At 46.1% G+C, this 72089-nt stretch overlaps 1 protein-coding gene and 1 pseudogene across 3 annotated transcripts; one reads left to right on the forward strand and one right to left on the reverse strand.

Annotated features, from left to right (window-relative positions):
- Positions 1 to 8613: 8613 nt before the first annotated feature.
- Positions 8614 to 47119, forward strand: LOC142764802 (uncharacterized). Of its 3 annotated transcripts, none has more exons than XM_075865334.1 (5): positions 8614 to 8766; positions 10112 to 10263; positions 27185 to 27261; positions 39900 to 39977; positions 46922 to 47119. In XM_075865334.1, the coding sequence occupies exons 1-5, from the start codon at positions 8650 to 8652 to the stop codon at positions 47092 to 47094; spliced, it is 597 nt and encodes a 198-aa protein (XP_075721449.1). In that variant the 5' UTR covers positions 8614 to 8649; the 3' UTR covers positions 47095 to 47119. The 3 variants fall into 3 exon arrangements, with proteins under 3 accessions (XP_075721449.1, XP_075721451.1, XP_075721450.1); XM_075865336.1 differs by having other exon boundaries at positions 10150 to 10263; XM_075865335.1 differs by lacking the exon at positions 39900 to 39977.
- Positions 20226 to 23699, reverse strand: LOC142764801 (uncharacterized; annotated as a pseudogene).
- Positions 47120 to 72089: the final 24970 nt, after the last annotated feature.

Here is a 72089-nt window from a genome sequence, read left to right on the forward strand (position 1 = left end):
CTTAAGTGGAATTTCGGCTTGTGGTCTGATGTACGGATAGGCCGTGAAAGTACTTTTCAGAGTACTGCTCCAGTACATCAAGAGCCTGTACCCGGGGTAGTTTATGTCATCGAAGAGCTTCTTTGTTGGTTTTGCAGCCAGCACTCTCGTGAATGTTGGTATTTCTGGGCGACTCAAGCGTCCATAGTTTGTGGGAAGCTGTGAAATTTTCCTTTGTACTTTTGCTGGTTTTACTCACCAGAGGAAGGCTCCCGCAATGGAGGTGAGGCACCCTGTTACACGGCGAGGTAGAAGGGCAATGTGTGCTAAGTAAAACGCAAAAGCGCATGCCTGTGTCTTGATGACTGTTGCTTTTGCTGTTAGCGATAAGTTAAAATGAGTGGCAGCTGCTATAACAACGGTGGATCGCCTAAGCCCCGTCATTTCAGGTCTTTTTTACGACATCTCCTCCCTCAAAGTAAACGCCTAACACCTTAACTGCTTGAACATATTCTCTCCTGGCAATAGTTCTCTGAAGCCTCCAAGCGCAACGCCTTACAATTGGTGGTGTTTTAAAGAGCACCAGACAGATAAGAATACTCCGCAAAAATGTCAAGCAATGTACAATAGCTAGACAAGTTATGAAAGAATACCGAAATATCATCGGCGTATGCGACAATTTTGAAGGTTTCCTTGCCTGGCATTGGGAAAACTACTATGTGCTCGCAGTTTGCAAGCTTTCTAATCAAAGGCTCTAGAGACAAAATGAATAATACTGGAGACAACGAACAGCATTGCCTCACCCCTTTTTGAATCGCAAAGCTTCCGGACACTTCATTCTTGAAATAAAGACGGCTTGATAGATCCTGATAAAATATTTCTACCAGTCCCACATACTGCTCTGGGAGGCCGAAGATGCGCCAAAGATGCGCAAAATAGTGAAAAGATACCCATGTTCAACTTTATCAAATGTTTTGGCCTGATCAAGAGAAATATATACTCCCGAGATCTGTTTTTCTTTGGCATATGCGAAGAGGTCCCTAATGATTGTTAGAGGTACGAAGACAGAACGTCCTGGTACTTCACATGACTGCAAGGGGGACATGATCTCTTCCAATAAAGGCCGTAATCGCCGTGATAGCAGCGTGGCTACTAACTTATGGTCTGTGTTTTTAACGATAATGGGCCTCCACGATTTAGGATCTGACGGCTCCATACCCTCTTTCAGCAACAGAATCACCCTTCTTTAGGAGAAGGACTGCGGTTTTTTGCCATCATGCAACAAAATATTCACGAGATAGGTGATCGCATCTCCGTAGTTATCAAAGAAACACAGATAAAATCCCATGAGTATTCCCTCTGGGCCTGGTGACGTGGACGTAATCTTTCATTTTAGGGCGTACCATACTTCTTATAAGTTTCTGCATATAATACTAAACCGTCTTCCTAGCCTAGCGATGGTAAACCTTCGCAAAACGTTGAGAGTTCGGCAGTAAACTCGTCGTCCTGTGCGTCATGGTTTGCAGTAAACAGTTTGGCAAAGTAGTCTCGGAAAACTTCTTGAACATCGTCCAGGTCAATAACAACGGTACCATCCTCTTTCAGCGCCTCATCGATGTAGTGGGGCTGGCATCGACGATCGCGGTTTCTTTGCGCATATCTCAAGTTTTCAATTTCACTTGTCGATAAGGGCATTTCCCTTGCGAGCCTTGTAGCCTGAGACCTTTGCTTCGGTAGATTTTGGTATTTATTTTTTGTGCTTCAAGGTAGTTGAGCATAGTGAACGTAGTTGACCCACCTCTTTCAACAACTTGAGTGCATCAGAGAATCTCATTCATGTTGGCCATGAGGCGAGCGTGGCGCGCTTACCCTGCCTGTCGAGCTAAGAGGTGCCAGCGAGATATTAAGTGGTCCCATGTAGGCGGATTTATGCAACCCACTTTTGCCAGTGAGTCCACCAGCTCAATTTGAAGTACAGAATTGCTTTCGTCATCATGAAGAATAGTTGCGTCCATCCTCCATGGTTTGTGAATTTTCGTTGTTGTGCTCACGTTAAACGTGAAGAGTAACGGCGTGTGATCGCTGAGTCTCTGCTGGCTTGGCGCAAGCTGAACCACCTCACATTCTTGTAGGTTCGCCAAAAATTGTTTGGGCACAAACTCCATCAATTCGACTTTGGTTAATGCCACAAGCGTGAGTTGCGACGAACCTGGCTCCATGTGGAGTTAACCACTCATCTGTCAACTTGAGATTCTGAAATATTTGCTCTAGTTCTCTGGCGTAAATATTGTTGGCGCCGTGGCCGGGACCCCGACGTCTCGTGTAGTATCGAGCACGCAGTTGAAAACTCCGATGAGCACATATGATATCAGCTCGATATAAAAATGTCTGACATCTTTATAGAACCCGTTCGTTTGTGACCTCGCTACGGGCGCATATACGTTGACAAATCTGACTCGTTTGCAGTTAAGTACCACATCTACTGTTATGATCGATGTGGCCTTTGGTGCCAACAAGACAGTGAGCGCCCCTCCTCAGCGTTGCGTTCATGAAAACAACTCCTGTGGCAAGTGCACGCGCATATGTGAGTGAGAAGAAGGCCTCTACATAAAACCTTTCCTGAAACTCTGCAACCTCAAGCTTAGTACGAAATTTTGTACCTGCAAAAGAGCATGTCTACACGATGCGCCCGTGCGAGGTCAAGTGCTGCCTGCTGCTTCACCAGATTTCGGAAACCGCGAACATTGAACGACACAAAAGGAAGTGATGCAATTGTTGATGTAAAGGCGAGGAAGTTGCTTAAAGGAAAGAAAAGGTAAGAGAGGGGGGAGCCAAATGCTGAAAGTTCATATCGTCGTCGCTCACAGTTGGTGACGTTGGCCGTGGTGGTGATCCCATGCGAGGTTTCTTAAATGCTCCCTCTTTAGCGTAGTCGGTGCCGTTGTTCCCACTTTCTGGCTTCGAATGGCGTTGTGAACTCGAAGTACTCAATGCTTCTGCAGATTGTGCGGGTTTGGTAGAAACCTCATTGTCCGCCAGTCTGCTCCACGTTGATGGTCGGCTTCTTGGCTGCTTCATCGATGTCGAAGGCGTAGCGTTCATGTTCTTCAAGGTCGTCGACACTCCATGGTTAGCGTTTGGTGTGCTGTCACTGGCGTCTGTCACTGTCGTGGCAGAAGAAATCAAAGCAGTGCTTTCTGCGATGCCTTTTGTAATGGGTACCTGGTCGTCTGGCGTTTGGCGCTTCTCGGACGCATTTTATGCGCGGCAGTTATGTCGAATTTTTTTGCTGCCTACTAGTGAACGAAGATCACTCGACGTTTCGTGAAACTCTCATTTGGGTGTCTTGTGGCGTCTAAGCGGGCCGTTCATCTGTAATTGCCCCGTCTGGCATACTGGCAGGCTTGACGCGAGTAGCGTCTTCCGCCTGTGCGTCTACGAAATCATCTGTCAGGCTCTCTTTGTCCTAGTGGTCTGGTGTCTTGACTCATGTCGTTTTCTTTTGAGAACGCAGTACTTCATAGGTTCTAGATTGCGTGGCCACACTTGATAAGCTTTCAAGCTCATCAAGTTGAAGAATCCTCTTCAGAGGATTCTTCAATTGTTGGGAAGTCTCGGACACTCAATGACGGTGTCTTCTGAGCTGCGTCTGCGTATGATCTGTGCTTGAAACATTCTTTGGTCGGGTGATCACCTCCACACCTTCCACAGGCTTCAGTGTACTCTTCCACAGCGTGTCTGTACGCGCTACACCTATGACTAAAAGGTGTTGCACAGTCCACGGCCATATGGCCTTCATTGTAGCAACGCGCACAGACGCGACGCATGCTACGGTACACCAACATGACGCGGTGTCCATAGATTGAAATGAAGTTCGGTGCGGGCTTTGCCATTTCCATCTTCACCACTCGTGTACTGGTAAATGTAGACTTACGTCGTTGCAGAGTAACATGTTATACTACGTACTTTTCCGAAAGGCTGCAAAGCAGGGACGACCGCGTCATTGGGTACGTATGGCGGCAACTTGTACAAACTCACGAACATACTTGGTAAGCCGACAACTTTCTTTGAACTTTTTTCTTCTGAAGAACGAAACTTTCATTAACCATAAGCTTGGTGGCTTGTCCCGGTGTCCTCGTTGCTACCAAGAACTTCAAAGCGCCGAGGTGTTGCAGGAACAACACCCCTTCGCTACCGGTCGTCTCTTCGAGACACTCGATGATTTCATCGACGGAGACCGTGCCTTCAGGAACGGTAAACGTGAAACAATGTTTTTTTGGCGGGGTGCCTACTGGCCTCGACAACATCCTCGCAGGGGCCCCAGGGGTCGGTGACTTCTCGGCCGAAGTCCCGGGGAACATGAATGCAGGTGAGACGCCGCCGAAACACTGGACATACGCGTCGTCGAGATCTTTACCATCACTAACCTTGCGAGAAGGTCGAACTTCACACATTGCGAGTGAACTACTGCTGCCGTTAGTTTAAAAATTGAGCGCTGCCTTAGCTTGAGATTAGTATACACCTAGAAGTTTTATTGTGAAACGGAAAACTTTTAATTGACACGAAAGTATATTGTTCACCCTTTCAAGCTATGTACGATGCTCGTTACTTGACTTTCTACGTGCCCTAAAACTGTAAGTTATGCTTGGTATTTATATGAATATTTTGAAAATTAATATTCAAATTGAGATATTTCGTACAATTATGATAATTTCTATTAGGCTTATTCGTCATTGCATAATTATCAGTGATGTGAAGACTCCAAGGTGGCTAATGTTTGGACTGAATGAAACGTCATTATTGGAAATTGTGGTGTTCGAATTGTTACGCTCAGAACATCCATAGTCAAAACAAGGACGGCGGTTTGCTGAGAGCACAGCAAGCAACAATTTACGCACGTGATAGCTTATAGAGAAGGGTAAGCAAGGTCGCTATGCCGGGCAACCATATACAGGATCCGGGCAGCAGTGACTAATCAGTGTGAGTGGTCGGGTATAATCTTCACAGCAGCACATGAACCTATACCATGCACCACGCAGGCTGCCCAATCCAAACAGTGCAAATGCGCCACAAGCTCCACTCAGCTCGGCACACAGTGCTACCTACGGAGGCAAAACATCCTGTCATACCTCCTCAGTCTCATGACCTCGCTAGTAGACTTGCCCGTAAAAAGGAGGTATCACTCCGTAGGGTTCACGTTAGTGTACCTGTGAATCATTCAGCCCGCGTGTGGTGAGGCTACACCAACCAAGCAACAGAACCTCTCCATGCCGGTGTGAGTACCTGGCCTCAACGCCCTTTTATGGACAAACCCTGGGCTTCAAGTGGCTCACCGATGTCGTCTGTGGCACGTGGGACTCCAGCACATAGACCGCCTGGCTTCCAGAGTTAAATTTACGGACGAACCAGAAATCCCTCTTAAACTTCACAAAGCAAACGCAGCTGCACAAATTATATATTATTTATTGACGTCGTAAGGCCATTTGCACAGTAAGAAATAGGGCTGGCCGCTAATTCTTTGCAGTCTGATTTCACGCAAATCCACATCTGTTGTAAGAGAATACAGTCAGTCTAAGAACACTTTTTCCACAGTATACTTTTATGTTGACGACACAGCACGTAAAGGCGCTGATTGCTCGCGAGAGAGTGAGCAAGCGCGCACGTCTGCGATGCCACCACGCCGTAAGTTCACAGTTGCTGCTCGTGGTAAGCTCGTGCAAACTCCGCGCGCCCCCTCATGCCTTTTGATGCTCGTAAAAAAGGTGGAGGGGAGGAAGTTTTTTTTTTGGCTTGAGCCTGCGCTCTCATGATGATAAAGAAGGGCCGGCATGATTATCTCTGCTGCAGCTGCATTTGTGGCCGGCGTTTTCACGATATTAACCGCAGGTAGAATGTACAATACAATGAGAAATCTTATGTACGGACTTTATATGGGACAAGGCAGCGGCGGTCCAGACCTTTCGAGGCTGCCTATATCTTTGTGATCGCAATAAAATAGTAATAAAAGAGAAGCTATAGAGACCATACGTATTGTTTGATATACACTTATACACGACATAAGGAATAAGTACGTTCATTACCAACAAGTTATATCCAAAGAAACATTCAGATCAATTATAGACAGTTCTGTAAATCTGTATAGATTGGAAAAACTAGCAAGACTGTTCTGACTTGTTTGTTGGAATAGGGGCATGATCAAACTAGTTGGCGAATATAGGCTAGTTTTTTACGAAGTCTGTTGCTCAATGGTCCGCAAGGTTCGCTAGTAGGCTTCCGCGAGTCTTTCGCAATAGCTTTCTTATAATATACTTATTTGCCTGTGATTGATTTTAATCTAAAGAGGAAATGTGGCAAATGTAGCCATACCAAATTATTCGGAATATCTGCCCTAAACATACTAATTGCTTCACTTCGCGAACAAAACTGGTGGTAAAGAGTTCGTAGTACCTGTATTTCTGCATTTCCTAAGCACGATCAATGTAGTCATACTAGTATGTCGAGTAGTTTTCTCTACAGAGATATCACGATTTTATTGTTGCTGACCATTTGCTTGAACGATCTCTGTCCTCGCGAGTGAAGCTATACACAGTTGATTCGCCTTCTCCAGCACCCTGACCGAATATCTCGCAGCTCTTACATTCAATCACGCTAGACGTGAGGCCCTCTACATGAGAGATCATAGGGTAGAACTTCTGACGTACGTGTACACTCGAATTTCACAACTGCAGACTGGATTGTATCTTCTCATTGTTGTCAAGGTGATTACAGAAATGGAAATAAGGCCTGCAGCAGAAAGGTTGTTATTCTTGAGTTTACTTCGAGTAGGCACCTTGTATAAGGCCTTTAGTGCACGCGTGGTGATGTGAAGTGAAAGCACTGATGGCGTCTTAAGCAATTAGGGTACACTTAGGCAACGTTCACCTACACACTTCATCTCATAGTCCCTGGTAGCGTACATGAAAAGTAGTATGAATGCAGTTCCGTGCGGGGCAACGTTTTTTTTTGGACTACCTGTGGGTTGGAGAGCCTGACGAAACCCTCAATAATGGGCACTACTAGCACACCGAGAATGTTACTGACAACATAGCGCAAAATAGACACTAGCGGCAATTCGTTACACAACACACAGTTATGAGGTGATTCATTACCAAGAGGTACTGACAACACAATCTCTCGTTGTATCAATAATAAATTAGTCAATTCATTAAGCAACAGAAAGTTATGAAGCGATTCATTAAGAAGGAGTACCTATAACATCATACCCCGTCCATATCAACAATATTTGGCTTCTCTGACGATTACTCTGATGTGCACGCTTTTTTCCCCAAAGTCACGTTCAGCCTTCGCATCTGGGTTCCCGAATGATGGCGTTAGCTTTTGGCTCAAGCTGGCTCGAATGCAGACGACAACGGGACCTCCAAGCACACTGGAAAACAACACTGCGATGGTGCACTTGTTGGGGTTGCTGGCTGTTGTGACATGGCACTATTTTGCTGGTTCAATTGAGAGCCTTCTCCCGGACAACGTTAACTTGATGTGTACCAATTTCGACAAGCAATGACTATAGTGTATGAAGAACGCGATTCGCAGGTCGTAACATGAATAAGATCAATTCACTGGGCGTTAGTAACAAAATTCTTCCTTGAAGTGCAACGTGACGTATGTCAGGGTACAGCTAGCTGCATGTGATTCTCGAGTATGTGCCATAGGCTATGTTAGCGCATATGGTGAAAATCTTATCGCGTAAGCATTAGCACCATTCAGGCATTGTACATGGCAGAGACATACTCACAATAGAAATACTACAGTGCTTTATGGAGCTTTGTAATGATACCTTGACAAGCATACAATTCAGAAAGTAATGGTTGCAGACTTGACTGTCTTATTTAGTAATATTGTAAAAAACAGAAGACATGCACGCCTATGATTACAAAGCCTGTTTTCAATCGTTAAGAATACTTATAGGTATTGATTGATATGTAAAGTTAAGCGTCACAAAACCACCATATGATTATGACAAACGCCGTAGTGGAGGGCTCCAGAAATTTCGACCACCTGGGGTGCTTTACGTGCATATTATCACGTCGTAGCGTGCAATGCGTGGCAATAGAATCGACGCGTCTGTTCTAACCTGAGTGCTGAAGTAATGTTGAATCATGAGCTACCCTTCACACGCCAGTGTACTCGGCGGGCTCGGTATTTCCACGATGAGCACTCAACTTAAGTAACACAAGATCGTCGATACACAAACTAAAGATTTGCGCAAAGCCAAAATATGGAATCGACTCATGAACGCGCACGGCATCACGTAAGATTGGTCTGAATATTTAGTTTGCACATTTTAACCAATGCGGCACGCTGCCACAGCCTGCGCACTGAAAAAAATCTTTTTTTTTCTAATTTTCAAATTTTATTTCACTGTGCTTTTATTTCAAAAATGCCCCTTGCTATGGCCACCATTCTAAGCGGTGCGCATTACAGCCTATTTGTATGGCTGATGCGCATTCGTGACGTTAGCATATAACTGCGAAGCTATTGTACGCAGTATTTATTTTTATCTACGTTATTGTCTGCTTGAAAAAGGTGACACATATATAATTGAACACAATGTTTTCTTTTTCTGTAATACTAAAGGTATCGAGGGTATCCAGAATATACATTCCTTAGAAAATGCGCATGGTACATGTTCCGCAAAAGCTTTTCAGCGAAATGTTGACTCCGATCATCGTGTTCATGATGGCTTTGTTTCAAGCCACCGAGAGCGTTACTCTTGAAGACCTTGAGAACGTAAGCTTTTTACTTTGTGATAAGCCGTTCCATAGAAAACCACCAGCCTAATGCTTACATATAGATATTTTGTAAAAATATGACACCTAACTTTTTGGTCGGTATAAACAATAGAATGGCTCCTTACTGTTAACACATTTTGAAGGGATCACCCCTACATAATTTACACCTAGGTTGTTTTTTCGCTATTTAAGCGTGGCTCATCCGAGACGGCTGATGTTATAACTGCTTCCTCTACGAAGACTCAGAAAATTGCGATATAATACGCACATACAGGTTGGAATTTTGGCGCAATATTGCTCACTTCTAAGCATATTTTAGGGTGTAGATTAATTTATTGTGGCACATAACAACTCATTTGATCAAAGCCAAATGAACATTAAAAGGAAAAAATATAACAGTTATCATTATGTAAAATAAGGGTTATGTAGAATGTGACATGCAGCTTAAACTAGAGAAATTGTTACATTGAAATATGCCGTATAATTTTCTACAAGTGCTGAACTGGTGGTACTAATGAAGGACTGTATACTGTAAAACCATCCCGTTTTCTACCTTATCCATTCTATTTTAATCATATTACTTACACCTCTATATTAAAACTAAGAATATAAAATTCCTGGAAATCAAATTGCACTTTTTAACTCAATTGTAGTCATGATAAAGTTCTTCTATTTAATGAATGTACGAGCAACTGTTCAAGTATTGAGGCACTGGAAAAAGTCTTTTCAATAAAAAAATTCTATGGATGCTTACATCCAGCAGCAGCTACTTAATGTTGTGCCATTGAAATCCTCCTCACGACGCCCGAATAGAACGCCGGCATCCGAAATAAATAAAAAGCCAACGTGTGATAATGTAAAATACTGAAAGCTTTTTTGCCAGTTATGCAACTGCCACTCGAACAACTGCTCTGACAACTGCTCTGAACTCTTCTGAAACTTCGCACGATTGTGTATTTGTCCGTTTGACTTAGCTGCATGTGGCATCACTTCCTATGACAAGGGCGAGGGCAGGCAAGGTGCCAATTTGGCTCGCTGTGTCTTTATGCACCTCTGCTACGAAACTACAATACGCACTTCTTTTGAACTGAATTCACTTAACGTGTTTTTCAAGGTTTCTGAATATATTATTGTGCTTAGAAAGAAGCAACTTTTGTAACGGCACTCACTGAGAGTCTGATACTCTGTTGCTTTTTTTTTTCTTTTACGTGCCTGACGTGTAATGCTTGTGGCCTCTTTCTAAGTGATTGCGTTCGACAGTTTGTTTTTTGTAAACTTGAATTACGCAGATGTTTATCACAGTTCACTCTTTTGTTAAACAAGTCCTGAAATTTTTTAACTAGTTTCTGAATACAAAAGAAAAAATATGGACTCGCTACAGAAGCATGGACTTGGGTTCGAAGGAACACAAGTTGAGGTGCATATACGCAGATGTCAGGCGGCAAGGTGGTCGCCACTACTTGTACGCACAGCACTACGAAGTTCAAGGTCAGTGGTACGTATCCGTAAATTTTAGAGTTTACACATCTTGCTGACCTATATTTTTCACTTCATTTCCTTGGTGTGGTACAAGTGTTTCTAGGTCGGTCCAGGTAGGTATAACAAGAGAAAGAAAGAAGACCACATCCTTATAGCTATATAGCGTATTCGGGTGGAATGTTACATAAAGGGAGGGGTATATTTTCACCTTTAGGCCCATTCTTCAATGCACACTGGGTATCTAATAAGTGACGAGAAGTTTGTTGTGACTGAAGCACTAAAGTACTGACTCGTTGAGATGAAATTCTTAGATACGTCATCAAAACAAAAGCTTGGTGGGTGTCTGGTGGTGTGAAAATGAGCGATGCAAAAATAAATTATCATGCGTTACGTCACAATATGAACTCGTGATGACGCCCCAGATATAAACTTGACTTTGATGTCTCATCACATGGCCTCACCTGCTGACGTCATCTCAAATCATTGTCGTTTGGTAAACGGTGAGTGGTTCACGGAAGCAGTGCTGAGCGAGTTGACGAGCAGACACCTTGCAGTTCCTCGTATCCAAAATAGAATTAGAAACCTTGCTAGGCTCAGAAATAACCCAGACCGGGAGTGCTAGGGTTAGTACGTTGACAGAAAAAAATAAAGACAGATTTTTCTTACGAGTTATCAGTTCTTGAGCGACGCCATCAGTTGTTTTACTGCATTTTCGTGTTTTCGCAATAACAGCTGTCATGCACGTCTCCTCACATATACCACTTTTACGCAGCTATAAAATATTAAGTGATCTAAAGGCTCTTGCTAAATTCTGCATGAGTTCACTGTGGTGACGCCGTTGACTTAGTTGCTCCTTGTTATCGCAGCATCATTGGCTTACCTGTGCAATCGCCACGAGCTCTCCCTATGCACATTGATTAGTAAGCTTTATACATTTTGCGGTTTCTGAAAAAAAATCTCGAACATCTGCAGTTGACAGATGAAAATGAGAAAAAGTCAAGTAGACGAGAATATAACTTGCCTCACGCAGGAATTCAACCGGTTATATGCGTATTTGAAGGTCTCAGGTTAGGTGTCTCTCGGTGGCAAGTTGTCTTTTCGTGTACTTTAATTTCTTCACAATTAAATCGCAATTATAATGTACTAAACCTTTACAATAAATATCCTCTTTCTATTGAAATTTCTCCACCATAGTAATGGTGAAATCTACCATTCCTGTGGTGGAATGGTGGATTATGCTAAAACTGCTGCTTGGGTGAGTCGGTTTGCGATCATTTAGACAGATATATCAGCGCAAAAAAAAAAAGACGGAACATTTCGAGAGGAAACACACACACACACACACCCACACACACACACACACCACACGCGCACGCACACACACACACACACACACATACATACATACATACACACACACAAACACACACACACACACAAAAGCAGCGCTGTGTGTGGGTGTTTTTTCTCTAAAAGTTCTGTCTTTTTTTTTGCGCTGATATATGTCTGGATTATGCTGCTGTAATGTTGGTGGCACATGGTGTATGCTGGCGTACGGTGGATGCTAGAAATGATGGAATGCTGGAACGCAAAACCGCTCTATAGCATCATAACCATGAGGACGAGCAGCTACGAGAAATAATTCTATAGAATACCACGCAAAAAGCAGCCGTTAAAGACCACCCGCATCTTTTTACGAGGGAAAATCGAGTTAATGCGTCAAAGATTGGGGGGGGGGGGGGGGTGTCGCATGAATATTCCGTAAATGGGCATGCTTTGGGAATGCCTAATTGCTATTTCATGTTTATTATTCATATTCACTGAATGAAGCAGAATTGTTGCCTCTAACGAGTGGTGGGCCGCCGATGTAGTGCCCCACTACTGGTTGAAGGTACTAGTGTGTCTATCGCATCTACTGGAGTCAAGCAAAGCCTCACGTCAATTGGCTCGCAGCGAAAAAAAGCGCAGTTCGCTCCCGCCGCAGTGGTTCGCGGCGAGCTTCCAGGAAATTTTCGCTCTGATCGCAGCGGCAGGAACGATTTTTGGCCGAGACCCCTCGAAATAGGGCTGGTCCGGCCAAGCTGTCGAAATAGAGTCGACGTGTTTGTTTTGGTAATGACCGATGCTGTGCATTTTGAAATGAATTAAGACTGGAAAGTGTTTTTAAATGACGAAACAAGGGGACCCTTTGTGACTATTCATAGTAACTTCGTGATATCATTATGCACATATTATTACATTACATTCGTGTCTGTCTCAATGAGTGCTGGCAAGAAGTTGCCGCTCCAGTCGTAGAGCTAAAATCGCGGACCGTTCGCGGTCCATGTGAAACGAAACCACTATTAGCGGCGTTTGTGAACATAGCGATTGGAACGAACAGAACGATTTTTTTTTTCGCTGCAATCGCGGCATGTGAAACAGCCTTAAAGAAGCCCGCGACTGAATTTTCAACACGCGATCCAGTGTCTAGTGAATGGTTGTGCAGCGGGAGTAGTCGGTTCCTGCTAGCAGACTCTTCTTGCGTCGGCCATGCGAGGCGAGGGGGGAAGGTGAGTGACGGATGGCACGAGACGCGAACATGCGCAGTGGGGAGAGGGGGGGGGGTGGACGGCGTTCCAACGCCACATTTGCGACTAGCTGTAGCTATAATGTGCTCTGCATTTCTAAAGAAACATGCGACAACCAGGATTCGAACGAGCATCCTTCGGGTCTCTAATCAAACACTCTTACCACTGCGCCATGCTGACAAGTGTATTATCGTCCCGTAGAGTGACTAGTCAACTTACAAATGGACCGTTCAACCTAAGTCTTGCAAGTCGCATACTTCAACAGGCAGATTCTGCACCTGCCACTGAAATTTGCTCCTTTATTAAACACAAAGAACTGATGCTGGTAATGATTGCCACTGCACTAATTGAAACAGCGCCTTTTTTCACATTCACAACTACAAAGAACATTCACAGCATATCAAGGGAGAAAATTATTAAAAGATCGGTGAAGCGTCCTCCCGTCCATTCATTCATTCATTCATTCATTCATTCATCTATCGGTCTGCCTGCCTGCCTGCCTGCCTGCCTGTCTGTCTGTCTGTCTGTCTGTCTGTCTGTCTGTCTGTCTGTCTTCGTCTGCTCGTCCGTCCTTCTGTTTGTCCGTCCACTATCTGTATCTCTTTCCGTCCGTCCACTCAAATCAGAGTAGAGCATGCATCGTTCGGACGGATGAATGTTTTGCCAAACTCTTCATTCACTCTGCGTATATGCCGTGAATTTCCAATTATAAAAGTGCCATGGACCTCCTAGAAGCGTCACCTATACGAAAACCACTAACGCCACCTAGCGATATTATTTTTAAAGATGGATGGATGGATGGATGGATGTGGCTATACCCTTTAGATTGGGTGGCAGCTAACGTCACTTAGCAGTAATACTTAGTGGACTAACCATTAAATTTATCTTTTTTTTCTTTAAATAGTGAGGTTGAGGATTCGTACTTTGCAGTGAAGGGTTTGATTTTCACTCCTGCCTTGACTTTAGCCACCAATCAGATAACCTCCTTTTAGTAAGGTATATTTTTCCCTCCGTGTCCCTAAACCCCCAGTGCTTTGAAAAACTCTGCGCCCTCATCCTTAACGATAGGGTGAAGCCCTTTACAGAACATTATCAAGTGCTCGGCAGTTTCCTCCTCCTTTCCACATACCCTGCATACCGTGTCTACCCCTTCGTATTTGGCCCGGTATGTCTTGGTTCGCAATACTCTCGCCCTGGCCTCAAACAACAGAGAACTACCGCGAGTATTATCATAGATCCTTTCCTTGGCAATTTCCTGCTTGAATGTTCGATAGATCTCCAGTGCAGAGTTCTTAATCATGCCAATTCTCCACATGTCAGTCTCCGTTTCCTTCACTTTCTTCGTAATCGACAGTTCTTTTTGGTTTGGCCACCTGCTGTTTTCTAATTATTTACCTGTCAATTTCTTGGTTCGCTTCCTCCATTTTGTATTGACATTATTCATATACAAGTAGCTGAAATCCTTCCTAGCCCAACGATCCTCGCCCATTTCTCTCAATCGCTTATCAAATTCTATCTTGCTGCTAGCTTCCCTGCCCTCAAATGATGTCCATCCCATATCACTTTGTACTCCCTGATTTGGTGTATTCCCGTGAGCTCCTAAAGCAAGCCTATTTATTCCACGTTGCTTAATTTCTATTCTTGCTTGAACTTTTGATCTCCTGCACAATACAGCATTGCCGAACGTCAGCCCAGGAACCATGACCCCTTTCCATATTCCTCTCACAACAGCATACATATTGTAATTCCACAGTGCCCTAATCTTCATCACAGCTGCATTCCTGTTACCTTTAGTCATCACGTATATTTCGTGTTCCCCTAGGTACTCGGTCCCATTGCTTATCCATACACCCAGATATTTGTATTTATCTGTTATCTCTAGCGTGACCTCCTGTATTCTAAGCTCACTATCTTCGTTATCATTAAAAATCATGACTGCTGATTTTTTCTTACTGAATCTAAAATCTAACCTATCTCCCTCATTACCGCAGATGCCCATCAATCTCTGCAAATCTTCTTTGTTGTCGGTCGTTAGCACTATATCATATGCGTACATTAATGATGGTAGCGCGTGATCAATGAGTTTTGCTTGTTTGACTAAAGAGAGGTTAAAGCCAAGTCCTGTTCTCTCTAATTTGGCCTAAAATCTTTGTTGGTACATGATAAATAACAAGGGTGACAGTAGACACCCCTGCCTAAGTCCCCGTTTCACCTCTGTGGGGTTGTATATGTGTTTTTCCCACTTTAAACTACCTTGTTACTTTTATAGATTTCCTTTAAAAAATTAGTGACTCCATCTTCCACACCCAGTGTGTCTAGTATTCCCCACAAGTCCTCTTAAACCGTGATCATACGTTCCCTTGATATCCAAAAATGCTAGCCACAGGGGTCTGAGTTGCCTTTCTGCTATTTCGATGCCCTGCGTTAGTGAGAACAGATTGTCTTTCAACCTCCTGTGTTTCCGAAACCCATTCTGCAGTTCCCCCAGCACTCCCTCATTCTCTATCCATGCTTGCAGTCTTTCCTTTATAATCTGCATCGCCAGCCTGTAGACTACTGATGTCACTGTTATAGGACGGTAGTTGTTTATGTCGTCTTTGTCCTCCTTTCCTTTATAGATCATGCTCATCCTGCTAAGTTTCCATCCGTCATTGACTTCACCATCGATTATTGTTCTGCTCACTGCCACTCTCAAAGTCTGTTTAGACTTCTGACCCAATGTCTTTATCAGCATGATTGTAATACCATCTGGGCCTGTTTATGTACTACTTGGACTCAGGTGACTGCAGTTGAAGTAGTACATCAACACGTGGCGCTGCAGCTGGATGGATGGATGGATAGATGGATATGATTGTACCTTTTAGATTGGGCGGTGGCTAGCGCCACCAAGCCGTAATACTTAATGAACTAAAAAATTCCGCCATATCCACGAAGTGAATGATGATGAATGGGCGAAGCTCCGGAGGTAAACCTGGTAAACCATGAATCCTCTGTAAATTTTGCCCACTCGATTTTATTGCATCGCTCCCCCTAGCGTACGTCGCCCCACTAAATCGAACGATTGCCTTCAACCAATGACACGCGCCGTATGTGACATCATTCCTATTTTATAAGATCTCGCGTCTTTCATCAACTACAAGTACCGCTTTCTGGTTTATAACATCTTGCATCTTTTCATCATCAGCTACAAGTACCACCATCTAGTAAACACTACAAGAACTAAACGAGAGGTGGCTACATACAGGAGACGGTACCGCCATCTAGTGAACACTGCAAGAACTAAACTAGAGGTGGCTACATACAGGGGACGGTACCGCCATCTAGTGAACACTGCAAGAACTAAACTAGAGGTGGCCACATACAGGCTACAGGGGACGCACAGCCCACGCCCTAAGGAGCTTCGCCCCTAAAACTATATTTTGAAACGGGTTGTTGAACAAGCAGGAGTTGACTCGGCGAAGGAGAGCTTTGTTAAGCGCAAGGGCTAACTGAACGCAAGCCTGCGATCACAGCAAGTCTTCTTCCTTTTCTATACTCGAGCTCCATGCCCACTGCCCTCGTTACAATTACCCCCGGCCGATGAGGGAGCCATCCTGGCGACCTAAGGACAGGTTTACACAGAAGGGTCATGGTATGGCTTGAGCCGAGAGATGTGTACGATTTCTTTTTCCCGATGGCGCTTGTCCGGAGATGCATCCAGCGGTTCGACAAAGTAGTACAGGGGATGTTTGGCGTACAACTCGATAAGGGCCATGGTACTTGGACGAAAGCTTGTGAGAGAGTCCTGGAGGAGTAGAAGGAATCCATAACCACACAAGTGAGTTCGGAGCAAAGCTCATATGCGTGGTTGACGCGTTGTGGCGATGTTTTTGGCGCGTCTGGTCATGTGACGTGAACAAACGAGCAAGCTTCCGACATTCTTGAGCGTGTGCTGCTGCTCGAAAAACGGTAGTCATCTCTGAAGGGTCCGGTCGATAAGGTAGAATGGTATCAATTGTTGATGATGGCTCGCGTCCATAAAGAAGGAAGAAAGGCGAAAATCCAGTGGTGCTTTGCGTTGCAGTGTTGTAAGCATATGTCAGAAAAAGGAGTATGCTATCCCAATTTGACTGGTCGGATGAAGCGTACTTGGCCAGCATATCCCCAAGTGTACGAGTAAGACGCTTTGTCATCCCATTAGTTTGCGAGTGATAGGCTGTGGTAGTGCGGTGTATGATGCGACACTCACTCAACAACGCTTTGATGGCATCGGAGAGAACAACGCGGCCACGGTCGCTTAGTAACTCCCGAGGTGCTCCATGCCGTAAAACCAGGTTTTTCTGTACAAAACATGCAACGTCTTTTGCGGTAGCAGAAGGTAACGCAGCTGTTTCAGCGTACCGCGTTAGGTGGTCGATAGCGATAATGAACCAGCGGTTGCTACTCGAAGTCTAGGGAAGCGGGCCGTAAAGGTCAATTCCGACACAATTGAAAGCTCGTGTTGGACATGGCAACGGCTGCAAAGGACCTGTGGCATGTTGAGCGGGCATTCTGCCTCGCTGGCACGTAAGGCAAGACCTTACGTAACGGCGAACGAAACGGTACATACCGCGCCAGTAGTACCGCAGCTGCAAGCGGGTGTATGTTTTTAACACCCCAGCGTGGCCACATTGCGGATCATCGTGAAACGTGGCACAGATGTCAGAGCGCAGATGTCGGGGGATGACGAGCAACCACTTATGGCCGATCGAGCTGCAGTTTCGTCGGTAAAGCAGGTTATCCCGAATAGCGAAGTGTCCTGCTCGACGGCGAAGCGTCCTGGAAACTGGAGTGGGCGTCCGGTCTGAGAGAAAGTCCAAAAGAGAAGAAATCCAAGCATCTTTGCGTTGCTCAGAAGGCATGTCCGAAATGCTGATGGCCAAGGCAGCACTAGTGGAGATAGGCGAGCCGACAGGCTCTGAAGCCAATGGCGAACGTGACAGAGCATTGGCGTCGGAATGCTTCCGGCCAGAACGGTAGATAACACGGATATCGAACTCCTGTAACCGCAATGCCCAACGAGCGAGCCGACCATTAGGATCTTTTAGTGAAGATAACCAGCAAAGCGCATGGTGGTCTGTTACAATATCAAACGGACGTCCATATAAATAAGGTCAAAATTTTCCGATTGCCCAAATAATGGCGATGCATTCCTTTTCAGTTACACTGTAATTCTTCTCGGCTTTACTGAGGGTGCCTGGCATAGGCAACGACGTACTCGTCAAAGCCCTCCTTGCGTTGGGCCAGTATGGCCCCTAGCCCGACCCCGCTAGCGTCCGTATGAAGCTCCGTTGGAGCAGACGGATCGAGATGTCGGAGTATGGGAGGCGTGGTGAGGAGCCGTCGAAGTTCCTGAAATGCATCATCACACGCCTGCGACCACGCTGACAAATCAGAACTTCCGGCAAGAAGATTGGTCAAGGGGGCGATAAAGGAGGCGAAATTGCGGACGTAGCGCCGGAAGTAAGAACATAGGCCGATAAAGCTTCGAAGCTCTTTGATGGTGGTTGGCTTTGGGAACGCCGCGACTGCATTACGTTTCGTAGGGTCCGGGAGAATGCCGTCCTTAGAAACCACATGGCCGAGAATTACAAGCTTGCGAGCGCCGAAGTGGCATTTCTTCAAGTGAAGTTGAAGTCTCGCCGTGGAAAGGCACGTGAGAACTTACTCGAGGCGGCTGAGGTGGGTCGCAAAGTCGCTTGAAAATACCACAATGCCATCCAAATTACATAGGCGCGTTTTCCATTTCAGACCTCGCAAGACGGTATCCATCATCCTTTCGAAAGTGGCGGGCGCATTGCAGAGGCCAAAGGGCATAACGGTGAATCCATATAGTCCATCCGGTGTTACAAAGACTGTCTTCGGGCGGTCACCCTCTGCCATGGGCACCTGCCAGTAGCCGGAGTGTAAATCTAACGAAGAAAAGAACTCTGCTCCTTGTAGGCAGTCCAAAGCATCATCGATGCGCGGCAGAGGGTATACGTCATTGCGCGTAATCTTGTTGAGTCGGCGGTAGTCAACGCAGAACCGGATGGATCTGTCTTTTTTCTTGACGAGAACAACCGGTGAAGCCCAGGGACTGTTGGAGGGCTCGATGATGCCACGTTTCAACATGTCGTCCACTTGTTCGTCGATGACAGGGCGTTAGGCAGATGACACACGGTACGTATATTAGAGCAAATGTCTTCACTGTAACGTAGTGATGTTAGTCGTGAAATATAGATGTGCCGAAGTGTATGTGCCCTGTTACTGGAATGGTATGAAGCCTTTGTGTTCTGTACATGCTGTAAATAAACTTTTTCTAAACACGGACGCTGCCTTAGCGGGGCTTGTTGACCGGTGTCAATACGGTGAACGACCGCAGAGGTTCGGCTTAAGCCTGACTGGTCATGATCGAATGAAGAACAAAAGCGGAGAAGAAGATTTATAATCTCTTCGCGCTGAGTTGGTGCGAGCTCAGAGTCGATGGCATCTGAGAATACGTCCAGAGCATCATTAGGCGCGTTGGTAGGAGTGACAGAACAAATTGGGAGCGAAACCGTAGAATCGGGTATAGTAGCCGTAAAAATGCACTCGTAAGGTTCGTAGCTTCCCAGGCATTCTCCACGTAGTAGGGATCAACGTTACTAGATTCTGCCAGTTCTCAAACTCCCACGGCGGCTGCCGTTGATGCGTGGCCCCGTTTCGTTTCCGCTCACCAGGCGGCGCGGCGGCCACGGTTAGCCCGTTGCTGTGCAGCAGGAAGCCAGCGGCGCGCGTTGTAAATGGCCGTTCTTTGCCTTGAAATACTCGTTCAATGCGTCTCAAATTTAAACTATCATTAGGGCCTTCTTCGAACAATCGGGTGATGCTTTATATATTACATTACATACATTACATTTCTAAATACGCATTATTTCAGCTGTTACTATTAAAGTTAACATTAATTTTGTGTTTTCGAAATAAGTATCCTGCCGTTTTTTTTCTATGAATGAGCTAAATTTCCATTTATTTAATGCCTTGCTCTGTGTATCTACTTTAAGGTTGTCAACAAGTGCATTTTTTGTGTGAATTCTTGTCATGTTGCAGCTGCTATTGTATGGGGAGGTGGGACTAGTCAAGCTGCCTTTAAGCAGCTTTAATTGCGCCATCCTTGCTACTTATGCATGTTTTGTGTTTATGTAGCAATAAACTTCACATAAATATATATTTAAATATATATATATATATATATATATATATATATATATATATATATATATATATATATATATATATATATATATGAGCGGAATGAAAAGCAAATCTATAGCGGCGAAGCTGCCCGCAAACGTGCGGCCAATGTTTGCGGATATTCGTTACTGCGAACAAAAACTGAGCAAGAAAGAGGAACTTTTATTCTTAGTGCCGCTAAATGCGTTTATTGCCGAGGCCCAAGGCACACGCACACAATGCAAATGTTCAACGGCTTCACAATAGGCGAGCTTTCTTGGTGGCGATGGCAACTTTCTCGCGGGTTTGAAGGCGTCGGTTGACATCCCTGGCGTAAAAATGCATTCGTGTCACGATGAAAAAATACAGGACCTGACACGTGAACGTGGGCTTGTGCTGGTCGCAACCCAGCCTCGTCAGATCGCCCTCATTCAACTCGTCCAAGACCTTCCAAAACAGGTCCGCACAGAGACCTTTCTCATCAAGAGAAAATCAAATAGATTCATTTACAACTCTGATGAAGTGTAGCATCTTTATGCTGGGGTGCCTAAGGCTGCCTTCCTCGAAGCTCCGGTATGTAGTTAAGTATGCATCAGAGGCAATGACAGGAGCATCTGAACTAACGTCCTGTAGACACAACTGGCACTCTTTACGCTTGATCATTTTGTGTACAACATATCCAGCTAAGTAGTACACAACACTGTCATCTGGCTAACCTCTGAAGTAGCTGTGCTCCTCACTCATTTGGTCAGGAGTAATACATGAAAATGATGTCATTTCCAGTAGCCTAGCTTCAATCTCAGTGCGCAAGTTAGCTCTTTTTGACCTGTGAGCTTCTCCAGCGGTCTTCAATGTGTCCTCCACAGAAACGAGCACAGCATTTGGTTCGCCTTGAACACTTCCACGTAGCGCTGTCTTGATGGGTGTGTACAGGCTCAACAGGCGGAAAATCTGTGTAAAATTCACGACTGTAGGGTGCGGCTCATCACCTCCAAATGAACGTGCGAGACCGAAATGCTGCTGAAAGAGAAATAACAATCATTAGAGGGAAAGTCCATTACTTCAATACATTCTAAATTAAAAGCAAAATAATTCGTGCTACCTCCAAGGGGTCCTGGTTTAGCTTGGCAGTCAACACGTACGCTGCGTCCTTGTTGAAGAGATAACTGATGATGTCTAGCGTAGACAACAACGTTACACGTAGGGGCTCCGTTGTCAGTTGAGAGACAAAAAGCTTTGTGCCTTTCTCCAATGCATTTTTTTCAGGCACATTTAAGACGTCCAGGAATTGCTTTATGATCTGAAAAAAATAATTGATTGAACAATGATGCCAATTGACGGCATACGTACTGGTGATACTAGGCTCCAGAAAGATTGGTTAAGCTGCTTGCCTGTATCTCCTTGGAATCGCGCCTGATTCCCCGGGACGGAAGCTTTATGTTGAGCGCATCGAATACGTCGTTCACCATTCTTGTAAAGGTCTCAGTGCCTTCTGAATCTTCTAAGCCAGCGACCTTGGCTTCCCTGTAGACGCGTATTCCAACAGCTGTCCCACGGCTGAAGAGCTGTACAGAAAGCATTACATTTTTCCACATGTAAGTACACAAAACAAAAAATGGCATGCTTTTACAAAAACAAACTTTACCTGAGTAGCCAGTCTGACACTCATTTTTCTTAAGTTGTCAGGGGCAACATGTGCCTCGGTGAGTTTTGGCACGACTCGGACATGTTTATTTTTCTCTGTTTCATAGAGTGTCACATAATGCCCAAAATTGATGCGAAGGTTGCCTGCCTAGAAATACCAAAATCAAACTGTTAAACTGCACTGAACATTTGCGCATGAATTTTTCTTTACCATTCCGTATGTGTGCTTCCTCAGGTGATTCCTAATACACTTGACGATGTGTGGCACATCACATATGAAGTAGATATTTTGCGATGGCTCCCAGGGATGTTCAATAAAATGGCGCGGTGCATCAAGTTTGCCTGAAACTCCAAACTGGCTCCACATATATCTGTTGTTGCCAGCCCCGCCACTGATTACAGCCAGCACTGATGCATTGTTCTTATGAAGTTCCAGAACAGCACTCATGACAAGTTCTGTAAGAACTTTCGCAGGAGCTGCTCCCTTTGTTGCAAAGCTGGCGACTGGCTGCACCCAATCTTCGAATAGTGGCACGAACATCAGTACCAATGCGTGGTCGGCAAGTTTATCTGAGTTTGGTGCTGTAACCTCGCCATAGTCCACAAAGCCGTCCATTTTGCATGGGGCCTTATTGAAGGAGACGCCCTGTTCCAACTTGACCTCGTCAAGGAGCAATACTCCTAGCCGTCTTAGATGTACTTTATCAGCGAAATGGCCTTTGATGCTGTGAAGCGCAACTTGATTAAAACCATATTTGCATGGAATGCCCTTTATTATTTGGCGAAGACGAGCCTTTGATGGCAGCGGTAGCAGTTACATGTCAGCAATCAAAGAGTAGGCTTTCGGGTTTGAGATGTGCAGTAGCAGACATGTCATGAGCCACTCGGCATCATATTGCCGACCATTTCTCGACTTCACTTTCGCTGCCATGACAGCTGTCTTAAAGGCCAACTGCTGCCTGGCTGGAAGAACGGTAAGAGTGCTGTCAATTGCTTCCTCCGTAACGGCACTCAGCTGCTTCTTCATCAAAACAAGTTCTTTCATTTTTTCTCGCCTTGAGGTCGCGCGAATTGCTCTACGTTGAAGCGACTTCAAGCAAACCCTCTGCTTTTTCCTGCAGACTTCGCGCTGCTTTGTACGCTGAACAAAAAGCTTGTTCAAGGTCCTACATTGAGCACATGTAGCGTTAAAGCTCAATACAGTGCAGGTGTTGCGTCTCCACTTTTCACCTTCTTTTTTGGCCACCAGTGATGATGCGATCTTCGGGTACTTTTCAGCAGGGCATCCCTGGCACAGCTTAAGCTTTTCAATGTACCGGATCAAACACTTCAAGTCATCAAACGAGTTCATTTCAATGCTCGGCTCCCCGGCGTAGACGCTGCGAGGCACGATTCGACCATTTGCGCAGACAGTTACTTCGAGGTTCTCCGACAGCGCCACTGACGTTTCCACACGGGGAATGTTACTTCTTATGCTAAGCTTGTACAGTAGTGCCATTTGTTCAGCAACGCCAAGAAACCAACCTTCAATCTTCTGTCCCCCTTCGGCCAAGCGAGTTAGCATGTCAAAGGTTCACTACTATCCGTCGTCCCGATGTTTTCTGCTTCGTTGTTGCTATCACCAACTGCTGAAATCAACTGCTCACCTTGTCCTTTTCGACGCTTGCTTTTTGCCGGGGAGAGTCTGCGAGCAGGAGCCTTGCGTTTCCGTGTCGGTTTCGAAAGGTAACTCGGGCAATTCGGAAACAGCCGAGGCACGGCGTCGTCTTTCAGTGCCCATTTGTCGCGCGGCATCGTTACCAGCTCACCACAAATGTTGTGCTCGAAGACTTTCGAAATGTCTTCATCGCTGAAGTGAAGGTCACAAACAGAACACGTGCTTGAAAGCTTTTTGTCCTGCCTGGGTACTGCTCGCTGCCATAGTGCAAGGCGTTCGGCGTCTCGGGGCGGCCTGAAAAACTGTCTCTTCTCACCCGAAGGTGAGAACGGAACCATACCCGCTTTTACACCCGGGCACGAAACAGCATGGCATGGTTCATACACTTGCCAGCACAGTCCACAAACATCTGCGGGTACTCGCGCAAACGTTACCAAGCACACTGCAGCGGGATGTTTACAACGGTCGTCTGGCCGTCCGTGTCTGTCGCGACTTGCCGCAACTTGTCGGGCAAACTCCGTCGCGCGCGCCCCCACGCGGAGCGCAACGGAACGGCGTCAGGCGGAGCTCCGCAGTTTGAGAACTGGCAGGATCTAGTAACGTTGGTAGGGATGACGGGATGTCCGAGGGATTGCACACATAAATGGCAGCGTGACCATTGCGAAAAATGACGACGGCAAACGAAAGCATGATATTTCGACGGCACGCAGATGGGACCGATGGCATAGACAACACAGGCGATTTCGGGGGGGAGGCACATGACACCTAGACAACAACAGCTGAGAAAGGCGCAATGTCAACGTCAGAAGCAGCAAACACTCTACACGAAGCACCATCGTCGGGGTCATAGCACGGCACAGATAACGCGAGTTCAGAACGAGCACAGTCGACCAAAGCAGAATTTGACGAAAGAAAGTCCCACCCAAGAATAACGTCATGCGAAGAACGGAATAAAACTACAAATGTGACGACGTACATCGCACCTTGAATGACCACTCGTGCAGTGCACAAAGCTGAAGGCTGAATATGATGGGACGTAGCTGTCTGCAAAAATAGGTCGGTAAGTTGTGTGGTCACTTTCTTCAAGTTTCGGCACAGTTTCTCGCTAATTACAGATACGGCAGCTCCAGTGTCAACAAGTCCGTGCACCTTAATGCCATCAATATAGAGTTTGATTTCGTTCGGGAACAGCAGTTAGGTCTTGAAATTTTCGCTGCCAACGCAGTTCTTGCCTCCGGAGCTGCGCCCGTCAGTTTTCCCCTCGCGGTGGGCTGTTGCGACGTAACATCGGAGAAATAGATCGACGACGAGGAGAAGGTGAACGGCTCGCGCCGGATGGTCGGCGAGCGGGACGTACGTCTAGAGGTGTATCGGCAGGAACAGTATATCGCGGCTGTGTGGGCAAGGTGGGCATGTAATGGTAGGCCCCTGCAATGTCGTGAGAAGGGAAGCTGCGACGACGGCAGTGACGAGCTACGTGGCCTGAGATGCCACATGAAAAACATATCGGCCGATTATCCGGAGTGCGCCATTGGCTGACGATAGGGGCACTGTTCGCTGAATAAAGTACCGTGAATGGTCGTGCAGGCGGCGTCATATAAACGTTCTGACCTGTTTCATATACAGCCGGAGACGGAACGGACAGAGAGCGGGAAGGTGGCGTCGACGAATAAACGTGGCGAGTAGCTTCGTAGATCCGGAGACGCTGGCGCACGTGGCCGAGCAACTGCGGCTGCATACGTTAGTGGTGCGGTAAGAGTTGGTGGAGCCTGAGCTGGCGGCAATGCTTCGGGAACTTGCGATTGAATGACCTGGCGAAGCGAAGGCGACAAGGGTGCCATCGGCTCGGTAGTTCTTGTGATTATAGATAGCTGCCGGGCGACCTCCTCGCGTATGAATTGCTTTATGACTGGCATCAACGCAGAGTGGTGGCGGTGTCATGGCGATAGTCGAGGGATGAGGCGTACGCGGTGTCTTGAGCAGCGCAACGTGTAGAAGCGCGCCGCCTACGCAGCTCATCATAGCTTTGGCAGAGCTGAATCTCCTCAGCGACCGTCTGGGAACTCTTCGCAGCCAGCATTTGGAATGCACCGTCGTCGATTCCTTTCATGATGTTCTTGGTCTTGCCTGCCTCGTCCAGAGTCGAATCGACGAGCTTGCAGAGAAATAGCACATCTTCGATGTAGCTCGTGAAAGTTTCATCTGCTCTCTGTACTCTGCCCCGCAAGCGCGGTTCAGCACGAAGGCGGCGGACTGCAGGACGGCCAAAGACTTCCGTGAGGGTTTTCGCCTATTTCGACCAGGTACTGAAATCACTTTGATGATTTCTGTACCATAGTTTTGCCACGTCGGTCAGGTAAAAACTCACATTTGTGAGCTTATCGGCTGCTTTCCACTTATTGATGGCGCTCACCAGTTCATACTCGGCAATCCAGTTGTCCACATCTTGGTCCTCTGTGCCACCAAATATGGGGGGGTCGCGCTGCCTGAGAGCGCCAACGCAGAAGACAGGCACAGGTGCGAGATCTGGAGTAGCAGCATGAGATGGCCCTGGATCAGTCATTGTAGGAGGTCGTTGGAGTGTGCGGCTGCGAAGTTCCAGTGTGAGGACCAGATGTACCCAGCACTTCCACCACTTGAAACGGGTTGTTGAACAAGCAGGAGTTGACTCGGTGAAGGAGAGCTTTATTTAGCGCAAGAAGACTTGCTGTGAACGCAAGCCTGCGATCACAGCAAGTCTTCTTTCTTTTCTATACTCGAGCTCCATGCCCAATGCCCTCGTTACAATTTTTTTTGTCCTACATAGTGGGGTTGAGGATTCGTACTTTGCAGTCAAGGGTTTAATTTTCACTCGCGCCTTGACTTTAGCCACCAATCAGATAACCTCCTTCTATTTATTTCTACCCGTTTAAAGTCTATTTTACCCTCCATGTTCCTAAACCCCAGTGCTTTGAAAAACTCTGTGCCATCATCCTGAACTATATGGTGAAGCCCTTTACAGAACATTATTAAGTGTTCGGCAGTTTCCTCCTCCTTTCCACATGCCCTGAATACCGTGTCTACCCCTTCGCATTTGGCCCGGTATGTCTTGGTTCGCAATATTCTCGTCCTGGCCTCAAACAATAGAGAACTACCACGAGTATTATCATAGATCCTTTCCTTGGCAATTTCCTGCTTGAATGTTGGATAGATCTCCAGTGCAGAGTTCTTAATCCTGCCAATTCTCCACATATCAGTATCAGCTTCCTACACACACACACACACACACACACACACACACATATATATATATATATATATACACACCAACCACACGTGCCACCTCAGCGCAGCAGCGTATGCTGGCTGGCTTCATTGCTGCTAGCCACACCCCCTTTGTTTCCGCAATTGGTTGCACTGAAAGAATAGGCAGAAATCCTTTGACCTCCAAACGCATCATTTTGCCCGGTAACATGAATAACGGTCGGAACGGCACTTCAAAGCAATATTTGAGATTAAATAGTTTACGTTTAGTCACTGATATTGAAAATAGGCACCTAGCGCCACTCAGAGGAGTTTAAGCAAAGGAGCCAAAAACAGGCATTTGTTGGCACTCAAACAGTATGAAAGCCTTTTTTAACCTCTAACTAATGCTCATCTTTCAAAAAGGGGGTAGTGGTAATGTAAAAGTAAAATAGGCATTCCCCTAAAATATGGTTTTTATTATTGAATGTCAAACTAATGGTTATTAGTTTTAGGCTTTCTTTGTCAGTGGATTCGTGTAGTGATAAGTCGATCATGTTTGAGGAACTTAAATTCTACCTCAGTCAGTCGTTACTAGTGTTGTGGTATGCTCATTCTAATAAGAGAACAATTTGCAGGCATAGCCAAATGTTTCATGCAAGAGCCCGTCAAAGCCCACGTATGCATCCTGTGTTGCGGATAAAAAGCAGAGATGGTAAGTTGAATATTCATTGTTGTTCGACTTCAGGTCGTGTAACCTAGGCACCATAATTTCGTAATGCTTGCAAGAATATCAAAATACAGGTGGTTGAAGATGCTCTTAAGGTATAAATATTGCACAAAACATATTACACTCATCGCGAAAAAAAATGTTCTCTCGTAGTTGGGAGAACGTACAAGAGTGAAATGAATAGCTGTGATGCAGATGCTTGGAAATCATCCTAGCCCCATACGTACCAGTAAAATGGATGCAGTGCGTTTGTAGGATCGAAGCTCCTTAGGGACGTGGGTTACTCCCGCGTCCGTCATAGTAGCCACCCCTGCTTATCCCAATGGCGACGCAGAGCGGCGAGCGCGTACAAGACGCTTGCGCTCAGCTTCCTTGGCTCGCGTCTCGTCGGTGGCGTTGGGGTGCTCGCTGCGTCCGACGTAGCCACTTGCAGTACCCCAGGTGGTCAAAATTTTCAAAGCTCTCCACTATGGCGTCTCTCATATTTATGTGGTGGTTTGTGGACGTTAAACCCCACATATCTTATCAATCGTAGTCGTGCTAGTCGTAGTAGCCCTTGGCAATGCACTGCATGTCAATAAGAACCGTGTCACAGTATACCCATGGAGAGAATGATGCTGAGAGGGACGAAGCTCCCATCCCTGCGTCCATACCTCCATGCGTCCATTCGTGCATCAGTCCGTCCGTGCGCGCGTCCATCCATCCGTCGTGCGTCCATCCGTGCATGTGTCCGTCCATGCGTGCGTCCGTGTGTTCGTGTGCTTTTTACGTGCTTCCATCTGTCCGTCTTATGCGTCCGTTTGTGCGTCCGTCTGTCCATGCCTCCGTTCGTGCGTCCGCCCCTCTTTCCTTCTGTCCATCCATCTGCTTCGTTCCACTGGTCATGATTGACCTCGTGGATATTTGGGAATTTTTTTAAAACAAGCTACACGACGCCATAGGGCGTGATTGCTGTTAAAGTGCGGCTAAAAGCCTGGCAGTATGACAGTAAGTTGGGCCAGTAGGTTTGAATTCCTGATGAACTTGTTTACAGTGATTGATTGATTTGATTGATTTGTGGGGTTTAACGTCCCAAAACCAGTATATGATTATGAGAGACGCCGTAGTGGAGGGCTCCGGAAATTTTGACCACCTGGGGTTCTTTAACGTGCGCCCAAATCTGAGCACACGGGCCTACAACATTTCCGCCTCCATCGGAAATGCAGCCGCCGCAGCCGGGAATCGAACCCGCGACCTGCGGGTCAGCAGCCGAGTACCTTAGCCACTAGACCACCGCGGCGGGGGAACTTGTTTACAGTGCAACACTGGAAACACAGACTTAGAGAAGGAGCAAAAGAGAAAGAAAAGATGGCACCGACTTTCAAGGAATTTTTATTGAAAATTTTTTTGGCACATATATACAGTAAGAGTACGAAACCGTGACGTGCGCAGGAATTTGATTACTTGTACCGAGATTTATTATATGGATATGTGACGACGCTGCGGGAATATTTTCTGCATCTTGCAAGACGCAGGAAATATTCTGGCAGCGTGGTCGTACACTTAAATTATCAAGATCAGCGCAAGTAATCAAACTTCTTCACACGTCATGGTTTTGTATTCTTACTGTTTATATGTGCCTCAATTCAGTTTTTAATAAAAACCAATTTAAAAATGGTTAACAAAACCACCATTAGTTTTAAACACTCCAATAAATTGACAAGACGAATTGCTGAGGCATATAACATATCCATTAGAGGTAAGGGCTGTAATGTGAGGCATCCATTTTTTTTTGACGAGAAGGAATTCGATTACTTGTGCCAATCTTGGTTATATATATGTATGACGACGCTGCCGGAATATTTCCTGTGCCTTGCGCACGTCAAGGTTGTGTACACATAGTGTATATATGTGCCACAATTCATTTTTCGATAAAAATCAGATGAAAGTCAGTGTTGTCTGTATTTCTTGTTTGCTCCTTGCCTGTGTTTGCGTTTCCAGTGTTGCGCTGTAAACAAGTTCAATGTAAAAGCCTGGTCTTGCCTAGTGTGTACGGCCACGACGCGGCTAAAAATTTACAGTTGCCGTGAATTTGCTTCGAAGTGAAGCTCCTTGCAAGTCTCTTCTTGTTCGAACCACATTCCAGCCGTGCCACCCACTACAGTGTGGTGACTCAGCTTTGTATTATCTCTCAAAAGTGGTGACGCAAAGCCCGCAAAGCAAAAATATGGAGAGTCGCTGATGAATTATCACACGTAACTTTGTAACAGCTAAAAAAAACAATGATGGCTAATAAGTGCATGGTACCAATCACGTGCGAGGTGTGTTGTTTCTGCCTTGGAAAGTTTGCAAATAAAATGAAAACTAAACCTCAAGTGTCCAAGAATCCTCAACTTTAGAAATATTGTCGACAGTGCAGCGAAAAAGTTGGAACCTTAATAATCACTTGGACGCAGTATTTTTTTCTTGTTTGGGCAGTAAGCACATGTATAATAGCACTGTAAAAATGGTTGATATCGATACGTAGAGACCATCTTTACCTAAGATTTGACTATTGACCTGAACGTCTTTGTTTTAGCGCCCCAAGGACTGCGTGGTATTTCCCTAACGTAAGTTTAAACTCACCTAAATTGGTGCTGACCGATTTCCACAATGAAAGTTTACCATAAATTGAATGCTTTTTTAATATAGATCAGTATATACCGATTATAAAATCTTTATTCGTATGGCATTGTTCTTTCAACATTCAAGAATTTTCAAGAATAGTTGAATAATAACCAAGATGATTTTTTTGAGGCGGGGAGGAAGTAGATATCGATGTGCCCTCTGCACGAAGCGTGAAGAGAGACAGAGAAAAAATTGGCCCCGGATCTGCATGTTACACCGCAAATGTCGTCGAAAGACGATAGTCTTGCGACCGGAGAGAGTGAACAAAACATTTATTTGATGCTGTTCGCAAGAGAATCGGTGAATGGTATTCTGGAGGCACTGCGTTGGAGTGCCTCGAGCATGCAGCGGAGGCTAACGAGTGCATCGAGGCACGTTATACACGAGCGCCGTCTGGCATTTATTTTCGAAAACAAAAGAAGGCACACGCACATGCGGAGAAAGATGCGTGCCATTCTCGGAGGCGATAAGGTGTAGAACGCAAAGCGATGGACAGGCGCCACCACCGTGTCATTTTAGCAAAGTGTTCGTAACACTTGCTTTTTTGAGCATCGCAATGCAAATCAAGCGTGGCGTGTTTAACGCTACGGTCCTTAGAATTACTTGTGTGTGCCTTCTCCAGTATAAAGGCTCACATACAAAACATCGACGTGTTGTTATGGTACCTCAGGTATGCGCAATCATTGCTTTTCATTTGACAATCGCACAAGTGTGAACGCTAAACCTTGAGCAATATTGTTGGGCGCTGCGGATGGGGTCAGTATTTGAGGTATCGTTAAGAGCGGACAAACTGAGAAATGTGCAGACAGACAGGCAGAAAGACAGACCAAACTTTTTCCGTCTAAGGGCCCCAAGAAAGACTATCGTCTTTAAAAAAAACGTTCAAGATCAAGAATAACAGACTGGACTGCATGGTAAGGTGTCTGGAAGTTATGAATTCAGATGAGCTAGAGAAGTCTGCCGGGAAAACGTAGCCGCAGCAAACACGCGACCGAGTAAGGGCCGCTCCACGCGCTTCCCACACAGCACCAATGCTCGTGGCAGCACACCTGCCGCACCCAAACAGAGAGTTAATAGCATCGCCATTAGGCCCATTGTACTACGCTTGCGTGTGGTAGGGGACCCAGCACGTGCGTAGCTGCTGGGAGGGTAGCGCATGGAACGGCCCTAAATTGGCAAAACATGAGAGACGCCTTTCTCGAGCAAGATGTGAAGTCAGGACGATAGTGCATGCAGGTAATATTTATAAGTAATGATCACACTCAAATACAAACAAACCCTAGCATCATGTATCTACTCACCCTCAGCAATACTATAGTACTATAGGCTTTACCTGTATTAAAGCTTATGCTCACATCTACTAACACAGATGCCAGAGCAGTGCTCTTCATTTCCCATTGAAGTACTTCGTGATTCGATGCATGAATCACGTAAGGGGCTAATTGAACTCCTTCTTGGCAACTCTTAAAGGAAGTTGCTAATATACTGGCTGTTAAAAGTTAGGCTTTATGATTTTTTTAATTCGGCACTGGAAGGCACGTCAAAGCTAGTTTTGCAAATAAGTGAAGCGGCCTGGGGAAGAGAAGGTTGGATCATAATAATCCCTGTCAGTTGCCCAAGTAACTAAAATTTAATAGCTACCTTTTACTGGCTGTGGTAAGTTGGCAAGTTTATATTGAAGTAATGTAGGCAGTGGTGTTTTCGCAGTTTCAGTAGGAAGATTTTTTCTAGCACGCCTGCCCTCCTAGATATCCAACTCTAAAGCTTAATTGTGTTTCCCATGATTACGCATGCAAGAACCTTATTGAAAAAAAATGGCAGCATATCCACGGAGTGAATGATGGAGAGCAGAGCGAAGCATTCGTCCATCCATGCGTCCGTCTGTGTGACTGTCTATGCGTCTGTTCATGCGTCCGTCCCTGCGTTCGTCCATGCAGCCGCCCCTGCGTCCGTTCATGCGTCCTTCCATGCATCTGTCTATGTGTCCGTTCGTCCATCTATTCAACACTCCAAGTACCACCATCTCGCATCTTTTCATGATATATTCCCCATATAGAAGCACCGCCATCCAGCGGACATTCCAAGGACTAAACAAGAGGTGGCACACGCACACTTTCTTTCGGCTTGCGCTTCAGGTCCACTTCCCACCTTTAACCACCTCGAGTTCATGGTATATACTAGTTCACTGTATTCATGGCACTGCGGCCGAACGCTCGCTAAACCTTTCGAAAACCAAGAAGGTTACACCCAGCGAGTATGACATAGCCAACTTTTTCAGTCAGATAGTGCTCATTGCACATGCCAATGGCTGCTAATGGGAAATGAGAGGCGAAGAATTCGGCTTTTACTTTCTTACGGCGTGCGCTTCGTATCTGATTCCCATTTTTAACCACCGGGAGTTCATTCATGGTATATACAAGTTCATTGTATTCATGGCACTGCGGCTCAACGCTCGCTAACCCTTTCTGAAGCTAAGGAGGTTACACCCAGCGAGTATAACGTAGCAACCCTTTCTTGTCAGATAGTGCTCAATGTACATGCCAATGGCTGCTAATGGTGATCGCAGCCTGCGCGTTAACTAAAAGCCGAATGCTCCTGTCTCTCATTCCCCATTAGCAGCCATTGACATGTACATTGAGCACTAATTTTTATTGTTCAACAACGTACAGAAGAAGTCTCTCACCGGCACCACCTTGGAGGTCAAAATTTTATACTTGTTGCAGACTACGAGGGACGAACGGGTGCCGCTATAAGAAGCTTCGCCCCTAAAATTTCATTGTTTATTCACACACATGACCAATCTCACCAGGCGCTACCTTGGAGGTTAACAATGGCTGGCACTTCGAATGAGAGGCAGCAGCAGTCGGCTTTTAACACTTCTACTTCTACTAACGTTTCCTACTGAAACATGCCAATGGCTCCTAATGGAGAATTAGAATGAGAAGCATTCAGCTTTTAGTTAACGTGCACGGCGCGAACTTCTCATTGTTCACCAAAGCACAGGAGAAATCTCTCACCGGCACCGCATTGCAGGTCCAAATGTAACACTTGTTACATACTACGACTACGAGGGAGAACGGGTGCCGCTTTAATGAGCTTTGCCCCTAAATCGTCCACCACAGAAATGGTAGATTCCTACATGCACCATTTTGCTGGATTATGGTGATGGAAATGTTGGTGGTGTATGGTGGCATGCAGTGAAGGCGTATGGGTGGAGCGGATCGTTGATGGTGCGCTCCAGCCGGCAATGCTGGAGCGCGAAGCTGAGTCAGAACCACCTTGACGAGCTGCCCCTAAAGAAGTAATAAAAATAATTTTATAAAAACGATGTAGATAGCACCCGTAAAAAAATAAAGTGCGACAGCGCAGAATCGCACCGGCCACTTTCGGGGTCCCAACTGAGCACACTGATCACTGCGACACGCCGACAAGTAGCAACTTAGGGTGTTAAAGAAGTAGTCAACTCGCAAACTCAATGCTTAACTTCCGTTTACATTGTTGCTTACTCAAGATGAATGGAATGTGCACCTGCTAATAAAGTTTGCACATTTAAAAAACACGAACAACTGCTGCCTGTATTGAGTGCCACTGGGATAAGGGCAACAGCGCTATGTTTTTGTTACAATTTAGAACCGCAAGAATACAAAAAACGACTGAGTGGACTGAGAAGACGGTACAGTTTATCGGCATTTACTGCCAGGTTTAATGACCGTTTCGCGCTACCTACAAAGGGCAATATCTACTCAGGCTTTGGCTTTATGAAGCTTCGATGCTCATTCGATAGATACGCCCATACAATTGATTGTGATGTTTTTCGCGCAACGCACAGCGCAGGCGTGCCAGCCTACCGCTGTTGCTCTGTCGTTAGGAACAACTACATAACAGCTTGGCCAAAACGAACGCAGTGAGCCAGAAACATTATGGTATCATATTGGTTCAGTAAGCACACTGATTGACGAGTCTGTGTTATCGCATAAGAGCCAGTAAGGTGCCGGCAAGTGCGACCGGCGGCTGTCGGTGAGGGGAAGCGTACATATGGTGGAAGTGCTGCAAGCGCGTCACATCGATGTTTGCACTTCTTGTGCGGACACCGTACACAATAAAAAAGGCTTTATTTAGGTTAAATGATGCCACAGCTGTGCTGTGTATTCGTTTTTATACGTCGAAATTGTGTATTCTGAAACTAAGAAGTGCTGATAACTCTTGTACGGGCTCGGTCGCTAGGACTAATCTTTGGTGGAAATCATGGTCGTAGAACAGAAGGGTGAAAGTCAAATTTGCTGGGGCTCGTCTCGACGCATGTCGAAAGTGAAAGTTTATGCATACTCGCACGCACTTTGTTAACCCCAAGGTACGGCTCAAGCAATAGAGCGTGGAAGAATCGCCAGAGTTGCGTTTTTAACGTGGCGACACCAATTAAATGACCAGTGTGTTGTGCTCTAACATTGAAAGGTGTTAATGTGAACCGTAGCCCATTATTTCTCGACAACTATACGCCGATGTAAAACATTTATTGTCACTGTTCACAGTGACACCTCTAATCTTCGAAAGATGCCCCGCCGCGGTGGTCTAGTGGGTAAGGTACTCGGCTACTGACCCGCAGGTCGCGGGTTCAAATACCGGCTGCGGCGGCTGCATTTCCGATGGAGGCGGAAATGTTGTAGGCCCGTGTGCTCAGATTTGGGTGCACGTTAAAGAACCCCAGGTGGCAGAAATTTCCGGAGCCCTCCACTACGGCGTCTCTCATAATTATATGGTGGTTTTGGGACGTTAAACCCCACAAATCAATCAATCAATCAATCAATCAATCTTCTAAAGATCGCAACAAAAAAAAAAACACATCGTGCATGTCAAACTGCTAGAAGCTGCCACTCTAGCGTCACCAGCGCGAAGTCGGCGACGGGAATGACAGCAGGTTAGAGTTCGTTCCATACGCAAGCAGAGACAGTGAAAAGATCAGAGACGTGAGAAAGCAAAACAAACTTTACCCTAGTGATATTGCAGCACACGGGATCTAGTACAACACTTCAATACAAATAATAAAATACATCAACACTTGATACAACAAAAAAATACATATAGAAAACTATAAATCAGCTTACGAGAAAGAACTTTTACAAACTACACAAAATAACAACCATAGAACCAAGAGGAGAAAGTTCGAAGACATAAACAGGTGAAGGCATACGTGTGATGACCGGCGGCGTTGCGTCCCCGACGATCGGATGCGAGAAGTCGAAGAGAGTTCTGGCACGACTGCGATGTCGGGGGTGTTGCAACGCTGGTGGCTCCGGGATGCTAGTGCTTGCAGGTGACTTCGGGCAGGTTGAGCTAACTCGACGCGAAGTCCCGATGTCTACGTTGCAGACGTTACAACTAGTCGCGTCACAACTAGACGAACGGCTAAGTTTAGGTGGCCAGCCAATACAGAGCCACACTAAAATTTCTAGAAGAGAGTCTTCTTGATCTGTTTCTAAACCATGTTGGTCAGCGAGTAGCCTGCCTAGCAGGGCAAAATCCTGCGTTTAAATCTCCCTCGTGTCCCCTCGCTCTCTTCCTTGGGTACAAGAGACCTCTACATGGGTCCAATCAGGCGCGTTTCATTGTTGGAAACTCCGCCCTAAAAATATATTGACTCACCCAATTTTGATTAGGAGAGGGCCCTCAACTAGCGAGAGTGAGAACCTGTTGGGGTGCTGTCATACGGCTTCGCCACCAGAAGTTTCTCCGTGGGAACGGTCAGACTGTTTGGCTCTCAGCCGGTGCGTCCTGTAGTCAAAACCTTGTTCGGGGTACATCGCGGCCTTCCACGACCCTGCAGACGCCGCCGTAGGTACAAAGGATCAAACGTCGGCGGCGACGTTCGAAGAAGAACACCCCATTCTGCACTTCCCGGCTCTCTTTCATGCGCCCGCCGTTCCCGCCGGTCAGCGGGTTAGTACGGCGCCCGCTAATTGCCGTGACGCCGGGTTGCAAAAATGACAGTTCTTGACAAATTGCCGTGATGCCGGACGCGAAAATGGCAGTCCGTGGCACAAACTGATGTAAATACGTGCGCGAAACGTTAACATATTCACGGCCGCATATTCTACGCTCCACAAAAATTGAAGCATTGTCGACATCATGGCATTACTGAAATAAATGTGCTAGAGAGCGTAATGAGCAGCGTTGGTTTCTTTTTACCGTAAACATATATATCTGCGCATTCAAGAATGCAACACTACAAATAAATTATTTTACCTACTGTCATGTGCCTTTACATTATGCAACAGTAATCCACCAAGCTTCCATCACGCCACCGTAATCCGCCATGCTCACCAAGCCTTTCACCAATCACGTTTTGCCTCGCCACCATCAGCCGGCATTTTCCACCGTCACCTCCATTGGCTCGCCACCACCACTACCATCTGCCACCAGCTTTTCCACTCTACCCGTCATCAGAAGGCATTTTGCACGATCACCACCATTATATCACCATCACTACCACAATCTGCCACCATTTTTTCCACTCTCGATGTCATCAGTCATTATGCTCACGAAAGTTTCCAGCATATCCACTAATATATACACCATAATCACCATTCTTTCCACCACATCCACCAACAATTCCCGCATCAACGTACCCAGGATTTTCAAGAGGGAGGGTGAGGCTCAGCGCGAAGCTCCTCCTTAATATGACGCATCTGTTGTGTGCGATGATTAGTATGTGAAAAGGTAGAAGCATGGGCATAGGTGATAACAGTTAGCATTGCACTCTCTGTCATCGAAATCAAAAATCGAAGAACTTTTGCAGCCAGTGTCGCAGCACTCAACTGCAGAGCCTCAAAACCAAAGGGGCAGATACCATGCTGAGATAAAGGCGAGAGCGGAGAATCTGGTTGCGCGTGCGTAATAATGACCAGAGAAGGGTGCGTGGGAGCCTGGGCTGCGCGAATAGCTTGGCTGCTGATGTCCGAGTGCTGTAGCTTTTATTGAAATATATAGCAATAACTCCACCATTTACCTATAGATGTAAGTTTGATCCGTGCTAACGCATCGTTCCTGCTGCTACATAAGCTTATTTTGGTCATGCAAAAATATCATCGAAACCCATTACCTTTCCAGACGTCAATACCCCTGAAAGTGTTCAGAATACCTGCCTTTGGCAGCGACACAAAGTATAAACCACTTTCGCGTCACCTCGATGACTTGGCGCTCTACTTCTGCAGTAGTACTTGCACAGGCAGATGTTGTTCTGTCCTTTCTGTCATTAATATCTCTGGGCTCTGTTACGTAAACTTCCTACGTACACTGATGGCCTACATAAACTTGATGTGGGCCTACGTAAACTTGATGTTTAACGTAGGCCCAAAGAAGAACGTGAAGAAAAGAAAGGTCCCGAGAACTCGGTGGCCAAAGGATCGCTCCAGAGCCCAACACACTGTTGTGGAAAATGTCTGTCGAACCAGTTCGTCGCCCTTGTAGAAAGTTGTGGTGGTGCGCCGTCATGCTGAAACCATGCTTGGCGGAAATGAATCAGAGAAAGACTGCAGACAAGGTCATCAATGATAACATCTAATATTGCTTCTGTGCACATATTTCCGTTCAAGTGCCCTCAAAGAAGTAAGGTCTGATGATCCTGTCCCCAAGTATGCCGTATTGAAATTCACACTTCAGTGAACTTGATGCTTGTGCTGCCTCCCCCAGTACGAGTTTTCTTGTGCCGAATAATGGGCGTTGTGAAGATTAACACTTCAATTTCAGAAAAACCGAGCTTCATCAGTCCAAAATATTCTGTGCAAAATCCATTTTCTTGATCAGTTTTGGTGAGGCCCGAATTGCAGAAGTGAACTCGCCTATCGAAGTCCACCTCATTTAATTTCTTTGAAGCTAAACGTGCTATAGATAAAACTTGTGTGTTTTAGAACATTTGTGACAACTCTGACACTGCGACCACACTGATCGGCTATCTGTCGGATGTTGAGCTTCGGCATCGGGGTTACTCACGCGGCAACGCCGATTTCAAACTTTTCGTCGACGATTGCCTTTGTGGTCTGTCTTGGAAGATGAAGAGAGGCTGTTGTGCAAACGCATCTAAATAGGTTTATGAAAGCGGGTCTTGTTGAAAGGGGACGGTGTGGGTGGCGAGACGCGTAAAGCTCCATTGCTGAGGAAGCGTTGCCATTAATTTCAGCTTTTGCAACAACTATGCCTACTTTTTCTTTGGTAGAATACCTCACGCCAGAAGTGGCCATATTCTCTCGAAAGGACTGCACGTGGATATCCTTTGTAGACCTTCAATGCAGAGACACTGTGCTACCGGAGGCACCCTAGTATAGAACGGTCAAGCTAACGCTTTCACCAGAAGATGTTTCCCAGTGATCTAAAGTCACGAAAAACGCAATGAAAAATGTGTTTCCTATTTATCGCGTTCATCAGTATCAAGCATAAGGCTCATGGAACACCGCACTGTCACATTTTGATTTCGCCGGCCGACAGGGGATGGGTAATTTTGTCATGTATGCCTGCGCTTCCACCTCTTCACACGCTAAACACCACACGCAACAGATTTGTCACCTTAGGAAGAGTCTTTGCGCGAACCGTCGTAATCTTGTATGCATATTCATGCGAAAGACGATTAAACTTTAAAGCTGGATATCTCAGAGCACAGGCATGCAGAAAAAAAATCTTACAACTGAAACTGTGTACAAACACCACTGCCTACAGTTTCTTAATAAAAACATGCCAACTTAGCGCAGCCAGTACAAAGTTCATTATTAAAATTATGTAATTGCGTTGCTGATAGCGATAATTCTTATATACCTTTCTGTCCACCTGGCCACTTAACTATTTGAACAAGCGGTTCTCACAAGACTTTGAGCACCTAAATAAAAAAACTCATAAAGCTCAACTTTGAACACCCGTCATATAGCTGCCGTTAACGCTTCTTTCAAGAAAAAAATTCCTTTATTGTTTGCAACCACTCAGAATTCGTATTTGAGGGTACAATATCCAAAGGCGCCAAAAAAGAGCGTGCGCAATTATGTGCGATATTGGTGTTAGAAGACGTTGACACTATGATAAAAAAATGCAATTTATGAGTAACCGACTCATAAGTCGACTCACTCATACTCAGACTCAGATCGAGCTGTGAGTCTGAGTCTCAGTGAGTCAAGTTGAGCAATATGTTCGCTAGTTTCATACTGAGCGAGTGTGGTTGAGTGCAACTGAGTCTCACTCGGGAACATCTTGATGAGACTGAGTCCGAGTGAGTACATTGCGCAAGATGTATTTTTTGAGGGAGTCTGAGTGACTTCTACGGATTTTGGCCGAGCTATGCTAGCATGTAAACAATAGATAAAAAAGGAGTTAGAGCTGTTTACAGTTTTATTCACTGTAATTTTTGTATATTGGTAGTTTGTTATTGAGAGAAGTCATCAAACATTATTCGATACAATGTGTAAAAGCAGAGGAGCACAAGAAATCGATTTGCTAAGTGGTTTCACAGTTATGAAAGCAGGACAGTTAGTGAAGAGATGCTTTAAAGGCCGAACCTATGTATAGCAAAATGTATAGACCGTAGGTGTCATTAAACCAGTGCTAGGCTACACCACCCTTCTTTATTTTATGTACACTCGTATAACGTCCATAGCTGCCAGCAAAATGGTTAACTCACTGTCGTATGCTGTCACTTCCATGTTAATAAATACTTCAAGACATTTCATGTAGTATTGTCAAGCAATGAGAGTGTATTAATGGACCTGAACATTAAAATGGCACTTAAACTTGCACTTTTGCTTACGTTTAATGCGACAAGTGACGGATAAAATGTTCAAGAACACGTTTTTTTTTCAAATACCATAAAAACGGTTTGTCAAGATAATCTTTTGTTTCAGTATTTCTATATTATTATATTCAGTGTAGTGAAAAAACATAACCATACTATCTGCAATGGTGTTTCACTGGACACTAAATAATGTTTGTCTTGTTTATTTTAGGTAGAACAAGATATGATTACACCTTGCGGTTTTTGTCTCGCAAAGAAGAATGTGCTATATTTACTGTTCGCCTTCCTGGTAAGAAAATGTGCAGTAGATGCTCCGTTGATGAATATTGTACATCAATTCAGAATATCATTGCAATTCGCGGCGACAGCATACAGTTTGCGAAAACCTTAGACGTCATTGCTTGGAATACTAAGTAACTTCCAAGAATGTAAAAGCCGAAGTCAACTAAAACCCATATCGATATTAAATAGTGTTTCGAGCCCCCGCAGTGAGGTTTAGGTACCGTGAACGAGAGTTCACTATGTGTGACAGTAGCACAAGAATAGAAACTTATCTAGCAGAAGCAGCGAAATAGAGACTACTCATGACTAAGAGTGAGCGTAACTTCTGCGTCTCCTGGCATCTATGGCATGCCCGCTTAGTTGGGCCATCAGGGCAGGACAGTTGTGCAGAGCGCGTTTCAACTTTATTTACTCTGCTGCTGAACTGCTTCTCAAGCAAACTGCGAAATGGCGATGAGGGCCTCTCAGTTAGCCAACTCACTCACATTTTAAGGGCGAAGCTCCTAAAGCCATACGTTCAAAGGCCTCTTGCTTGTTACCAACTTGTTCTAAAGATCTGCAGCTGCGGACGAACGGATGGGCGGACAGACAGACAGACATACAGACAGACAGACAGACAGACAGACAGACAGACAGACAGACAGACAGACAGACAGACAGACAGACAGACAGACAGACAGATGGACTGACTGACTCATGAACAGACAGATGAACAAAAAAACAGACGGACGGACGGACGGACGGACGGACAGACAGACAGACAGACAGACAGACAGACAGAGAGACAGACAGACAGACAGACAGACCGACAGACAGACAGAAGATTCATGGTTTACCAATAAAACCTCCGAAACTTCTCCCCCACTAATCATGATTCACTCCGTGTGTATGCTGAAATTTTAAAGGCAAATGCATTGCTTAGTATGGCTATGTCAGGCGTCCATCGGGATCCGACCAACGTCTCCTGCCATACCAACAGCTTCGGGCGCAAGCGCCCCTAGTAGCCGGAACACCCTCCCCCCCCCCCCCCCCCATAAGACGCTTCTGCGTCGGCAGCTGTTAGCCATAGCTGCGGGCGCCCGCGCTTATCCTCGCCCCTGGCCACCAAAGCCCCGACCTCCTTGACTATAACATGACTTGCCACCGCCTCAGTACAGTGTGCTTGAAACGCGTTTGTAACATTTGTGTTGATAAGGGACATTATGGCCGTCAGGTGCAACGATAGGTGCGGTGCTTCGCCACTCCTCTCGCCTTTCCCTCTCTCTCCTCTCAGTGCCCCACTGTCCCATGCGCTCGGCCGTACGTATACAAAACGGTGCGAAGCGGACACCTCACTATCGAACGTTGGCTGACTGATGAACGTGTAAATGAATAGTTTTGGTACAAATCCTCGTCTCATCAATAATTTGATTTGTGGGGTTTAACGTCCCAAAACCACCATATGATTATGAGAGACGCCGTAGTGAAGGGCTCCGGAAATTTCGACCACCCGGGGTTCTTTAACGTGCACCAAAATCTAAGTACACGGGCCCACACCATACCCGCCTCCATCGGAAATGCGGCCGCCACGGCCGGGGATTTGATTTCGCGAACTGCGGGTCAGCAGCCGAGTACCTTAGCAACTAGACCACCGTGGCGGAGCGACTCATCATCAATTGACGCCATTGACATTACCACGCCGTGTACGCTCGGCGCAATAAATGTGTTCGCATTTTCGCACTATTCACTTCGAGGAGGTGGGGGAAATTCTTTTAGGAGCGAGAAGCGAGGAGGAGGAGGAGGACGAGGAAAGAATAGGTGGAAGGACGAGGAGGTTAGCCAGTTCTTAGACTGGCTGGCTACCTTTTGCTGGGGTAAGAAATGAGGGGAATAAAAGATGATAGAAAAGAAATGTTGCAACGAGAGAGAGAGAGGAAATACAAAAAATAGCGACAGAGGAAAGGCAATATTAAAGAAAATAAGACAATAAAGTCTGTCTCTGAGGCCAGTTGTTCACAAAAAACGTAGCAAAGCATTTAAAGCCTTCTGGGCTGAGGACGGGTTTGGCCAATGACCTCGAATCTTTGTTCTAATAAAGGCTGCTCATCTAGTCGATCCAGAGCTGTAGTAAGTTCTTGTCTTGGTCCATTGAAATGATTACACTCACATAGAAGGTGCGCGACGGTTGCTTCGCAGCTGCAGTAGGTGCATGTAGAAGAACTGGTCATTCCAATAAAATAGGAGTATGCATTCCTGAAGGCCACTTTAAGCCACAGGCGGTATAGCAGAGTCTCTTCAGCTCGAGATATTTTTGAAGGAAGACGAAGCTGGAGATGGAGATTCAAGTTATGAAGGCGTGCGTTTGTGAATTTCATCGACTTCCACTGTACCGGTGTGAGATCACGTGCAGCTGAACGAAGTCTTGTAACTGCGTCAGTTCTTGAGAACTGGATGACTGTGTATTGAGTACCCTCGTTGCAGATCTAGCTGCCTTATCCGAGTGGTCATTGCCATATATACTGCAATGTCCTGCATTCATTGATACACTATGCTGTGTTGGTTCTCGATTGCTTCATATGAAGAATCTTCATTTCAGCTACGAACTGTTGATTAAGTCTATGGCGAAAGGGCGACATGAGACATGAAAAAGCTGCCTTCGAGTCTTCGAAAATAGACCAAGTTTCTGAAGATTCTTCAACTATAAACTCCAGAGCTGCACGTATGGCGGCGAGTTCTGCACCTGTCGACGACGTCACGTGTGATGTCATGAGTATAATTGTGATGTCCCTCACAGGAATAACAACCGCCCCTTCAGAGCCTACTGAAGACGCCGAGCCATCCGCGTAATTGTGAAGGCGTCCGTTGGGCTTCTGTTGCAAGAAGAGTAATGTAGCCTGTTTCAGAGCTAGATGCGACAACTTTTTCTTATATTGGATGCCAGGAATAGTAAGAAGGGCTTTGAGGGGGTGTAGGCACCCCAATGATAGCGGCGGCAGTGCTGCATACGTGGAGTGCAATGAAAGAATTGCGCAGTGCTGAGCTACAGTTGCACGGAACGCTGAATGGGGCCTAGAAGTTCGAAGTGATGCGAGGCGATGTGATGGAATCCGAGCGAAATGTCTTAGGTACGTTGTCAGAGCGTCTACACGGATGAATGTGTTGACTGGATAATCACGCTTAATGAGGACTGTCGCTGCTGTAGATGCGCATCTCGGAAGACCAAGGCATATTCGCAGTGCTTGGGCTTGGATCAAGTGGAGGACGTGCAAGTTTTTTCTTCGGAGCCACCAAAACACGGGTAATCTGTAGCGCATATAACCGAGAAACTGAACAGTGTAGAGTTGAAGCATTGCTCGTACAGATGCACCCCACGTTTTTCCAGGAAGAAACCATAGCACGTGAGTTACCATGGTGAGTAGCGAAGCTTTTATTAGTTTTACGTTGTCCCGCATCACGCGTAACCAGCAGTATTTCATGAAACAGTATAATAAATGGCGCTGTACCACTACTACCCGATGGGTTGCTAAGCGGGCTTTGCTTTGGTGTGTGGGGAATGAGTGCCTCTCTCTCTCTCTTGTATTGTCGCCGTACGTGCTGGATTGTTGGTGGGGCATGGGCGAAAAGGAGCGGAGGGCGGCGTCTGTTGGTGCTCGACGTCAGAGAGACAAACAGACGCAGAAGCATACAGACAAGCAGAAAAACATGCAGAGGGACAGACAGACGGTCAACCAGACTGATGCAACGAATAGATGAACGGATAGATGAACAGACGGACAAACGAACGGACACTTCATCCCACTCATCATCACACTCCGTGGACATGGGCCTCAAGAATTTTCGACTCTATCTAAATGCTGCCGCCGCAGCAGGCAGTCGATCATACGACCTGCGGGTTAACAGCTGAGTGCCTTAGCCACTAGACCACCGCAGCGGGTGATTGAAAAAAGATCCTACTGTTAGCTCTCTATGATTGCACAATGGCCCCTCCGTATATGTAGGCACTTGCGCTTGACCTCCAAGGCAGAGCCGGTAGGCTATTTTTCCTGTGCGATGTTGAACAAAAAAATTTTGTAGCGTCAGCTTACCAAAAAGCCCACTCCGGATCTCTCAGTACGATAGTGGTTTTCTATCTCTCAACGCCAATTAACAGGGCTGGCTATGACCTAGTGGGAAAACGCCGGTTCATTACAGCACGCTTGGATCCTGCACGGGTTTCTTTCTAGCGCAATGCCTTGATGAGGGCCAGTGTGAACGTCGCCAACAGTGTAAGTGTGAGCGCCCTCTGCTTCGCATCAAAAAAGAGGTGGTTTCATACTTATTTTACATGATCAGGATCTACCAATACGCAAGGTTCTTCATCGTCATCACATTTAATGACTCATTTTAAGATCAATTTGTGAACTGAATTTGATCGCTTCGCCACGTCATTGGTGCACAATTGCCTTATTGATATTTATTTGGCTGGTAAATTGCTACGGCACGATATATAATAACCACATTGAAAAATACCCCTAAATGACATTTTTTTGAAGCGCAAAACCACGTAATATAACCCATAATGCACAAAGCCACTTAGCCAGCAGCGCAAAATTTATCTGCATATAAATATTGCACTTTTAATTGTCTTCTCTTACATGTGGTCGTGTGCGCATATCTGGTTAACGCGGCTTCTCAGACACTTGTTTGCTAACCGAACAGGTGGTGCAAACGACTTGAGAGGGCGGTAAAAATGTGAAACTTCGATGGAAATGCCTTGATATTTGTTCCTTTGGTGTTAATTGCAAGCGCTGTCTGAACAAAACTTACCAGAGGGCTCATATATTAATACCTGCACTGTTAACACCTCATACTGCGTGCTAAAGCACGGAAGCCACGGCGCGAAAACCAAGTTGCTCACTGGAGCAGCAATATTATCTTATAGCGACCATTTTGTGGTTATAGTGAATGGGATCTCCAAGAAGCTAGTTACGAGGCCTACGTCTTGTTGCCTTCACGTTTGTGGTTATTGCATTCGTTGCATCACACTTTTGGCAATACTGCAAGTGATCATTGTCTGTTGCACTATGTGCATGTTCACGAATCAAATAAATAGAACATCAAATAATGCAGGTGACTCGTCTGTGGCCGCCCACGATAACAGATATACACATACCCAGTGATGGATTCACTTGTGCTTTCACTTAATTCTGCGGCGTACTCCACGTAGCGCTGTTGTTTATATGCGAAGCATTTGATAGCGAACTTCAGTGACTTTGAGCGTATCTATCTATCTATCTATCTATCTATCTATCTATCTATCTATCTATCTATCTATCTATCTATCTATCTATCTATCTATCTATCTATCTATCTATCTATCTATCTATCTATCTATCTATCTATCTATCTAGCCACCTACGACATTTAGCTCTTCTGACAGTTTCGATATAGGTATCAATCTCAAACTTGGTATGGCATAACACGACTGTATGAAAAACATAATTGACTAGTCATAACATGAAAATCATGACACGTATGTCATGAATCTCATGATTTACATTTCTTAGTCCTGCAGATCATGCACTGGTTTTGTTCACATGTCATGTTGAAAAACTATTAAGGTATGACATTGCATGCCAAACACAAGAGATTGACCCTAACTTGAAAATCATGACATGCGTGTCAAGTAAGAACATGACTACATGCCACGCTCATGATGTGCTCGCAGCCGTTCCGCCAATGTCACATATACCGAATTTGGTATTACGGTACGTGAATGAATGACGAAGGTATGGGACTGATGCGCTCATGATAATCATGTGATGCGTGTCATGTAACCACATGACTACCTGCTAGGCTCATGATGCGCTCGTGGCCGTTTTCCTAGGGTCACAAGTACCAACTTGGTATTACGCGACTCGAAGAGACAAAATAGCTAAATGACACATCCCAGCATAATAATTATGACATGCGTGTCGTGTAACAACATGACTACATGCCACACTCATGATATGCTCACGGCCGTTTCGCTAACTTCACATATGCCAAATTTTGTGTTACTTTACGTCAATGGATGAAGAAAGTCATCCATTGTGTCATGTGAGCATGTGACTACATTCCATAGTCAAGCCGTTGGTACATTTTGACGTGACATGGTGTGCGTGCTTGCCGGCGTTCACTTCGTCGCGTCACGCCGCCGTTGTCATGCCAGGGGCCGGTCTTGCCACATATCGCTTGCGCGCGCCGTGCTGCATTGTTTTGACGCATGCGCGTTTCAACGATTCCGGCGTCCCTTCGTCATGAAAACAGGGAGACGCAGTGTTGTCTGGGTAACCCATTGGCAAGGAATGCAGCATGTCGCATTTCGCGCCGTTTGCCGTCGGGCCGTGCTGACGAACTCTGGTCGTGCCGGTCCCGCCTGGCGTCAGACTATAGAGTGCTTGCGTTTTGCTTGTGTAGCATCAATATGCCCAGCGTGCGCGCGTCAACGCTACATTAGACCATATTGGGCCGTTCATGATGTGCTCGCAGCCGTTCTGCTAACTCCATTATTTAAAATTTGGTGTTATGTTACGTCAATGGATGACGAATGTATATGACTGGTGCAAACCTGATAATGTTGAAAAGCGTGTCCTTTAGGAAAATGACAACATACCACGATCATAGCGTGCTCGCGGCCGTTTCGGTAGCTCCACCTACACTAATTTTGATATCACGTGACGTGAATAGATGACGACAGTAAACTACACATCCAAACATGATAATCATGACACGTAAGTTTTGTATGGTATCATTTACCTTCACGTCGTAACATTGTGCTGTTTTTAAAGTGAAATATCAGCCTTCCTCATTCGTGCTTCTCATATCATCGATTCCCACAGTACGTGGGATCTGCCATTTTTTTATTTTGCGTTAAAAATTGTCACATTTTTTAGTATGATGAAATATTTTGATATGGATTTGTTCAATTTATGATTTCTTTTACCTATCTAGAGAAGTCTATGTGTGAAATGCAGAACTGGGATGATCACGTTTGGCGACACGTTCCCTCGTGCCAGATGGCATATCAAAAGTACTGTCCTGGAAAGCAATTCCCCATTTACACACGTCAGTGCTCGCCACCTCAACAGCAGGAGTTCGATTCAAAAGTAACCTTTACAAAGTGACTTTAATAAAAACAAGTGGCTTTTACCGGCATTGTTTACTGGCTTTATTTCTCAGGCTATTGGGCCCGAGAAGCTCATAAAAATAGGAAGAAGAGGATAAGATAAGCAAAAAACAAACGGTAAGTTGAAAGAAAGAGTGATTCAGTAGAAGTGAGCTCGCACAGTTATTGGAACAACTATGGCATGCGAAGGTGGAAATGTTTTTTTCGTGTTACAGAGAGTGAGCGCCAACTAATGCGATATTGCGTGTTGTAAAGGTATTTGCAGAATAAATTGTCACTACATAAGTGGTATTGTCATTTACCTAATGCAAAATAAAGCACCTTTTCAAACGAAGCCAACTGCCCAACATTGCGCAAAATGTGGCTACCCCGATTCCATCGCCTTCCTTGAGACCTTATTCAAGGTATTCTTTAAATACGTCAATATGACGTTTTTGTGTCTATAAATATTCAGTTGGAATCCAACGCTTGTCCAGCATTTTTTTCTTTCAGTAGCTGTTCTGTTTTGTGTTGTTCAACTTCAGTATGAATGAACAACAAGCCCACTCAGTGGTTTTCTTTTAAAACACCGCGTCTTTCCGTGTATGAAATACACGTATTGTTGCCTCGCCAAAATCAAGCAACATCATACTGTGATGGGAGGAGCACATATCAGGCTGTTAGAAAAAAGCGTGGACATGAAAGCCACGCAGAGATATCAAGACAGAAAGAATCAAGAAGAATGTTGCTCCGTTGACTGCTCAATTAACAAGAAAGCCCAAATGTAATATAATTACAAAACCCTCAGTCTTCCTTTTACCCCTGTTTCACATCCTTTTTTCAATTGCATTGCGTAATCTGAGTGCAATGAAAGGTTGATATGAAATACGACAAATAAAGCGTGGCTAAACCAAAAGAAAGGATTCTGGCAGATCATTCGCCTTGTAGGAATCAATTTCATGCGAAGAATTCGGCGAGTAGCTGGTTATGCCGAACTACTTTAATTAAACAATATCATATCTAGTGGTCGTAAGATCTTGTGTACATTTTGAAGTTGTGGGCATAGTGAGGTTAACCCGACATTTGGAAGATACCGGCGTGTAGAGTTAAGCTTACTGATTAACATAGCATCGGCCCGTAATTTATAGCATAGACTCTGATTGCGGGACACGCTTCAGCAGTCGGTGCTACATAACAGCGACAATTGGTGTAGTGCACTTATTCTTAGTCTGTTCAGCATGGCGGTTGTGTATTTGTCAGTTCATCACATTTTTATGTGGCATCTGCATTAAAATTGCCAATGTCTTGAATGTTTTATATGCGAAGCATTTCCTAGCAATCTTCGGCGCTTTGACAGTATTTATTTATCTATCTAGCCGCCTATGACTTTAAGCTCTCCTGGCAGTTCCAATTATGGCATCGATACAAAACTTGGTATGGCATAACATGACTGTATGAAGAACATACTTGACTAGTCTAAACATGAAAATCATCATATTGTCACGACGTCGAAACAGAGGTCTTGCGGCAGAAACTGAGACACCAGAAGCAGGTAGGTTCTTTTATTAGAACGCGCAAGAAGGTTCTTCTTTTTCATCCATTTCATTGTACTTCATGGCACATGCACAACTGTCATTGTCTTTCTTTTTGACAAGCACGTGACATTTGCCTCCCTCCGAAAGAGGCATCGTCCCGATGCGCAATCTAGGCGCTCTACCAGGCGTATGAAGTGGTCGCGTCAACTGGATAAATACGGTTTCATACGCACGACGTGTACGACTTCGGGTAAATAATTTTGACGCTTAGAACTACAGTCAGTGTCAGGAACAACTTCATAGTTCACGTCGTTCAAGCGTCGCGTGACGCTGTATGGGCCAAAGTATCGTCTTAGCAGTTTTTCCGACAGTCCACGTCGACGTATCGGAATCCAGACCCAGACCTTGTCGCCTGGTGTGTAGCTAATAAACTTGTGTCAGGGGTCGTACCGTTGTGCATCTTGATGCTGTTGATGACAGATGCGCACACGCGCGAGCTGTCTGGCTTCCTCGGCGCGCTGAGTGAACTCTTCGGCGTCCACATGGATGTCGTCACACTCATGCGGCAACATGGCGTCCAACGTTGTCGTGACTTCGCGACCATAAATCAGACTGAACGGCGTCATTCCAGTGGTTTCTTGTCGAGCGGTATTATAGGCAAAGGTCACGTACGGCAATATCTGATCCCAGTTTTTATGCTCTGTGTCAACGTACATGCTGATCATGTCTGTGAGGGTCCTATTGAGGCGCTCTGTCAGTCCGTTTGTCTGCGGATCGTAAGCAGTTGTTTTCCGGTGAGCTGTACCACTGAGTCTGAGAACCGAATCCAAAAGTTCTGCGGTGAAGGCAGGTCCTCTGTCTGTGATCACTGCTGTCGGAGCGCCATGCCGAAGGACGATGTTTTCGATGAAGAACTGAGCGGCCTCTGCTGCTGTGCCGCGCTGCATAGCTTTAGTCTCCGCATAACACGAGAGGTAATCGGTGGCCACGATTATCCATCTGTTACCTGTTGTGCAAGTTGGAAATGGGCCCAGGAAATCCATTCCAATCAAAGTGAACGGCTTCGCTGGTGCTAGGACTGGATGTAAAAGACCGGCTGGCTTGCTAGGAGGTGCTTTGCGTCTTTGGCAGTCGGTGCAAGTTCACACGTGATGGTTAACATCAGCGGGTAAATTTGGCCAGTAGTACTTGCATCGCAGTCGGCACAATGTTCGGGTGTAGCCTAAATGACCAGAAGTTGCTTCATCATGGCACGCTTCCATAATTTCTTTTCGAAGAGAGGCAGGCACGACGAGCAAGTGCGGGTTGCCGGTTGGTAAGAAGTTTTTCTTATAGAGAACATCGTTTCGCAAGCAAAAAGATGGCAGTCCTCTGGCAAATAACCGCGGCACGTCCTTACGTAGTCCTTCTAAATATTCAATGAGTGGTAACAGCTCGGGGTCACTGCGCTGCTCCTGTGCAATAGTGGCCGTGTTGACGACTCCCAAGAATGCCGCGTCGATGTTTTCGTCATCACGAGCGACAGTCTTCACTGGCAACCGTGAGAGACAGTCGGCATCGGTGTGCCGCTTCCCAGATTTATAGACGATGGTCATGTCGAACTCTTGAAGTCTTAGGCTCCAGCGTGCCAAACGGCCAGATGGATCTTTAAGGTTGGTGAGCCAGCCCAAAGAGTGATGGTCGCTAACAACCTTGAAGGAGCGGCCGTACAAATATGGACGAAACTTGATGACCGCCCACACCACGGCGAGACACTCCTTCTCGGTAGTCGAGTAGTTCTCCTCCGTGCGAGAGAGAGTTCTGCTGGCGTAGGCTATTACTCTTTCACAGCCGTCTTGCCACTGCACCAGAACGGCACCCAGACCTACATTGCTGGCGTCTGTGTGAAGTGCTGTAGGGGCTTCCTGGTGGAAGTGCGCGAGGACTGGAGGTGTTTGCAGGCGTTGTCGTAGTTCATTGAACGCCATTTGCTGTTGTTCACCCCAAAAGAAGGGGACGTCCTCACGTGTGAGTCGTGTCAATGGCGCCGGAATAGACAAAAAGTCCTCAATAAATCGCCGGTAATAGGCACACAACCCTAAAAAGCGCCTCACGGCCTTTTTGTCGCATGGTGCAGGAAATTGCGCTACGGCGTCTATTTTGGCCGGGTCAGGTCGAACACCCTCGTGACTGACGACGTGGCCTAGGAAGTTGAGTTCGTTAAAACCAAAATGACATTTTTACGGTTTTAAAGTAAGGCCGGCCGAACGTATGGCTTGGAGGACGGTGAATAAACGGCTGAGATGTTCCTCGAATGTTGCTGAGAATACAATAACATCGTCGAGATAGACCAAGCATGTTTGCCACTTCAGGCCTGATAGTACGGTGTCGATGAGACGTTGAAAAGTGGCTGGCGCCGAGCACAACCCAAAAGGAAGCACCTTAAATTCGTAGAGGCCGTCGGGTGTCACGAAGGCCGTTTTTTCACGATCTCTCTCGTCGACTTCTATCTGCCAGTAGCCGCTTTGGAGGTCCATTGAAGAGAAATAGCGTGCATGACGCAGCCGATCAAGTGAATCGTCTATGCGGGGCAGTGGATAGACGTTTTTTTTCGTGACTTGGTTCAACTTGCGGTAATCAATACAGAAGCGCAGGCTGCCGTCTTTTTTCTTGACCAAAACCACGGGGGACGCCCAAGGACTTTTCGAAGGTTGTATGACGTCATCCGCGAGCATCTTGTGTACTTGCTGCTGAATCTCCTCGCGCTCTTTCGGAGACACACGGTAGAGGTTTTGCCGAATTGGTCGCGTGTTGTCTTCAGTAATGATGCGGTGCTTGGTCAATGGTGTTCGCTGTACCTTTGACGTACGCGAAAAGCAGTCTTCGAATTGGTGTATAAGTTCAAGCAGGCGCTTCCTATCAGAGGGCGGTAGCGTAGAAGCGTAGAGCAGATGTCCACCGACAAAGTTGTCGAGGCGGGGACAGCCGCGTCATCTGGTTGCAAGGTAAAACAATCCCCGGCTTGGTCTACACCGTCGTAGTAGGCAATTGCGGTACCCTTCTGGATTTGACGGCGCTCGTTGCTGAAGTTTGTGAGCAGCAATTCCGCCTGTCCATCAGTAAGCGCCAGGACGCCCCTCGCGATGGAAATGCCTTGCGTGAACAAAAGAGTGACGATGTGCTCCGCTATCACATCTTTATAGCAAGGAAACCCACTGGACACCGACACAAGGCAGCAGAATCTCGGTGGGAGTGTTACATTGTCGGATATTCGCAAACGGCCACGTGGTTCTTCACTGCTGTTGTCGGCATAAGGATGAGCGCAAAACGTCACCATACGTTGAGGGATGTTGATAACAGCGCCATGATCTTGAAGAAAATCCATGCCCAAAATTAACTCTTTACAGCAGTCTGGCAACAGGACGAAAGTGGCCACGAAGCTAGAATCACCGATGCGAAGTCTAGTGTTGCATTTACCCGTGGGTGTCATCAGCTGACCACCAGCACTCCTTATGTGCAGCCCTGTCCACGGTGTCTTGACCTTTGTGAGGCGGTTGGCGAGCTCTTGTCGCATGATTGAGAAGTCGGCGCCAGTGTCGACAAGTGCTGTAACGTGATGTCCGTCAATGAGAACGCTCAGATCGGCACGTATAACTTCTTCAGCATTATTATTCGTCGTCGTATTCATCGTCGTTGTCGTCATACCTTCTTGCGATGATTGGGGGAACTTTTCAGTGTGTCAACGATTGGCAACCTTGCCCCCAGAGGTCGCATCAGTTAGTTTTCCCGGCGCGGGCTAGGCGAACGGCCTCTGGTGACGTCCGCGTAGCTCTGAGGGAAGTCACGGTGACGCGCAGGTGATGGAGATCGCCAGCGACGCGCTGGGGTTGCTTGAGCAGGCGATAGTTGATCGGCATCGTGGGCACGACGGTCTTCGGAGCGGAAAGAAGCGGGACGAGAAAAGTTCCCGAACGCAGAATCGCTGTGACGGCAATAGCGGGCAATGTGACCGGGTTCTCCGCAGCGGTAGCAAATAGGTCAACAATCGGCAATGCGCCACAAGTCAGTTCGGCGAACTGGTGGTCGTCTCGTAGAATCTCGTTGCCACCAAGGTATGGCAGTGGGTTGTGGCTGGAAGGGCGTCGCCACAAATGTCGGTGGAGGACGACGGAACACATCAGCGTAGCTCGCTGGATGTGGCTCAGGATTTGGCGCGGGTGGTGTAATGGCTTGCCTCAACTCCTGGCGGACGATCTCGGCAACAGATGCGACTGGTGGTTGGGCAGGGGGAACGCAGAGGGCCCGAAGTTCCTCACGCAGTATTTCTCTAATCATTTGCCGCAGGGAACTTTCGCATACGGCAGTGTTCTGAGCTGCAGCACTTACTGCCGTGTGGTTCTGCAGGCGTTAAAAGTGTCGGCGTCGTTGTTGCAGTGCGCGCTCGATGACTGTCGCCTCTCTTATGAATTCATCTACAGTTGTAGGTGGATTTCTTACGAGGCCCGCAAACACTTGTTCCTTAACACCGTGCATTAGGTGACGCACCTTCTTCGCCTCGGGCATGTCAGGGTCAGCTCGTCGAAACAAACGGATCATACCCTCTGCGTACATGGCGGCTGTTTCATTGGGTTTTTGCACGCGTGCCTCAATCACTTGCTGTGCGCGATCCCGTCGATCCGAGTTCAAAAATGTAGCGAGGAGCTTTCGATGGAAGTCTTCCCAAGATTAGAATGTAGCCTCGCGGTTCTCATACCACGTGCGAGCGCTATCTTCCAGTGCGAAACATGCACGGCCAAGTTTGTGCTTCTCGCTCCAGTTGTTAGATGCAGCGACCCGTTCGAACCGTTCGAGCCAGTCTTCGACATCCTCGTACTCTTCTCCACGGAAAACTTCAGGAACGCGAGGATGTTCAAAAGTTACCTGCGAGGGAAGAGTGGTCTGCGATGGCGGGATAACCGTGGATGTCGTAGGAGCTGCCATTCTGGAAAGAGGCGGAACAGGTGCGGACTCTGGACTTAGGCCTAGTAGGCGCCGACTGAATCGGTGCACTGGAGTCGTGACGAGGGGCTGAGTCTCTGGACTAGGTGAACGGGTCCGAGTGAGACTGTCCTGCATCAGGGTGTAGGCTCCAGCACCTCCACCAGTGTCACGACGTCGAAACAGAGGTCTTGCGGCAGAAACTGAGACAACAGAAGCAGGTAGGTTCTTTTAATAGAACGCGCAAGAAGGTTCTTCTTTTTCATCCATTTCATTGTACTTCATGGCACATGCACAACTGTCATTGTCTTTCTTTTTGACAAGCACGTGACAATATACTTGTATTTAATATCAAGATTTACACTTCATGGTCCTGTAGCTCTTGCGGTGGTTTCGTTCACATGGCACGTTGCAAAACTGATATGGTGTGACAAGATTGCATGGCGAACACAAGCGACAGATCCTAACATGAAAATCTTGACATGCGTGTCATGCAACAACATGATTACATACCACTTTTTTGATGCACTCGCGGCCATTTTGCAAGAGTCACATATACCACATTTGGTATTACGGTACGTGAATGGTTGATGGATGTATGTGACTGGTGCGAACATCATAATCAAGAGTTGCTTGCTATGTAACAACATGACTACATGCCTCGCTCTTCATGCGCTGGCAGCTATTTCGCTAGCTTCACTTATACCAAGTTTGGCTCACAGAAATCAAGTGGAAGGTGAAGGTATGATACTTGTGCAAACATAGTAAACATGGGATGCATGTCATTTAATAACATTACTACATGCTATGCTCATGACGCGCTCACGGCCATTTCGCTAGCTCTACACGTAGCAATCGCGGTATGGCGCAACGTGAATGGACGACTTAGATAAATGACACATCCAAACATGATAATAATGACATTCGTGTCATGTAACAACATGATTACATGCCTTACTCATGATACGCTCGCGACCGTTTTGCTAGCTTCACATATGCCGAATTTGCCATTACGTGACGCCAATGAATAACGAATGTATGCGAATGGTGCAAACATCATAGTCATGAGATGCGTCTTTTGAGAACATGACTACATGAAACAGTCAAAGCACCAATACATTTCAATGTGACGCGGTGTGCGTGCTTGCCGGCGTTCATTTCGTCGCGTCATACCGGCGTTGCCACGCTAGGTGCCGTTTCTGCCATATACTCGCAGGCGTGCGCGTCGTTGCTTTGACGCCTGCGCGTTTCAGCGCGTCCGGCGTCCCTCCGTCACGAAAAGATGGAGACGCTGTATTGCCTGGGTAACACATCGGCACGAAGTGCTATATGTAGCCTTTCGCACTGGTTGCCATCGGGCTGCGCCGACGGATGCTGGTCGGAACCGTCGCGCCTGGCGTGAAGCTATAGAGTTCTCGCGTTTTGCTACCGTATAGTGCTGCTGTGCTCAGCGTGCTCACGTGTCAACGTCACGTTGGAGTTTATTGGGCCTTTTGTTATGCACTCGCGGCTATTTCGCTAGCTCCACATGTACCAAATTAGGTGTTACGTTACGTCAATGGATAACAGAGGTACTTCACTGGTACAAACATGATAATCAAGACACAAGAACATGACAACATGCCGCGATCATAGCGTGCTCGCGGCCGTTTCGCTAGCTTCACATATTCAAAGTTTGGCATCAGGTGTGAATAGATGACGAAGGTAAACGGCACATCCAATCACAATAGTTTTTTTTTTGAAAGTTTGAAAGTTTGAAAGTTTATTGAAATTGATTGGTTACAAATGGTGGTTACAATGGGGTTTACTACTGATACAGAGGGAGGTCCCAAAGTCAAGAGACTGTACAGGGGACCTCCCATAAGAGCTGAGTAAACAAAAGTACTTTAACGCAACAAAGATGTGTACACAAAGTAAACACTCAAAAAGAAGCAATTAACACTGAAACATCGTGGATTATTTAAAAATTACAAAAGAAAGCAGAGATGATGAAATGATGAAATGACTATGCTGAATGCAGATAATTCCGAAGGTTGATTTTGAATGCGTGGAAATTGGAGATATTTTTAACATGGCATGGTAATGAGTTCCATAGTTGTGTGGCTGAAAAGTTAGTAGTGAACTTACCATAATTAGTTCTGGGTTTCGGTAATAAGAAGCTATTGCTGGATGCGAAACGTGTTGACAAAGAGTAAGGATACTGGCTTTTGATGATTATAGGGAACGGTAGCTTTCCGCTGATGGATTTGTGGATTAGTATTGCGAGGGAATATTTATGTAGTTTTCCCACCGACAGGATACCGTTAGAGGTGAGCAAAGGCAATGCTTCTGATGTGTAGGTGCTATGTGTCATGATGCGAACAGCCTGATTTTGAGTGTGTTGCAATGGAGATAAATGGACTGGATACGTGTTTCCCCATGATGATATGCAATAATTAATATACGTATGAATGAAAGCGTAATAAAGGGATATTAGTGTGTTCATATGGAAAAAATTGCGAACTTTAATTAATATCCTAATGCCATAAGCTGTCTTCTTTGTTAACGATGAAACATGCTCATCAAATTTTAGGTGCTTATCTAATGTGACTCCGAGAAACATGACACTGTCAGTAGGATAAAGTGTGTTTGAAGCGAAAGTTAAAGATGGTGAACCTGAATAAATCCTATGCTTAGAATAAAAGATGACGAACTGAGATTTTGTAGCATTTATCTGTAGTTTATTTTGCCGGCACCAGGTAACTATGCTGTCCGCGTCGTGGTTAAGCTTGTAGATTAATGAATCAAGGTGGTTATCTGAGCAGAAAATAGTAGTGTCGTCAGCGTAAAGAATACAGTCAGATGATTTTAGGCATTGTGAAAGATCATTGATGTATATTAAAAATAAGAGAGGTCCTAATATTGATCCCTGCGGTACCCCAATGTTACTTGTTTTAGGGTGTGAGTAAGTGTTAGATATAGACACAATATATTCTCTATCTTTTAAGTAGTTACGTAGTAATTTCAGTGGCGGGCCTGCTATTCCAATAGACTCTAATTTAGCAAATAGTATATTGTGAACAAGTGAATCGAATGCTTTAGACAAATCAATAAAGAGCGCCCCCGTCAAATTACCTGCGTCAATTGCCTGTCGGATTTTATCTGTCAAGTAAATTAATGCTAAATCAGTTGAATATCCTTCCCTAAATCCAAATTGATTAGTTGATAAGACATGAAATTTTGAAAAATAGGAAGACAAGCGTGTTACTATTAGTTTTTCAACAACTTTGCTAAAGAATGAGAGTATAGCTATAGGTCGATAATTAGATGTGAGACGCTTATCTCCCTTCTTGAAAACAGGAATTATTTTGGCTTTCTTTAAGGAGCTTGGAAAAATTCCCGTGGTAAAAATAAGGTTTACTATGTGACAAAATGTTTCAAATATTAAACTTGCTATGAGTTTTATGAGAGAGGGGCGGAAATTATCAATACCGGGCCCGGTATTTTTTAGACTAGAAATGATAGTGACTATTTCTTCAGGTGTCACGGGGTGAAGGAAAAAGCTGTGAGGCATGCGTGGGTAAGGCTGGGTCAGAGGATCGTCTTCCCGTTGCTTGTCTGTACAGAAGAAGTTAATAAAAGAGTTAGCAATGTCTAAGGGATTATCGAGAAGTAGGTCTCCCGATTTTATCATTGTTATTTCGCTATGCTGGTTGGATCTACCCAAAAACGAGTTTAAAATTTCCCACTGTTTTTTTACATCATTACCGGCACACTTAATTTTATTTTCATAGTACTGTGTTTTGGCATGTTTGAGTAGTTTTCCTAAACGATTCGAATATTTTTTATACCTATCATGAAGCGCAGTATTGAACGGTTGTTTTTTTGTTTTTCTGTAAAGGTTATCTTTTTTTTCAGGCAATCAAGCAAACTACTAGATAGCCATGGGTTACGAGGAGCTGAGAACGGTTTTTTACAGTTCATTATTTCGGTAGAATCTGCAAGGGCATTGGAAATTATCTTTGAAAATGTATCGTAGGCAGTTTCAGGGTTATCGCACGCGATGACTGGGTTCCAGTCTGTAGCAGATATTAACTCAAAGAACTTTGTTGAATTGAGCTTCTTTCTGGTTAGGCCTGTGACAATAGCGCAAGGAGTGTAATTTAAACGCACAAATATTGGATAGTGATCGGTAACAGAGGCTTCGACAACGCCGCAGTAAGGGTTAGTAAGGAGATTTGATAAAACGTGGTCAATAAGTGTACCTTGTTTATTTGCGAGACATCGAGTTGGAAGCGTAACTAGGTTTTCATACCCAAAGCCATTTAGGCAGTTAACGTATTCATTGAACAGTGTGTTGGATGGATCTAGGAGGTTAATATTGATATCGCCCATGATAATGACATTTTTCTGCTCCAGTGATAATTTGTGCAACAAATTACCAAGGGCCGAGCAATAAGCACTTCCACATGATGACGGTGAACGATAGATGCAACCAACTATAAGGTTTTTTTTTGTCCTGTGAAAAAAATGAATCGTGAAATTCAACCCAAACAGATTCGCAGTTAGCCACTTTGAGTGTCAAGTCAAGTCGTCTATGAAAACGCAGTTCCGAGGACACGAAAATAGCCGCACCACCATGATTACTATTATCGCGGTGACAGTATTCAGCAGAGTATGAGGGGAAGGTATACAAGTGATTATGAGATGCGGAAAGCCACGTTTCGCTAATACAAATCACAGAAAACCTGTGACTAGCTGATGATAAGAAAGTTGTGATACCATCCATGTTTTTTTGCAGACTGCGTGCATTAAAATGAATTAGTGAACGGCAGGGCAAGGAAAAATAGGTCTGAAGTTCGTGAGGTCGAATGTACGAAGCCATTTCACGTAACTGAAAGATTGACTACTAGACTGATTGCAAAATGTTAGGCAATATTGCATAAATCAGAATCGGAAGCAATGCGAATTACCCGACTGTCGGGAGACTTCCGCACCTTAATCTGGCAATTTTCCGTCCAGATGAACTGCCATCCTTTTTCTTTCTTTAAGGCAAGTGCCCTAGAGAACAAGCGCTTATTGTCTGGTGATAGGTGCTCATTCACAAATATTGCCTGTGCGTTCTCTCCTGAATACCCTATACTTCGAGTGTTCAGCCGCGCCCTTCTGGCTTTCTTCATGAACTCGTTCTTTTTTTCACGAGAGCAAAACCGCACAATTATATTCCTTTGACCGGACTTTGCAGGTACACGATGTACCGTGTCGACATCGCTAGCCGAGACCTTACAGTTGATTTTGTCGCCAATGGCAGTCAGGATTGCGGAACAATCCTCTCCTTGGGTAGAGGGCACCCCTTTTATTTCCAAGTTATTTAACCTTGAGTACTGCTCGAGGTTGGCGACTTTACATTGAAGGGCCTCATTTTCTGCTTTTAGAGCGCGATTTGCGGCAGTCAGCTCGAGCTGCTGGGAGCGTGTCGACTCGACCACCTCGTTCAAGAGTTTTAAACTGTCATCCATACGACCAACTTCAGCTCTCAATTCACCGACGTCTAAGCCTGCGTCCTGAAGCTTGGTTTGTATATTAACAACAAGCCGGTCAACCAATTCGTTCAATCTAAGTTTGAATAAATCTTCTAGCTCGTCTAAGCGCTTGCAGAGTTCGGCATTCGTCGGCATCGTGTAAAATGGCTAAACACGTGAGTACAAAGTGAGTATACAAGCCGTAACACCAACAGTAGCAGCAGCAGTTGCTAGACTAAGAAATTCTAAGGAAGTGTCAAAAATGAAGCAACCAACCTGTGAAACCAAGGAAGTTCGCTTAGACGCGTGCTTGTGAATGCAACTGCTGCTGCTACAACAGTGATGCTTCCGCTGGGACGGCTTTTATGACAGAGGAACGGGCCGCGTAGAAGCAGCTTGGGGGCGGCTTCAGCGCAATCTGCGCCAAGGCCAGATGAGTGGTCCTTTTCGCGCAGGCACGTGTACGATGCACGGATGAGAACCCAGGTAGTCGCCGCGGCTATCTGTGAAACCAAGGAAGTTCGCTTAGATGCGTGCTTGTGAATGCAACTGCTGCTGCTACAACAGTGATGCTTCCGCTGGGACGGCTTTTATGACAGAGGAACGGGCCGCGTAGAAGCAGCTTGGGGGCGGCTTCAGCGCAATCTGCGCCAAGGCCAGATGAGTGGTCCTTTTCGCGCAGGCACGTGTACGATGCACGGATGAGAACCCAGGTAGTCGCCGCGGCTATCTGTGAAACCAAGGAAGTTCGCTTAGATGCGTGCTTGTGAATGCAACTGCTGCTGCTACAACAGTGATGCTTCCGCTGGGACGGCTTTTATGACAGAGGAACGGGCCGCGTAGAAGCAGCTTGGGGGCGGCTTCAGCGCAATCTGCGCCAAGGCCAGATGAGTGGTCCTTTTCGCGCCGGCACGTGTACGATGCACGGATGAGAACCCAGGTAGTCGCCGCGGCTATCTGTGAAACCAAGGAAGTTCGCATAGATGCGTGCTTGTGAATGCAACTGCTGCTGCTACAACCAATAATGCCATACATGACATGAATGTCATGTATGGCATCATTTGCAAGCACCTCGTAACGTTGTGCTGATTTTGAAGTGACATATCAACCTTTATCAATAGTGCTTCACATATCATCGATTCCCACTGTACGTGGGATCTGCCAATTTTTGATGCTTTGTTGCAGCTTTGATGGCTTGACACAAACCTGCGTCAAGAAATGACTGCGCCAAAATGAATGCGCGAAACAATTGCAATTTATACACGACAGGCATGCCATGGTAATCTCGTGATCTATCGCAATTTGTTTGTCATGCACTCATGATGAACATATGCTGGCAGGTGGAACTTATGCCGAACACATGGTAATATGGGAAAACATCAAAGTAGGTAGGTTGCCACATGCGTACCAATACGTGGGTGGGTGGAATGACTGATGGACGAAATTTGCGACACACGGACGAACAGACGGTGGGATGGACGGATAAATGAATGCATAAATGAACGGATGTATAGAGGAGTGGAGGGACTTGCGCAAATAAGTCAATTGTCATAACCACCGACTACCTTACCGGCAACGCCGAAACAAAATTCCTGCTCAAATACGGCGCCACCGAGGATGTGAAGTTTGTTCAAGACATCATCCTGCGGCGTGGCGTCCATGAGGTTCTTCTCACCGACAGAAGTACATCTTTCACAACAAAGTTTACTCAGGCGATCAGTGCAGTAAGACAACCCACTGTTGGGCCATTGCTTCTACCATCTACAAACCAATGGCCTCACCAAGCGTCTAAACCAGACCATCATTGACATGCTGGCCGTATACGTCTTCCTCGAGCTCAAGACATACGTTAGCATCTTTCCATTCGTAATTTTGGCAGTCATCATGCTCATGCAATAAACGGCGCAGTAGGCGCCTGACACATCGGTCTAATGAAGTGAAACGACAACGACGTCGACATTTTGCCTCCCATTGGACAAACACAACGAACATCACGAACAAACAAAACGTCGAGCTTAGCACCTACCTTAGGCGTGCTGTGAAAGCCAGACTATTTGCCCGCTTGCGCTTCAAAAACCATCAAAACAACGATAGCTGCCACTGCAATCTACGACGAAGCCGCATGAAATACAATTCCAGTGACGGTGCTTCGGTGCGGATGTCAATTGACCATTTGCGGGAAAACCACTGCGCATGAGCAGTAACCGCACAGGTAGCGTTCCTGTACAGGCGTTTTGGTTTTGGTTGGAAAACATCAGCCTGGCGTTCAATCAATATGACCCGTAGTAACGGCGAACACTGCCGTTTTCATGCAAACACCGTACCTCACAGACGGTGCACAAGCCGTCCTCACTGAACCTATAGTTAATCAACAGACATTTCAAGGTTCAACTTCAAGTGTATAACATAAGGTTCTTCTTAAAAGAGCAGGCGTAATGAGCCTGGCGAACCGTCGAGGTAGCGGAGTGCAGGTATCACCTCACTTGGTTATTTCTCAGGCTGAAACGCGAGAAATTCTTGTTTTACACCACGTATACAAACGTCAACAGAATGTTTTTCTCCTTTACCTTCTTGTTTCAGTAACGGGCATGCGTTTTTGGTTCTAAAGCAACAAAACAAGCGCATTTAAACCGCTAAACACTGCATTGAGCGTGTTAGTTGACGAAGATGTTTTCCAACCAAAAGCGAAGCTTTCCTGTTTACACGACAGGGGGCGCTCACTTTTCCGCAAATGGTCAATACGCTGACGCGGATATAGCGAGAATCTTCTGCGACATTACTTCTGAATGTGAATAGTATTTCGGCGTCTGCTGAAATCAGGCCACGAGGTTGCCCCCGATGGCACCACGAACTCTCAGGCGGGCTCGGCGCACCACCCTATTACGATTTGCTTATTTTGTATCTGAAGGGGGTATATCTCACAAGAGGAATATCTGTATCTGTATTATCTATAAATGTAAATATGGATCGCTCATCTGAAAGTACACGATAATGGTCTCGCAACACAACCATGCAAAACAATGATCGCTAGGTGAACTCTGCTTCGCAAGCTGCTGGCACGCGCGGATGCCTCTAAACCATAAAACCAAGGGCAGTGACGCAATTTTATCTTGCCGCCAGAGTCCACCAGTGATGTGAGGTAATAAGGTGTTCGCACCTCTTTTGGTAGAACAGTGCAACATGACACCGTTCGCGCAGTGTCGACAGAAACAGGTGCGCGAACGTAAGCCAACGCGGGATATCCACGTGCCTTTTGTTTCCACTACGTTTTCCCTTATCTGTTGGTGCCGTGACACCCTTGACCATTCACAAATGGTGCGTACCACAACATGTGCGGCGATGATGGTGCAAATTCTGATGATGCTTTTTGCGTGGTGCTCCATTACGCAACCTGAAGTACAAGGTTTCTTTCAATCTTCCGGCTTTCACAGTGCAGCGATTCGATGGGTCTTGTCAATGTGAGTGGCAGGTACATATCACTGACATGGGCGTAAATGGTATTCTATACTCGGCGACAACTTTCTGCGGCAGCAGAGCCAAAATTACGTGGGCGATGCTTCTGCACATGTATTGCTTCGCCAAGTAGTTCATTTTCTTTCTATTTCGGTTTTGGTTTCACAAGCGAATCCAACTTGTACATTTTTACATGAGCACCATACAATAAATGCTACATTTATTCTGGTGAGAATAATTAAAATATTTGTTTGTTTTTTTTGTAAAAAACACGAAGGTTCTTTGAAGCGTTCTGATTTGTTTCAGAAAAAAAACAGCATGTCTGAGCAAGAACTGCATGATCGGCAAAACAACGCAATACCAACAAACGACTTTCTAAGCTGCAGTGCATGCTTGGTCGGCATTGTTGTTTTCAATCCTTTAGAGACGCAAAAACTTTATGGGAACGCTCGCGTTACTTTTTTTGGAGACGCGAAGACAAAGATGGCATGCTGAAATCTCGGCAACGATCGGTCATTAACAGGCGTCTGACGTTCGTTAATCCCAGTGGGTGGAACGCAGTCTTTACTCAACCAACGCCTCCTAGAAAAATTATGCCTGGAACGTGAACCGCGAACGCGCTGCCCTACCCTCGAATTTTACCCTCCCCTCCGGTACAGAGGCGAACGCCTATGGCGGTCACCCACTGCAAGCACAGCAGTGCTCCCACAGTTGGCTCCGAGCAACTGTGATGTCACGTGACAGAGCGGTACTGAGGCGAGTGGTCCCACGCGGTGGATGGTCGCAACGTGCGGTAGGAGGCATGGCCTCCAAGATTTTGTGCTGGCAACAAGCTCTCAATTGAAGGAAGAGCCACGTTCCAGGCGTAGTTTTTCTAGGAAGCGTTGACTCAACGAAGATCAGTGTTTTTGCACAGTCAACAGGGTAATATACATGAACGCGTCTGTTGCCTTAGCACTGGTATGTTCATCCTTGTAAATCACCTTCATACAAAGTGCAAAGAACCACTCCTTTTGTAGACGCCGACTGAAACACTGACAGTACGCGGTCTTCAGCGGGACTGTATCCACATTCCCAGGAACTCAAAATACCGACCACGTATGCAACACAATTCAGAAAAAGGGCCATTGCTTTTACGTAGTATCCAATTCCACGTTTCCTTCCAAGCAGCTGATGTTGCTGAAGACTGGGATTTCGCCGGTGTCACTTTCAAGGCGGCTATAGCGATGAGAGTTCCACTTTCACTGATGGTATCACTCACACACAACTTCTCGGCGTTTGTATGTGCGGCAAACAAAATAATTCACGATGCACCGCTGTCTTTGCTTCTCCCTGCTTGATCAATACCGATTGCCTCACGAACACGCCCTCATGCTTGCTCACAAGCTTCGGTGTCTTCTTGCTGCAACCAAGCGACAGCATCGTTGTTTAGCAGGGCAGGGAGAAGGTCTAAAAACGCCAGAATACTAGACACACCAAGAAACAAAAAACCTGCACGGTTCAAGCTTCCGAATAATCATGTGAACAATGTTGAACATATTACATACATCTTTTTTGTATTTTGCACTATACTGCGCAGTGTACAAAAGTTAGCGTTCGTGGACTCCATGCATAGGCGCAGTAAAAAGGGCGTGATTAAGCTTCGTAGCTTTGCCTGTGATGCTACAGAAAGGTTTCGCCTAGTAGAATTAAATTACTGCCGGTATACTGATGGTCGCTCCAACAGAGCAAGCGTGTACTTGACAAAAGATATCTATTTCCTGCTATCTGTTTCCAAAGAGCTCTATGCATAATATTTTTACGCAAAGATGACACGAGGTGTGTATATTTAAAATCTATATTCAAAATGATGCGTATGGCGTCGACTAAGCTGGGAGCAGCACGCACAACCGACAGGCCACTTCCTCGTTGTCGTCTTCTGACCGCTGATACATCAGCTATAGTATACATAGCATCACCCCCCTCCCCGGCGGTAAAAGCGCCGTCTCGGTGCACATTAGCTACGGTCTTCAGTAGGCAGGTGGTAAGGTTTTAGCCTGCTGACGTGCACAACATCACTGGGTGTGGTTGCAGGCAGGCTTGTGATCTCAGATGCAGGAATGATCTCATAGGTGACGTCGGTTACCTGGCGGATGATACGGTGAGGACTCATGTAGCAAAACAATAACTTCTCTGATAAGCCAACTCGACGAACTGGGCACCACAGGAGAACATGAGAACCGGGTGAGAAGTGAACGTCAGCATGCCGGCTGTCGTAGATGGCTTTCTGGGTTGCTTGCGAAGCCGAAAGTCTTGAGCGGGCGATCTGACGTGCGTGGTCGGCGCGAGCAATAGCATCGCGTGCATATTCGGTTGATGGCGTTGTAGTGGTTGGAAGTAAGGTGTCGAGTGGTAACGTCGGATCATGGTCATAAAGCAAATAAAAGGGTGAATAACCAGTGGTGTCATGCCGCAAAGAATTGTGCGCGAAGGTCACGTGAGGTAGCGCCAGGTCCCAGTCATGGTAGTCAGAGGACACATACATCGCGAGCATGTCCGTTAGGGTCCGATTTAGCCGTTCGGTAAGGCCATTTGTTTGGGGATGGTAGGAAGTGGTCAGCTTGTGGTGCGCCGAAGAACAGCGCAGAAGATCGTCGATCACACAGGACAAAAATGCGCGGCCGCGATCTGTGAGTAATTGACGAGGAGCGCCATGCTGTAGGATGACGTCGTGGAGCAAATAGTTCGCAACGTCAGCAGCGGTGCTGGTGGGGAGCGCTCGAGTGATAGAATACCTAGTCGCGTAGTCTATAGCAACGGCGACCCACTTGTTGCCCGATTTCAACTCGGGAAAAGGACCAAGAAGATCTATACCAACACGGAAGAAAGGTTCGGTTGGGATGGAGATCGGTTGAAGAAGTCCAGTCGGGGGCGCAGTAGGTCGCTTCCTACGTTGGCATTTATTGCAGGAGTACACGTAACGGCGAACGGACCGGGCGAGACCGCGCCATAAGAAGCGGCGACGCACGCGGTCGTACGTCTGAGATACACCCAGATGACCAGCAGTTGGTTCATCGTGAAGCTCGTGTAGCACGGTTGAACGCAAATTTTTCGGCACGACGAGAAGGAGCTCAGGGCCATCTGGCTGGAGGCTGCGACGGTACAGCGTGCCATTCAGGAGGATGTACATGCGAAGTGACGTGTCGTTCAGAGCAGATTCGAGACGGTCAATAAGTTGTCGCAGAGAAGCATCACGACGTTGTTCATCACCATTCTGAAGAAACTGGGACATTGACATGACGCTGAGGCTAGGCTTGATGTCTGGTTCATCAGGCTAATCAACAGGGTAGCGTGATAAGCAATCGGCGTCCAGATGGAGACGTCCAGACTTATAAGCAACCGAGTAGGAATACTCCATAGGCGTAATGCCCAACGACCAAGTCGTCCAGTGGGGTCCTTCAAAGAAGAAAGCCAACACAGCGCGTGATTATCTGTGATGACACGGAAAGGGCGCCCATACAAGTAAGGACGGAATTTTGAAACCGCCCAAAGAAGAGCGAGACATTCTCGTTCTGTTATAGAATAATTGCGTTCAGACTTAGAAAGCAGACGGCTCGCGTACGCGATTACACGGTCGTTGGCCCGCTGAATTTGCGCCAAAACTGCACTAATTCTGTGACCACTCGCGTTTGTTCGCACTTCTGTGGGAGCATCGGGGCCGAAATGTGCAAGAATAGGAGGTGTCGTTAGAGCGGTGATTAGCTGAGAGAAGGCGTCAGCTTGAGGAGGGCCCCAACAAAATGGAACGTCTTGTTTGAGAAGGTCGGTGAGTGGCCGTGCGAGTGCCGCAAAGTTTTTCACAAACCGGCGAAAGTAGGAGCAGAGGCCCACAAAACTGCGAACATCATGGAAAGAGCGTGGGACTGGGAAGTTTGTTACAGCGCGTACTTTCGCCGGGTCTGGCCGTACGCTGGCAGCGTCAAGAAGGTGACCCATTACGGTAATCTGACGAAGACCGAAGTGGCACTTGGAAGAATTGAGCTGCAGGCCGGCCCGTCGAAATATGGATAGAATGATCGGTAGGCGTTCAAGGTGGGTTGTAAAGGTAGGTGAGAAAATTATCACGTCGTCCAGGTAACAAAAACATGTCGACCATTTAAATCCTTGTAGGAGCGTGTTCATCATTCTCTCGAAGGTCGCTGGAGCGTTGTATAGCCCGAATGGCATGACCTTGAATTGGTAAAGACCGTCAAAGGTAACGAAGGCGGTCTTTTCTTGGTCCATGTGATCTACAGCAGTTTGCCAGTAGCCAGATCAAAGGTCGAGAGATGAGAAAGAGGTGGCGCCATGGAGGCAATCAAGGGCATCTTCAATGCGTTGTAGAGGGTACACGTCTTTTTTGGTAATTTTTTGAGGTGGCGATAATCAACGCAGAAACGCCATGAGCCGCCTTTCTTTTTCACTGTTACCATGGGAGATTCCCAAGGGCTCGTTGATGGTTCGATTACGTTTTTCGTAAGCATTTCGGCCACTTCTTTCTGAATCACTTCTCGCTGGGACGCTGACACGTGGTACGGCTGACGGTGAATGGTCGCAGAGTCACCAGTGTTGATTAGGTGAGTGACAATTTTAGTCTGGCCCAAGGAACGATCGTTGGTGTCGGAAATGTCACTGTATGAGGCCAAAACTTGGCAAAGAGCGTCGGCCTGGTGAGGCAACAGCTCCGATCCAATCATGTTTCGAAACATACCATCGTCTGAGCTGGGTGACCGTGAGACTGCGCTTTGATTAAGAGCAGATACAGCGACAACACTGACATCGTCCTCTGCTATGGCAGTTAGCTGGCCTAGAGACATCTGGCACGCAACACTTGAGCGGTGAAACCAAAGTTAAGGAGCGGAAGTAACACACAGTTATCCGCTATGTTCGCGATGGTATAGGGCACAGTAACACTGCGCGTCAGCCGAACGTCAGTAATTGGCGTAACGATATAATCACCGTCAGGAACGGGAGGGGCCGATGACAAAGACACGTACGTGGCGGCTCGAGGTGGCAGGCGAACGAAAGTGGTTAGGCTCAAGCGGCTGGTGGGCTTTGCAGAGTAGTCGGCAAAGATTGGTAGATCAAGGCTGAGGGTACCAGACGAACAATTAAGGCCGAGTGTGCCGAAAGGAAATGAAGGCCAAGTATGAGGTCGTGGGGGCAGCAGGCTAGCACGGCAAGAAGGACCATGGCGTGACGACCAGCAATGCTGACACGAGCAGTGCGCATTTCGATTACTGGTACAGTACCCCCATCGAGAACACGTATTGCCTGTGTCGTAGATGGCGTCATAATCTATTGTAAGCGGCAGCGTAGAGAAGCGCTCATAATAGACATGTGCGCACCTGTGTCAATGAGGGCGGTCACAGGAACATGATCGACTTGTACTTCAAGCAGGCTATGGTGCGTAGGAAGCGTCAGTAGAGGATTTTCGGCCGTCATTGGTATTGCAGCTTCACCTCTATAAGCTGTAATATCTAGTTTTCCTGCTGCGGTCGTCCAGAGAAGCTCCACGACAAAAAGCGTCGAGGTGGCGGAGAGCGGGATTGGCGACGTAACGGCGACGGGGAGCGACAGCTGCGGCGACAGGACGAAGGGGCGTCAGGGTAGCGGCGACCGGGCAAAGGGGCGTCAGTGGAAGGCTCGTAAGGTGACGACGAATAGAAATCGAAGAGTTTGGCGACTGAACGTTGAGGGGTCATCGGATGCATGAGCGCCGAGGTAGAGAAAGTCTGACGTGGTTGGTTTGACCAACGGTGGCGGCAAGAGCGAGAAACGTGCCCAGGCTGGTGGCAGGAAAAACAAAGAGCCGGTCGTCCAGTGTTCGCCATTCAGAAGGGTTACAGAAGGGCATTGTTGGAGGTGAACGGCGAGCGTGTCCTCGGGAGTAGGATGGGACTTCATGGCAAGTCAAGGGACATGCTGATGGAAGTTCGAGGTTCGGAAACTCCTGCCTCACCACAGCTTGTATTAACGCGACTGACTGCTCTTGTTGGTCAGAGGCGAGCGTTGCGAAAACGGGTGGCTGAACAGGAGCCGGACAGGCGGCTTCAATTTCCCGACGAACAATGCGTCTGACGTTGTCATACGTGGTGACTGGCGGGTGGCTTAACACGATGAGGTCACGGCCGTGTTGGGCAGCCGGGTGAATCGCTGCGTAATACGGCGGCTCTTGGCTTCTTCGAACCGCCAGCACTCTTTAATGATGGCGTCAACGGTGGCAACGTTGTTGTAAACTAGAAGATTAAATGCGTCGTCTTCTATGCCTTTCAGCACATGGGCCACTTTCTCCGACTCACTCATGTGCTCGTCAATCTGGCGGCATAGGGCGATGACGTCGTGAATGTACGCGACGTACGACTCCGTCGACGTCTGTGCACGAGCTGCCAGTTGATTTCGCGCAGCGATCTGCCGCCCAACGGTGTCGCCAAAAAGGTCGCGGATCTTCTCTTTAAAGGAGTCCCAGCTCGTAATCTCCGCTTCGTGCGTCTCGAACCACACTCGCGGTGGGCTATCGAGGTAAAAAAGCACATTGGCTAGCATAAGAGTCGGGTCCCACCTATAGCTTGCGCTGACTCGTTCGTACCGGTTGATCCATTTGTCGACGTCAACGCCATCCTGACCAGAAAATACACCAGAATCACGAGCAGGAGTTAGAACGACGTATGTAGAAGTCACGGTAGGGGTAGGTGGCGAAGACGATGGTTGTTCAACCTGTGACATGGTTGAACCTATTATGATGCGGCCGTTGCGGAGCTTCGTGATGAAGACGGGGAAGTACCCAGCACCTCCACCACAAGGATGTTACGTAAAAATGACACGAGGTGTGCCGATTTAAAATCTATATTCAAAATGATGCATACGGCGTCGACTAAGACGGAAGCAGCACGCACAACCGACAGACCTCTTCCTCGTTGTCTTCTGATCGCTGATACGTCAGCTACGTAGCAATATGAATGTTACCTCAATTGATTTCTTAGTTGTCCTTCTCTGTCGTCTCATACATTGCATAGGTCTCTGAACTACATATTTTTGGTCTATTCGCTGAAATATTATTTTGCAACGTGTAGCTTTCTTCAGTTTTTTGCTCTTCATTTTTTTGATATTTTTGTCATTGTCCGAAGGCTTCTTAATGAAACGAGTGCGGCTAAATGGCACCCCGCTAGCTTGTTTACAAGGATGATAGCGACGTTCCTCAATCTCGATGTATACAAAGAGAAACAACAGTCAGTGAAGAGTAAAAAGATAATTTAGGTAAAGGAGCTATAACAAACCCTGAAAAACTCTGTGAGAACCTAAACAAAGTACATTTATCAAGGTGTGTAACACTTTTGAGATGCTAGCAGACATTTCATTAAAATGAAATGTACAGTGTACACGCGGAAGTCTACACCAAGAAAAAAAGGACAGACGGTTTACTTGATGTTTCGGCACACCTCATTGGAGGGACAAGGCTTCGGTATGAGGTGCCGAAATGGGAGATTAGTTTAGTGTTTCTTTTTGTTCAATGTACACTATCGGGATTTTACTTTACATTTTCCAGGCCTCTCTTGTTGACATAAAATCACATTGGTCACAGTTAGGCAATATTAAAGCCAACCATATTGTGCATGCATAGGCATTCGCTGCTACGTTGTGAACACCATTCAGGATGGTCGACGCTTGTCGAAACTCAGAATCCTTCTTAGCTCAAACGACTCCGCCTATTTCAATGAGCCAACTGCGAGAGGAAGTCAAATCCACCCCTCTGCGCACTGCGTTTCGTGAGTTACGACAGAACCCGGTATCAAGTCATGGACGATCGACAAAATTGGGTGGTGTTTTCAAACCAAAGGCATCGTCTTTCATATTGTTGCTGAGGTATGTTTTTGATGATTATAAGAGTGTCCGAATTGGCACCAATACAAGTATTCTTTCTCCCTTTGATAGAGCGTTTTGATGACGATCACTCATCATCACGGAAAGAAAATAAAGTGTTTGGTGGCACACATACGAAAGCGCGTATAAAAAATAGAAAAAGAGGCTGCGATCGCTGAATACACAGATATCTGGAAAAGTATAAAGAAAATAGAGAGAGCAAAAAATAGAGAGAAGTAGATAAAAAGAAAAGCAGGATAAATAGGAGTGAATGAAGGAAAATGCAGTAGAACAGACAAGGATAAGTACAAAGAACAAGAGGAGAGAAAAAAGAGGTAACCGAAGAGATACAAGGATGGCTGCACTGCTCCACAGTTCCTCCAGGACCGGCACCTAATGTTTAAAGCCGGCCTAGTTTGTCCTAAGCATAGTGACACACGATTAAGGAAACACAATATACCACACGTCAGCAAGATATGCAACTGGATAACTTGCTAATAAAGAGTATTGTGAGAATATTTAGCGTTATTGCTTACCCGATAGGATGAGAGGTACCGATGGTTTTCAACTCAACACGCAAGATTTGTCTAATTCGAACACATATAAATGTCCAGTCAAAAATTAAAAAGTACCCCGAAAAGGCTGTGTGCTGTTTTTATTATAACTGCCATCCTCTATCTGTTTTTATTGTTTTATTACACTCAAACTTCGCACCTATTTGAGCTGCACCTAGCTTGGATTTCGCCCGCAGCCTTCCAGTAATACCGTGCAATATTCTGAACTCAAAGTAGACCTCATGAGTACCAGATGCACTATTCCTTTTTTTCGCTCGACACAACCCTGTAAACAACGAACTGTCTACACAAGAGTATAAATTCCCAGTATATGGCTATAATTTTTGTTCAGATCCTAGCCAGCCAACCCGAAAAATATCACATACCACTATCACGAAAAAGTATGTAAAATTGATATTAAAAAAAGTGCCAAAGATCTACATGAGACGTTTTTGGTGGCAATTATTTTCAGAGCAGCTACACAAAAAATAATTCTTTGTAGACGTCCACGAGCTTTGCTTTCAACTATAATACTGCTATTTCAAGTGTAGATTGTGTGCCCTTTCTTGCAGCACCAATTTACGTACGTCAATCGAGAGAAGAGCATCGTTTTTTTACGTGATCTTTCATATGTGTATCTCACAGTGACTGCTTTTTTTTTTAAATGGAAATGAATGTCTCGGTTAGTTTACACGCGCAGATTGTCACAACATTTGCACTACACAACTAGCGCATATGAGACATACTATATCTTTCAACTATTTAGTTGGGCAAACACTACATATCCGAGAATTCAAAATTGCCTTGCAGTACTCCACCAACAAGGCCAAAAACACCACCTAGCTGGGCTACTGAACCAATTTTTTCCACCGAAATTGTGTACCCCATTGATAGATTGGGTGTTTAAACTGGTTGCTACCATGAGAAAGCGAAATGATTGGAAGTTTTCAAACTATCGTGTCTTGCGGCCGAGCTGTCAACTGAGTTTATTGTCGACCTAGTTTAAAATGAGTTTAACGCCTCTGGGAACGGACGAGCGTATAATGCCGGATGTCAACCGCGTCTCATATCAAGCTCAGCTGCCACTATCGGTCCTATAAGCTATACCGGCGTGCTCAACAGTCTTGTCGGTATCAA

Source organism: Rhipicephalus microplus, chromosome 6 (genome assembly GCF_043290135.1).
Source record: "Rhipicephalus microplus isolate Deutch F79 chromosome 6, USDA_Rmic, whole genome shotgun sequence".
Classification (NCBI taxonomy): Eukaryota; Metazoa; Arthropoda; class Arachnida; order Ixodida; family Ixodidae; genus Rhipicephalus; species Rhipicephalus microplus.

Coding starts and splice junctions, on each gene's coding strand:
- LOC142764802 (XM_075865334.1), top strand. CDS start 8,650: ATGCGCATGGTACATGTTCCGCAAAAGCTTTTCAGCGAAATGTTGACT. Junction 8,767..10,111: donor CTCTTGAAGACCTTGAGAAC/GTAAGCTTTTTA, acceptor TTTTTTAACTAG/TTTCTGAATACAAAAGAAAA. Junction 27,262..39,899: donor GCGGATAAAAAGCAGAGATG/GTAAGTTGAATA, acceptor TGTTTATTTTAG/GTAGAACAAGATATGATTAC.